This window comes from Xyrauchen texanus, chromosome 10 (assembly GCF_025860055.1).
Source record: "Xyrauchen texanus isolate HMW12.3.18 chromosome 10, RBS_HiC_50CHRs, whole genome shotgun sequence".
In the NCBI taxonomy this organism is placed as follows: Eukaryota; Metazoa; Chordata; class Actinopteri; order Cypriniformes; family Catostomidae; genus Xyrauchen; species Xyrauchen texanus.
The window spans coordinates 36,898,792-36,970,880 of record NC_068285.1 but is presented as its reverse complement, the minus strand read 5'-3'; the positions used below and the strand labels follow the sequence as shown (position 1 = coordinate 36,970,880).

Sequence of the window (72,089 nt, the reverse complement as noted above, 5' to 3'; positions counted from 1 at the left end):
ACATTGCCCAGAGCATCACACAACCTTAACCAACTTGTCGTCTTCCCACAGTGCATCCTGGTGCCAGCACTTCACAAGACTGTGCACACATCCACAGCCATCCACGTGAGGTAAAAGAAAACGTGACTCATCGGAATATACAACATTCTTCCACTGTTCCAAGGTCCAGTTGTGATGCTCGCCCATTGTAGGCACATTCGACGGTGGACAGGGGTCATCGTAGGTACTCTGACCGATCTATGGTCTACGCAGCAGGGTGCGATGCACTGTGTGTTGTGACCAGTGTTGGGGAGTAGTTAACTACAAGTAGTGACGCTACTAACTTAACTACATTTTTCAGTAGCTTGGCAGTAGCTCAGTTGCTTTTTAAACAGTGTAGCTTTTCCAGTAGCTAACTACTTTGTGCAGCAAGTAGCGGTGTCGGCGAGCAAAAGCTACATTGCGTTCTGTCGAGCCTGCGCGAATCAGCGCGATGCAAGGATATTCTTCTTTTTAGATTACAAACTAATTTTTTGCCATTACCGCCACCTGTTGTTTAATCATGAATCTTGCGGCTAACGATTCACTGATGTACAGAAGTGGTTTGACACACACACACCCATATGATCCATGATGGAGCAAGACGTGGCGGCAGATTTGGAGGATGGAGAAACAACTAACATTAATTACCCATGGCCTTATTTGTCCAAGTTCATGTCTCTCAAAAAACGACAGGTAAAGGTTACACTTTTGTATGCAATCTTTGCAAACCAAAGTTTAAAACGAATCGGTTACTAACGTAACCTCGGTTCTCCCTAGATGAGGGAACGAGTATTGCGTAAGCTAGCTTACGCTACGGGAAAGGTTCATCTTTTCTGAGATATTGAAGCCAAAACATTATCCTTAATTTTGTATCCATTGTCAACGCAGTGCGGCAGCTGCAGACCTTGAGCGGGCTAGCTAGCGAGCTCATAGGTTGCTCTGCGGCAACTGCTGCAGCCTATAGACGAGCTTGGGCGAACTCGCATCCAATGAGAGGCGTCCGCGCGCTCACTGCATCAAAGCCTGCCAAAATGGGCGTGACTAGAGTGCATATAAGCGTAGTTCGTAGGCTGGAACCCTGGTTTTCATTGAATGAAGCGAAAAATCGCTCGTGGCGCGAAGCACGGCCGGTTCACGCAATACTCGTCCCCTCATCTAGAGAGAACCGAGGTTACGTTAGTAATCGATTCGTTCTCTTACGAGAGGTTCTCTCGTATTGCGTAAGCTACCTTACGCTCACGGGAACCCTTTGTCAACGCCGTCGTGCTCAAGCATCCACTGCATGAGCCCCAGGGAATTAAGGGGACCGGGGAGCCCTTGTGAGTGGGGAATTAATATTTGGCCGGCAAGAGTGCGGGCCAGTGTGTGTGTAGTACATAAGCACATAGACAGAGCGGCGGTGCTGGTCTGTGTGGAATGTGTCCCATTAATGCAGCTCACCAGGGGAGCTGTAGCGTGTTAAACCGCTAGCAGTTTAGCCTGCAGCGGGTACTTCCAGATTGTAAAATCTGACAAAGGTGGAGGGAAGCCCAGCCCGCTGCCACACATATGTCGTGAATGGAAATCCCGCTGGACCATGCCCACGAGGAGGCCATGCCTCTAGTGGAGTGAGCCCTAATGCCTAGCGGGCATGGTAGGTCTTTTGACGCGTCGCGGCAGCAATAGCGTCCACTATCCATCTGGACAATGTCTGTTTCGATGGCGAGACCTTTGGTGCGCCCTCAAGCGAAGCGAAAAGCTGCTCAGAGCGTCTGAAAGATCGCGGAGCGCGCAGTATACAATCTCAGTGCTCTGACTGGGCAAAGGAGATTGGCGTTGCGTTCGCTATCAGATGCTGGTAGCGCCGACAAGGAAATGTTCTGTGCTCTGAAAGGAGTACCGATCACCTTGGGGACATAGCCATGTCTAGGCTTTAAAATGACCTTGGAGTCACTTGGTCCAAACTCAAGACACGCAGCGCTAACAGACAGCGCGTGAAGATCTCCCACCCGTTTAACTGATGATAGGGCAGTTAGAAAAACGATTTTAAGTGAGAGGTGTTTCACATCCACGGATTGAAGCGGTTCGAAGGGAGGGGCTTTCATAGCTTCGAGAACTATAGAAAGATCCCAGATAGGAACCGATGGGGGGCGCGGAGGGTTCATCCTTCTAGCTCCCCTGAGGAAGTGGATGACCAGCTCGTTTTTACCCTGTGACTGGCCATGCAGGGGTTCAGCGAACGCCGCGACGGCCGCCACGTACACTTTGAGCGTGGATGGGATCTGCCCTTATCCAGCAGCTCTTGTAAAAACACGAGCAGCGGCGATACCCCACATGTCCGTGAGTCCAGGTCTCTGTCGGTGCACCATTTTGAAAACACAGACCATTTTGACGCATAGAGTCTTCTCGTGGAGGGGGCTCTAGCGTGTATGATGGTGTTTATTACTCCTTCTGGCAAAGCGACGGGTAGTCCTTGATCACCCAGCGTGTAGCCCAGCGCTCTGGGTGGGGATGCCAGATCGTGCCTCGAGCTTGCAGAGGAGATCTGCTCTCACTGGGATGGGCCACGGGGCTGTCAGTGACAGCTGCGTAAGCTCCGGGAACCATGTTTGATTCTCCCAGCGGGGCTATGAGGAGCACCGAGTGGCGTGTTCCCTGATCCTCTGCATTACCTGTGGCAATAGCGAGGCGGGAGGGAAGGCGTAAAGCGGGCGGTTGGGCCAGTCCTGGGCCAGTGCGTCCTCACTTTCGAGAAAGATATTGGGCAGTGAGAGTTCTCTTCTGGCGCTAAAGAGGTCTATCTCTGCTCTGCCGAATATGCGCCATAGCGTCTGGACTGTTTGAGCGTGCAGGGACCATTCCCTGGGGAATATTGTCTCTGGACAGTCTGTCTGGGCCGTCGTTCAGGTGGCCTGGCACGCGCGTCGCCCTCAGCGCGCGCAGGTGGCACTGGGACCAACTCAGTATGCGTTTCGTCAGATGGAAGAGGTTCCTGGATCTGACACCGCCCTGACGGTTTAGATAGGATACCACAGATCTGTTGTCCGAACGGACCAGGACGTGGTGACCCTGAATGACCGGGAGGAAGCGCACGCAGCGTACTCGACCGCTATCATTTCCAGACAATTTATGTGAAGGAGCTTTTCCTGAACTGACCATAGGCCAAAAACCGGAGAGCCCTCGCAGACCGCGCCCCAACCCGTGTTGGACACGTCTGTCGAAATTACTTTTCGGCGAGATACAGCTCCCATCGTCACTCCCCGCTGGTACCATTCGGCCACTGTCCAGGGCTGCAGAGCTGAGATACAGGTCTGAGTCATTCTGATCGGCTGGCGGCCTGTGGCCCAAGCCTGGCGAGACGCGCGGGTGTTTAGCCAATGCTGAAGCGGGCGATGCGCAGTAAACCCAGCTGAAGTACTGCTGCGGCTGAGGCCATGTAACCTAGCACTCTCTGAAATTTTTTCAGAGGCGTGAGGCTGTTCATCTGAAAGGGCGCTGCTAGTCGCTGAACATGGCGCGCGCGCTGTGTAGATAAGCGAGCCATCATTGCCACTGAGTCTAGTTCTATTCCAAGGAAGGAAATTGCCTGACTGGGCTGTAGTGAGCTCTTGGTCCAATTGACTGCAAGGCCCAAACTGTTCAGATGACTGAGGAGAACTGTCCTGTGAGACAGGAGCTCCTTATGTGATTGTGCCAAAATCAGCCAATCGTCCAAATAGTTCAGAATTCGCAAACCCTGACTCCGCGAGGGGTGCGGCGCCGCGTCCATGCACTTCGTGAAAGTACGAGGTGCTAAGGACAGGCCGAACGGAAGGACGGTGTATTGATAAACCTGACCTTCAGGCGAATCTCAAGAATGGCCTGTGATGGGGATTTATCTGAATCTGAAAGTATGCATCTTTCAGATCGAGAGAAATAAACCAGTCCCCTGGCGCACTATGCGCGAGGAGTTTGCTGGTTGTAAGCATTTTGAGCGGTCTTTTTGCAAGCGCTTTGTTCAAAACCCTGAGATCTATTATTGGTCTGAGGCCGCCGTCTTTCTTGGGGACAAGAAAATAACGGCTGTAAAACCCTGACTTCGCTCAGAGGCGGCGCACTCTCTATGGCCCTTTTGCACAGAAGGTTTGCTATTTCTGAACGAAGCATGCATGCTGCTTCCGTGTTCACAGTAGTTTCGAGCCGCGCTCTGAAGCGAGGAGGACGGCGATCGAACTGTAGCAATTTGTTTATTGTGCTTAACACCCATTCGGATATCCCTGGAATATCTTCCCACGCTTTGAAGCGTAATGTTAGAGGGTGAATGGCCAAATCGCCCTGATTGCCGCACACAGCGAGCTGAACAGAATGTGTGAGCGCGCTTAGTGTGTTTATGCATGACTGCTCGCAGACAGCAGAGACAGGCTGTTCTGTGAGTGACTTCCGATTGGGGTAAATGGGGAAAGAGTCACATCTGATAAGTGATGTGCGAGCATAGTCACGGGCACGGGACTTACATGCGGAGAGGTGTTTGCTGGCCGTGTGACAGAGCGGGCAGAGGAGGGCGCGCGACGGGCTCGTGGGCGCTTATTAACTCTAACACTCGAGTGGTTCGTAACCGCTTTATGTGAGTGTGCTCTGATAGGGACACGGGATGTGTAATGCTTGTGTGTAGGGGTGAACACTGGGTTGTGGGCACATTTTCTACACATAGGGCATGTTTGCTCTTTACAAGATTTCTTTGGGTCGCCGTGAAAACGGCGTTTGAGCGCAAGCAAGCGGGTGTTAACACGGGCAAAGGTGTGCTGCTACCGCATCCTCGACTGGAGGGATGGAAGCGTAGCCCTTCTCGGTGGCGCCGTCCACCGATGGGATCGGACCCTGGCCGAGAAAGGCACGTTCCAAGATTTGGAAAGCTCGGCGTGGAGTTCCGTCAGGAAGGGAGCAGCCCGGGTAGCGGGTGCTGCGTGGCGGCGGCTCTGAAGAAAGCAGCCGTCGAGTCTGTTGGGTGCCTGCTCAGGGGGCGGTGACCACTCGAGCCCGAGGCGGTCGACGGCCTGTGTGAGGAGGCGTGTTAGTTCCCCTTCGACTCGGCGTGGGTCCTGCTGGATTCCTGGGCCGAGGAGGAGCGTGTGAGCCTGACCACTGCGTCGTTGTCCGAAGCCATGATGGAACACGCTTCGTCCGGAGATGGCAGCAGAGCAGCCGCCGGGCGGCAACTGCGCGTCCCGGTGGGCGGGAGGGTGAAGGCGATGCTCGTGGGATGGGCTCCGCGAGGCAATCGCTTCTACCACTGGTTCCGGCAGCCTTTGAGAGCAGCGCTTTTTCTGCACGGCTGAATAGAAGGCGGCTGGCGGCTGGTCCTGAGCGCTGAGTCGAGCCCACAGGGTCGACATCGGCAGCTCCTCGCAGAGATCTCATCCGCCTTCAGCGAGGGCGAGCTCTGCATACCCCAGTCCCAGGCAGAGAGCGCAGATGATGTGGCGGTCTCCGGTGCTGAGAGGGGCGCGGCATGAGGCACAAGTGGAGCGAGGCATCTCTAAAAAGATGCTCGTACTCTTTTGTGAAGTTCTTAAGAACTAGCTTGCTTTAAAAAGGATACGTCGCCGGATGGCGTAGCTCGCAGGACGGCTGAAGGTGGCGAAGATGGCCGGCTTCTTCGAGAGCTGTCCACGCTTGCTTGATGCCCCTCGAACGGCGACGCAGCTTCTGGTTCAGAGATGCGAAGAGCTTCGCTGAAGAGATGAAAATCAGGGTTCCAGCCTACGAACTACGCTTATATGCACTCTAGTCACGCCCATTTTGGCGAGGCTTTGATGCAGTGAGCGCGGACGCCTCTCATTGGATGCGAGTTCGCCCAAGCTCGTCTATAGGCTGCAGCAGTTGCCGCAGAGCAACCTATGAGCTCGCTAGCTAGCCCGCTCAAGGTCTGCAGCTGCTGCACTGCGTTGACAATGGATACAAAATTAAGGATAATTTTTTGGCTTCAATATCTCAGAAAAGATTAATCTTTCCCGTAGCGTAAGCTAGCTTACGCAATACGAGAGAACCTCTCGTAAGAGAACGCTGTCTACGTCGAAGACCTCAAGCACAAATTTAAGGACGCACATACAGGTGAGTAATGGCCATTTTAAATGTATTAATTATCCTGCTTTATTGCTCTCTATGTTACATCAAATTTCTATTTCTGATTTAATTACAATGACCCACAATGATCTGTATGCCAGTTTGGTAATGAACCTAAAAGACCACTAACGTTTGCGCCATCTTGTCAGTTGAACAAAAAATTTAATCTTAGTTTGTTTATCGCACGACAAAGGCTTTGATCTAATTAAATTGCTGTATAGATTTGTGACTGGTTTCAGAGCAAACCGAACTGTGCTCACAAGCAGCTTGTGATTCACGTTCTTCTTTCACAGTAAATTCTGCGAGCTCCATCACTGCATGTGAGTGAGTTTAACGTGCTTTTTCAAATACCAGTTACGCTGTTTAACGTTCACATAACTTCCAACATTTGTGTGGGCAGGCAGATAATTACAGCATTTCACTCGATTTGTAATATAAAAGCATTTTTAATGTAATAGAAACGTAAAGGTCTCGTCACACAGTTTTCCGCCAAAATAAAATCTCAAGTGTTTAATCCTTTCAAGTGGAGAAATTGTTATCATTTAGCTACCTTAGTGTAAAATGAAAATTAATATAAAAAGGAAACATGCCATTTTATTGCATGCATGTTGTTGTATATGTTATGTACGCAGTTGTATTATTAGTAGGCTTATATATTTCTGTCTTGTATAATAATAATTTAAAAGTATGGCATTTAAAATGTGTTTTTCTTTCTATTTTTTTCTCCTTTATACTATAAAACTAAATATTTTACTTAAAACATTCCTCAGACACTTATTCAGTTATTTATAATAGACGTTGTTCAAAACAAGCAAAAGTAGTTTCAATGTAGCTAGCTACTTTTTGATAGTAACTTGTAGTGTAGCTAACTACTTTTCCAAAAGGGTAGCTTGTCTGTATTTTAACTACTTTAACTAACGAGTAGCTTGTAGCTTGTCAAACTACAGTTTCAGAGTAGCTTCCCCAACACTGGTTGTGACACATTCCATCCATCATTAAAATCTTCTGTGACTTGTGCTAAGATACTAACCCTTGCTTACAGGGAGCACCCCACAAGCCTTGCCGTTTCAGAGATGCTCTGACCCAGTTGTCTGGCCATAACAATTTAGCCCTTGTCAAAGTCGCTCAGGTCTTTACTCCTGCTATTTCTCCTGCATTCTGGTTGACTACAGAACTGATTTTTTGCTTAACATCTAATCTACCAAGACCTTGACATGTGGCCTTGTTAGGAGATAATCAACATTATTCACTTCACCTGTGAGTGGTCAAAATGTTTTGGCTCATCAGTGTATATACAGTATATTCGGTGTGTGTAAATGTACACAGTCTATATATATATATATGTATATAAACAAATAAGCAACTTTATATTTTCCATCGTTTTTAATTCAATGCTTCATGGGTTTTCATTCTCTCCTGAAATACGGCAAGTACACAGTCTTGTACCTTTTGTCTTTTTGTCTGATTTTTTTTCTTTGTTGCATCAAATCAAAGTTTTAATGTTGTGATTCACCTCAGCGCTGGTTGATATGGTTCAGAACTATTTTATGAAGGATTTTATGAAAACCCTATGAGAAAAATGAATGTGAAAAATACTTCTGGAACTAAGACAGCTGAAAAAGTGGATGGGTGCTGTTGCAGCTTTATTGCATCATAAAGTTCTACAACACCTCAACAAGCCGCATAATTTGAGCTATCATTTTTGTCAATAGCTCAACAGTGTGAGATGAGTTACACAGCTGAAGTGTAATACTACTGTAGGGGTGTGTTAAAATCCTTAACTCGTATGAATAATAGCAATAGTGATGCTTGACTTAGGAAGCTCCAATTAAAAACTCACAGTTTGGTATTAGGAGGCTAATTTAATTTACTAATTAAAAAGACAATATATGCTCACATACTGTAGATCAACTGGTTAGGTCTGTAACAGAGCCATTTTTCACCATATTTCCAGGTAATTGTGAGGTTTTAGCAAGGGTTATTTCTGATCCCTCTTCACATGTATTGTGCTTTGGCATTTCCTGTCTACCTGCATGTAGCTGCTTATGTCAAGTACGATCAGAGCTCTCTCTTCTTGCTGCAGTGACCATAGTAACAATCTCCACCGTCTATAGACCAGCCGCCTGTCTCTAGAACAAACCGACACTGCCAAAGAAGAACCAAGAGAGAGGGGTGAGTCTGTGTCAGTCAAAGCTGGAGACAATTGAAAGGAGTCGAGATAGCTTCTGTCAGTCTGAAGAAAAGAAAACTGACCTATCGATGGTAAGCGAGATGGATGGCTGCAGGGAAACCTAATCACCATGAGCTAATGAAGGGAGATAAACCAAACAAGCAGTAAACCGAAGACAAACAGAGAGATGACTATAAAAGGCTTAAAACGGTTAAGTAGAGAGATTGTGATCATATGTAACTCAACCTGACAGGTTTGAGTTGGGAAGGACAGTGGAATAATTCAAAACTGAACCTCTTTAGAAAAGGGGAAGCAAAACAGACAATACCATGAACTGTGCACTGGGACTCTCAGTGAGAAAGATTTGAGAAGGTAGAAGGATACGTTTAGAAAAAGTTATATCAACAGTAATGAAAAGGGGTGGACCATGTGTCTTGGGTAAGACATCTTGGAACAGTCAAAGTTGAAATACCAGTTCAAAGTTGAACTGGTAGTCCAACCGATCAGCCATCTAGAACAGCTGACCAACTGACCAGTTTTCACAATGAAGAACCATGTTAAACCAGCCAGCATCTGAAGCTGGGCTCTAGCCCCTTTTCATTTTTCTTTTACCCCTTATAGGGAACTCTTTTTCTTCTGTTGTTTTCTCCAGTTCCAACCAACATTTTTGCCACCAGTAAAATATTGATGAGTTGTCAATTGATTTTACAGTCTAATTAAAGGAAAAAATGTACAGTATAATATGGAAATATCCTGAAATGGCCACTCCTGATGAACTTTATCATGTCATCATGTAGCCTAGTTACTACGGTGATTAACAATACATTATGAAGTGAAAAGGTGAAAGATAATGGTAGTGAACCGTAAAATATACAAGCATCAAAATGACATCCCTTCAAGCCTTTAATACATAAATCAATCATAATAAATCTATAGGCAAATGCCAATCCTCTTAGTGAAACCCAGTTTAAACAGTAACCAATAGAAGCCAGACCTGCTTTGCATGTTAATGTTGAACTGTAAAGGAGCATGTACTGTATGTACATGTAAAACTCTAATTTTATAATACTCCACAAGACTGTCACTGAAAGGGACTGTACGTTCTCATAAATCATACAGATCTGATATGTTACAGTATCTGTGTCGATAGTGTGGTATTGTGATAGTATAAGATGGTAATATCACGGTACTTTGATATATACCACGGTACTGAATGATTATCATATCCATGGTTCTACCATGGTGTGACAAGTCACAAACTCTGTTTGAAGGATGAAGAGACTTATTTTCACACACTTTTCATCTTAACACAAATGGTTTTGCTATTCGGCAACAAATGCACTGTCTCACACACAGCCTCATGTCTCTCTCACTCTCTCCTGGCGGATTGGATTGCCCTTTTATCCCTCTCCAGCTCTCACTGCAAAACAAAACAGATGTTAGAGGTTATTTCCCACAGGTGTCAATCCTTAATGCTCCTCCTCTCCCGGCCTCGCTCTCCACAGACGTCACTCGGCCATGCCCACATCATCACACATGGTAAATGTCTAAAAGCAGTGTATTGCCATGGTACCATGTTGATAATACTATGGTAGCATCATGGTAGTACTTTTTTGTCAATGATGTTCCTTTGCTTGTCCTTGTTTAAAAAAAAAATAAAAATACTAGTGAATGTTTTTCTGTTTCAGTTCTTATGGCCTTTTATCGGAAGTGAAAATGACAATGGCATTTCTTGAAATGTTACTTGGAAGCCCTTTCATTTCTTGAACAGGTTACAGAGTAATTAACTACACATGCTATCTAGCCTTGGGAACTACAGCTTCTTGTGCTTGGCTGTTAATTTGTAATATCAAGCCAGAGTCTGTGAGATGGACATTAGTACTTGTAAGAAAGCAGGATCTGTGCTTGTGTGACTCTTAGAAACCTTTACATCGCTGCCAGCCAGCTTGCCTGGTGCTAATCTTTATTTAGCACATGCCACCAGGTGTTGCCTAGTAACAGAGGAGTAACAGGTTGGGGGTGGAGGGGGATCAACATCTTTCTACAAGATTCACAACCCCACAAAACCTTCAGTCTACCCCAAACCGATCACCATTGTGAGAAACTCCAGGAGCAGCACAAAAGGCCAAGTGAAATGAGGAGTGTATTTATTTTCACAGATATTAGAGTTATTTGACAATGAAAGGCCCTCGGTGAAGGCAAAGACAAAGAAAGAAAAAGTGTAAATTGTATGATATACATTTATTTTATTATTATGTTTTATTTTATCTTCTCACTTGTTTGGTTTTACTTTATTTTGTACATTGCATTTCCTTTTTTTAACTTTATCTAATTCATCTTTTTTATTGTGTTTTGATGTGTGTAAATGCAAACGTGTGGTATAGATAGTTGTATATTAAACAGAGCTGAGAAACGACAGAGGGTTGCCATGGTTTTTCTTCCTCTGCCTTTGTCTGGAGTTCAGTTTGCCCATTCCAACATGTTCTGATGACGTATTGCACGTTGAAGTCATTCATGTATCACACCTGAACTAACAGAGGCAAATCTGAAACCGAATTTCACTTTGCATGAACATTTATTTTGAGTGCATGGTAAAAAGGCTCTGCTTCACTGGTTGCAAAATCAACATGATTTATAGTACAAGTTTCTTCCCCAGAGGTTCTTCATGTTGTTTGTTAAAACTACACTAGTCAAATCTACTCATTTATTATTACTGGGTCATTCTTGGGATTCGGTAATATTTCAGTCCCCCAGACCTTATGAAGCGGTGGTTCACTAAAATTAAATTTTGAAAGCTTTTTACAAGATTTTAATGAATTAAAAGAATTATTGCATTAAAATAATCTTCATCATGAAAAATGTGTTCTGTCTAACTTAAACCAAGCAATGTCTCTGAGGCACTTCACTGAATTTTCACCTAGGAAAATGTAATTGAAAGTGCACACTGTCTATGATGTTTGTCTTCAATGTATTTACATTGAATGTATTAACATTTATTTGTGTTCATTTGCTAAGAAATATATTTTACAAAAAAATAGAAACATGATTTTTAAAAACCTTGCTATAAAGGTTTGTCCCTCAGTCTGAACTCAACCCGTCACACAAACCATTTTTAACCCATAGAAATTTGAGGTCCGCCCATATGTGACATCATTCAGCTGTCTTCATCAGTGTGGCACAGAAACAGGAAATAAATGTCATAATCTGTATTCATATTTTGAAGTGTATTATATTAAGATGGGTATGGTCAAGCTCAACAACTCAACCCTGTCACATGAAATTAAGATTACATTTTTTTTTTTTACCATTTATGAATATTGTAACAAAAATATGTAATAGTCAATGTATTATACATAAAACATTCTATGAATTTTCTTGAATGAATCATGTATGTAAACATATGCAGGTGCAGGTCGTCTAGTGGTTGATAATTATATTTGATAATTAACATGGGAACATAAGTCACTATTTTGATCGCTGTGCACAGTCTGACATGTTAAGGGCTAGCTCCAAGACGTTGGGGTTTTAGTTAAATATTTGAATTTAATACATTTTTTCACAAGAAACACAATGAGGCCACAGACACACAATTTGACTTTTTAAAGCTTTATCACATAAAAATAAGAAAACTCATACATTTTATATTTATACTATATGAGGGACACATAAGCAGCAGGTAGATGCTTATTTAATAAATATTGTGTAGAATCATTCTCAACCACTTCCATTATGTGATAGGGTTGAGAAAAAAGTTGTCCAAACAGAAAAAAAAACCTGGAAATAATAAAAGGGATTGGATGCCTAATGTGGGAAATATGATTGGTTGGAGGTTTAATATGAGTATTCAGTCATTTAATTAAATGTAGTCCATTTTTTTTCTCCCAAGCTGAAATATTGCAGAATCCAAGGAATGACGCTACTATTATCCATAGTACAAATAAATAGTAAGTCATCCAAACTATGAAATAGCACACTTGGAAATATGGGAATTAAGTAGTGACATGTAGTGACTTTTCATTGAAAAATTAAAGTAAGGGATTACTCTTAATTTGTTACTTCTGATGTAATTGTGTTAAATAATGTATATACTATAGAACAATTCGATATAAAACAAAAGTGAATTTAAACTCTAATTTTAATGTCTAATGTTAAAATGTTTGTTTTCCAATTTAATGCAGCCCCCTTAAATTCTTTGGCCAGTTCATGAATAATTTATTTGATTTTATATGATTTATTTGAAAGAATTAAAGGAACAATTTCATGTCTATCCTTGTATTTTTCATCTGGTCGAGGTTGATAAGGGTTTTTAAAAGTAATTAGTAATACGTAATGCAATTACTTTTCAGACAGTGTAATTAGTACAGTAATGTAGAAGTTGTAATTAGTAATTAATAACTTTTTTTGAGTAACTTACCCAAAACTAGTAGTGACCAACAATGTTAAATAATTTTATATTGTTTCAGCTTCTTCAATATATCCACCATTATAGCTCTTTACACTCAAAACTGCTAAACTAATTTTAAACATTTGCACATAAGCCTTTAGATAAAAAGGATTTTGAGATCATGAGAAACAAATTCAGTCAAGCGTGTCCAAACATTTGACTGGTAGTGTGTCACCTTCATTGTTTGAGTGTTTTATACAGCAGCTAGAGTTCTCACTTTTGGTTAGCTGGATTAAAAATGCAAGAGCTTGTAATTCAAGAAAGGTACCAGACAGATTTCCTTTTGAGCTGCACAGAGGTCTGTTTAATCAAATGCTGCTTTTAAGGTATGTTTCTGCCATGCTGTTCATGATGAATGTAATTCTGGAGCTCTGACAGTTTCATTTTACAGTTTAAACTGCTGCAGTGTTCACTTTTCTTTACAAAGCGCATGATTATTATTATGACATCTTAATGACTGATGGTCGTCAATCTTAGCAACCTGTTGCGTGTGCTAATGAGCTTTGCTGACTGAGTTTATTGCATCATAAATAATAAAGGACTCAATTGTTAAGAAGTTCCTTATAATCATCCACTGAAAATAAATGACAAAATTCATTTGAAATATGTAAATTTGCAAAGCAGATTGTTCTAACACTGAATTCTGACTGGACGTCCAAAGCCAATGTATGCACAAATGTATTGTACATAATATACATCAATTGATTCTCTATTCATATCTTGACATCATGGCTGCAGGTTTTGTATGGACAAGCATTTATGTACCGCCATTATATAAAGTAACTTAATCCATCCAATAAAAGTTTTCCCGAACCTGTATATTTCCAAAATTTTAAAGATATATGACTGTGCATAGTCTAACAGTAGCAAGTCTTCATACTTGCTCTGCAGTGGTAGCATAAGCAAATCTAGTTCGCCAAGACCAAACCTACTAGCCCAACTTGTCATATTCACCTTAAATTTATTCAGAGAGTTGTCATGACTAAAATATGGTTTTATCGAAATTGCGAGGACTTGCAAAAGTCTTGGATGCATCGGTTAAAACAGGGTGAACATTTTTATCAAATCAGTATGTTTTGCACTGTATGCACTACATTTATGCAATCAATAAAAAGTGTTTACGAATTTATAACTGTCATGGAGTTACACTATAAGATGTTTGTAAAGAAAACATTTAATTAAGAATATATTAAATATACTGAAATATATTTATGCACCCAGAATATGTGACAAGCTCCAATAGAATACATCGAAAGTCACAATGGGACGTATTTGGAAAAACTTTTTTGGGTTTAGGATCAAACAAAGTCTCATCTTTCAAATTGTGTCAGTGTCATCATGAATTTCAAAAATTTTTTGTTCTTTAATGTGGTCTGTCAAATCGCTGTAGCTGCTGTCAATCTTTTCAATGTTTTTTCCATGATTTTCATGCTACAAAATTTTAAGTAACATTTTAGTAAAAAAAAAAAAAAAACATGGAAATGTACAGCCGTGGCCAAAAGTATTGGCAGCGACATAAATGTTGAATTTGGCAAAGGTTGCTGCTTCAGTATTTGTAGATTCTTTTTTCACATGTTTCTATGGTATACTGGAAAACAATGATACGTATTTCATAAGTTTTAAAGGCTTTTATTGGCAAAAACATTCAATATATGACAAGAGTCAATATTTACAGTGTTGACCCTTGTTCTTCATAACCTCTGCAATTCGCTCTGGCATGCTGGATATCAGCTTCTGGGCCAAATCCTGAATGATGGCGTTCCATTCTTGCCTTATTAGTGCTCTGAGTTGATCACAATTTGTGGGCTTCTGCTTGTCCACTCACCTTTTGAGGATTGACCACAGGTTCTCTATGGGATTAAGATCCGGGGAGTTTCCTGGCCACGGATCCAAAATTTCAATGTAATGACCTCCGAGCCACTTCATTATTACTCTTGCCTTGTGACATGGTGCTCCATCATGCTGGAAAATGCACGGATCATCACCAAATTGCTCCTGGATTGTTGGGAGAAGTTGCTCTTGCAGGAAGTTTTGATACTATTCTTTATTCATGGCAGTGTTTTTGGGCAGAACTGTGAGAAAGCCCACTCCCTTGGATGAAAAGAAACCCCACACATAGATGGTCTCAAGATGCTTCACTGTTGGCACGACACAGGACTCATGGTAGCATTCACCTTTTCTTCTCCAGACTATCGATTTTCCAGATGTCCCAAACAGTCAGAAGGGGGCTTCATCAGAGAAAATAACTTTGCACCAGTCTTCTGCTGTCCAATCCTTGTACTTCCTGCAGAATTTCAGTCTGTTCTTGATGTTTTTCTTGGAGAGAAGTGGCTTCTTTGCTGCCCTTCTTGACACCAGGCCATTGTCCAGAAGTCTTCTTCTCACTGTGCATGCAGATGCACTCACACCAACCTGCTGCCAATATTGAGCAAACTCTGCACTGGTGGTGACACGATTCCATAGCTGACTGCTCAGGAGGAGATGTCCTAGTGCTTGCTGGACACTCTGGGATGTCCTGAAGCCTTCTTCACTGCAGTTGAACCTCTCTCCATGAAGTTCTTGATGATCCTGTAAATGGTTCTTTCAGGTGCAATATTCTTTGCAGCAATTTCCTTGCATGTGAGGCCATTTTGATGCAAAGCAATGATGGCTGCACGTCTTTCTTTAGAGGTAAACATTGCTAACAAGAACAGAATGATTGGAAGCACTTCTTCCCTCATTTTATAGCAAACAGTCTGCTCTTATAATCCAATCAGGATGATAGAGGGATTTCACCTGACTAGTACTCGTTCACACCTTCCCATGTGCTGCTGATATGAATAGTGAAATTATGTTGGCTGGTAATTTTGTGCCAGGGCCAAAAAACAGCTATATTTGGCCAATGAAGCTTTTTGCAATTATTTAAAATGCATCTGATCACTCTATATACTATGAATATACACTCACAATAATCTTGAAACAATGTGAATCAATGTTGCTGAAATATGTTGCTATTTATTATATTTGTGCTGTGGCCAGAGAAAATGATAGCAGGGCAAGTAAATGATACTAGCCTACTTGGTATTGGATTGAAAAGAAAACACGTGACATCCCCCATTCCTACATTGTAGTGTTCTAGCCCTCCCATTCTGTGATGCGACTGTAATCCCCCTCCTTTCTGTCCTCCCCATCCCTTTCCTTCAAATCATAGCATTTCACAGCAATCCTAGAAGCTGAATCTTGGAATCACCTTGAGCAAAGATTTCCAGTATGATGCCGTGGGACAGGGACTCATTTATTACTGTCCACATCACGGTACATCTGAGAGGGAGAGATCGATACAAAGGTACAGTACGTCCACAATTTCCTACTGAGCGTTCAAAAAGGGTCTAAAAATAAATTTTCCCACATGCACTGTGCCATAAAACATTTATAGTCCATCACTATCTGCAACACTGGCACTGATGCAACAGTCTTGAAATATTCACGAGGCTGCTTCACTGGTTGGCTCAGAGAGGATGCTGGAAAAAAAGGGTAGAGAAGAGAAGAGAGGGTGAGAATGAGAGAGAAAGTGAGGGAGGGAGACAGAGCACTTACATAATACACCAGCCACAGTCTGAGATGAGAGCACAGGTTTAGACATGCGTCTCCAGCCAACATTAACAGCCCGTCTCTCCTCTTGTTGCAGTGCAAGACATTAGCACACTTCAATCTCTGCCCCGCCGTCTGTCTCTCTTACTCTCTGCAGTCTTACACAACCACTGAAATCACTGTATCTTTGCAAGCTCTGTGTACCTGTCACATGTGTTTGTATAAATGCATACGTAGTCTCATGATAAGGGTATTGTGCTAAATAAACTGTTTGACCTGATAAACACAACTGTATGCAGTATCAACAATACACTATTTTTAATAGGGGATGAATTAAATGCTACTCCTCAGAAAAGAGATTTTGAAACTAACATATTCTCATTTCTGACCAAGAATGTTTGTTCACAATTTAGTATCTTTCACCTGATATACCACCAACCTCCTACTAGCAATAGCAAGTAGCATATCGTGGGCCGTTGGTGTGTCTTCCACTAATACTTTATTTCCTTTCCAATTTGGCTGCCGAGGAAATGGCTGGAATGTTTTCATTTTGAAAGTGTCTCCACATTCATCCATGCAGTATTGCAAGCCCATTCAACAATTACTGTAAGCATGTGTAGGATATGAATTACAGATATCAGCAATTCAGCTTTCACTAGTAAAAACGTTAATTCTTGATATCAGTAAATACTGTACATTTGCACTTGTAAAAATATTTATTCTTGATATAAAAATTACATAATTACACATTCTTGAAAAATGGTACATACTATCAAAAATGGAATTTCAACTAGTAAAATTTTTTTTATTATTATTTTTGTAACTGAATTTTTACTAGTAGTATTTCACAATGATCTATCATTGACTCCTGTGTAATTCATTTCTTACTAGTTGAAATTCCATTTTCAATTTTATGTGAAATAATTATTGATATCAGATTTTTGTTACTAGTACAAATATCCATTCCTGATATTAACAACTGAATTACAAGTAGCCTACAAATACTATTTATTAAACATTTTTATCCATGACTGTATTTCAACATTTTAGATGAGGTATTTCTGATGTCTGGAAATGGATTTTAGATATGAATAAATTGAAAAGTATTTAAAGTTATCTTACAAGGCTTTCTTACTAGTTAAAATAACTAAAGATGAACATTGCCACTAATGAAAACCAAATTACTGATGTCAAAATTGAGCAACTAGTGAGAAAGTAATTACAGATATCTGTAATTGCGTTTTGAACAGGAGTGAATAATAGATAATTGTGAAATGCTTCTATTGAAAATGCAATTACAGAAATCAAGAATAATGTTTTTTACTAGTTGAAATTAAAAATAAATATACTGTATATTTCAAGAATGTGTATTTCCACAAGTAATGGTATCATTTTTGAAATGAAGAATTCATGTTTTAACTAGTCAAAACCGAATTACTGATATCATAAATGATCATTATCACTAGTAGCAATTCCATCGCTGATATCAAGAATTTGCATTTTAACTAGTGAAAAGTGAATTGTTGATATTTATAATTCAGATCCTGCACATGATTAAATGTCAAAATGTTTTACAATAGCCTGTAGCCGACTGACCAGAGAAACATTTTCCCAGAGAATATTTTCAGCAAGATGCCGTACTGTATTCTAAATCTATTAGCGTTTGAGAATCAGAACTAGCAATGCCCGATTAATTTCATTCTTCAAGTTGTTTCTTTAGAGTGAATCGATCAAACAATTTAGCAAAATTATCTGAATTGGTTCACGATTCAATCCGATTCATTCGGATAGTTCAGTCAAGCACTGAATCAGTTGGAGCGTTTTTTTTTATCTAAAATTAGAGAGCTACTTTAGAACATAGAGAACAAACAGAGCAATGGATGAAGTGGATATTTACCTTCAATACATTGAAATTTAAAGGTAACTGAGAAACTTCAACTAGTTCTGCATGTAAATAAGTATTTTAGCAATGCTTGGTATCCAATAGTTCAATGAATGTTACACATACTTAAAGGAATAGTCCAGGTTCAATACAAGTTAAAGGAATAGTTCACCCAAAAATGAAAATGCGTTCATTAGTTACTTCCCCTGATCCCATTCCAGATTCAATCGTATTGATTTGTTTCTTACACCAACCTATTGATTTGCTTCAGAAGACATTCATTGATCGACTGGAGTGTTGTGGATTTCTTTTATGCTGCCTAAATATGCCTTTTGGACAGCCAAATAGCCAGCAGACTGATGGCACCTGTTTACTTACATTATAAGGACCTACAGTGCTTCTACGTTTTTCAAAAAATCTTAATACGTGTTCTGCTGAAGACAAATGTCATACACATCTGGAATGGCATCAGGGTAAGTGAATAATGAGATCATTTTCATTTTTGAGTGAAATATTGTTTTGAACCCAGAAAATATGTAAAAAATAGGAATAATGTCAAAATTGGTAAAAAGAAATAATGTCACAGTTTGTTAAAAGTGGTCTCAATATGACTGGAGATTGGAGGGGTTGAAAAAAAGTGGCCAAGTCGAACTAGTCAAAAAATAAAATAAAGTAAATTAAGTTCTTTGAGTCATGAACATTTCAATTAACTGGAGAGTTTAAAGTCCAAGGCTGGAATAAAACAAGAAAAAAAAATCAAATATGTAACATCTTCATTACTGCATAAAACATTAATTTATAATTCATGTTCCAAATTACACTGCATAAAAAGAGCAGTGTAATTTGGAACATGCCTTGTTGCTCAGAGCACCACATTGACCGTGGCACAGTCGTCATGGCCCACAAGCTAGGTGGAAATCGGATTGGGCAGCAACATTGCAAATACAAACCAAATTAGCTCCACCAGGCAGCATTCAAATGGAAATACACCCACTCCTTAATCTCAGCTATCTGGGGTTTGTTGTTATTTTGGCTGGTCTTTGAAGAACCATGTGCAGGCTTCGATTGGTGTCTATGGGAATAAAGGTTGTAAATTTACATACAAGCCAAGTCATACCATATTTTAATATTTCTTACGAATTGTCATAAGACTATGTTGGAAATTCTGTCCATCCATCACATTAAATTTAAGCATGCAAATATATTTCCTTGGCATAGCACAGTGAATTAGGATGCAACCAGACTGTGTCTTTTTCTCTCCCTCTCTGTATGCTGCAAAAGGTAAGGTTGACAAAAACAATATTGTGCTCTGGGATCAATTAGAGGTGGTTTCACAGCAGACATACCATCTTGTGCATACAGCTGTGACTGTGTCTGACTCATTCGAGAAGGTTGTTTTGTTTGGGTGAGAAATGTGTTTGGCCACCATGACCTGCTCACATGCACTTATCAGTGTCCTTGTGGGGCCCAGTGCAGTAGACAGGGGACAAGACTTGTCCTTGCTTCCTGTTCACACTGTTCCTGGATCAGCCAAAAGAACACACTGTTGCCTATTGGTCTGGTCTGAAACTGGTTTGTTCTGTTTTCTAATTAGATTTGTAAAATTTCTGATGAAAATACAAGTGGTGCTTGCCTGAGCATCAGAGTATGAGCAATAATAATAGTGTTGCTTGCCTTAGCACCAGTAATGAGTTTGTCTTATAATGCTTTCCCAACATCAGCCATAGCAGTAAATAAGAAAAGGCATGTTTACATCTTCTTAGAAAATGTACTATTGTCATCCTCTTTTCTCTTTGTGCCTTTTCACTATGCTTTTAAAACATTATAACCATTATCTAGTTGTCATAAAAAAAAAAACTCTTGAAATGGACAAGTTTATAAAAAAAAAATTATGCAAGTCAAACAGCAGAGCCTGAAAGACTCCTGGAGGTCCAGGAGAACACTGTGTACTGTAGTTCTTATGATGTTTATGCTCTAATGCAGTGGCAAAAGGGCATGAGTAGCTACTTTATAACACAATGCTACAACACATAAGGACAATGTAAAAAATAATAACTCAATATATATATATATTTATATATATATACCAGTTACCACTTTAATAGGTACACCTGTACACCTACATATTCAAGTGATAATCTAATTAGCCAGTTGTGTGGCAGCAATGAAATGCATATCGTCATGCAGATATGGGTCAGGAGCTTCAGTTAATGTTCACATGAACCATCAGAATGGGGAAAAATATGATCTCAGTGATTTAGACAGTGGCATGATTGTTGGTGCCAGACGGGCTAGTTTGAGTATTTCTGTAACTGCTTATCTCCTGGGATTTTCACGCCCAACAGTCTCTAGAGTGAACAAAGAATGGTGTGAAAAACAAAAAACCTCCAGCGAGTGGCAGTTCTGTGGACGGAAATGCTTTGTTGATGAGAGAGGTTAACGGAGAATGGCCAGACTGGTTCAAGCTGGCAGAAAATCTACGGTAACTCTGGTAACCACTCTGTACATTTGTAAGGTGCAGAATAGCATCTCAGAAAGTGCAACACGTCAGACCTTGAGGCGGATGGGCTACAACAGCTGAAGACCACATCGGGTTCAGCCAAGAACAGAAAACTGAGGCTGGCCATTCTCTGTTGATTTCTTTAATCAACAAAGCATTTACGTCTGCAGAATCAGTTTTTTGCACCATTCTTTTTACACCCTAGAGACTGTTGCATGTGAAAATCCCAGGAAATCAGCAGTTACAGAAATACGCAAACCAGCCTGTCTGGTACTGACAATCGTGCCACGGTCGAATTGTCACTGAGATCACATTTGTTCCCCATTCTGATGTTGTTGATGTGAACATTAACTGAAGCTCCAGAACCCTATACGCATGATTCTATGCACTGCACTGCTGCCACATGATTGGCTGATTATATAATTGCATGAATAAGTTGGTGTACAGGTGTTCCTAATAAAGTAGTCACTGAGTGTATATACTGTATGTGTGTGTGTGTACTAACATCTAATTTACTTCTATAACAAAATGGCATAATTAAATGTTTTTGAAATACATAAGAAATCAGGCAAAAGAGCTGTTCATGTAAGCCCAAAAATATCAATAACATCAAGCTGTTTTATGAGGGTAAATTTTGAAGCCTGTCAAAGACATGTCTGAGTAATATTTCAATAATATTTGTAATATAAAAACAAAAAATAAATAAAAATAATTATGCTATTGTAGTTATGTATAATTGAGGATAACATTTTTTTTTGTTTCTGGATTGTGATATACTTTTCATGACAATTTAGCACACCCCTCACCCTAATTCTCAAAATTCTATTATTTTGATATGTTGCAAAGTATTTTAGCATCATGCCAGTAACAGTGGTACTGCCTATATTTCTATATAATTATGAAATACGACCTTGAAATTGTTTTCACCATAAAAAAAGATTCATCAGATAATAGCTCTTCAGAGCCCCAATCACTTTTGCTTTATTCCGAAAAGGCCAATGAAAATTGGCAAGTGGAATTTGGATGCCGCTCTCCACCCCGGACATACTGGTATAAAAGGAGATGGCGTGCACCACTCATTCAGACTTGTTCTTCGGAGCCGAGAGCATGTGTGTGTTCGTCCCGTCACCTTGCAGTCTGCTGGAATTATGGTGCATATCAGCAGTCACCCTCACACAGTCGAGTGTTGTGCTTCACCGACTGAGTCAACAGGTGTAAAAGAGTATATTCTAAAAGAGTATATTTTTCTAAAAGAACTTGCGCAAACAATTGGTGTCTTTTTAAAGATGTCCTTACACCTTTGCACTATTGGTTGTGGCCGTTATCTCTCCCAGCCGGATGGCCACGAAATCTCGAGTGCTTGGGTCGCCAGCATGCCGTAGCAGCTTTTGTGGAGGGGTCATGTTCTCACTGCAAGAACATGCCCATGAGAACGTTGCGGTCATGGCTCTCCTCCTTCTTTGTGAAGCAGAGAGCCACCTGCTTCCCGACCCAGTCCATCTTGGGTTGTAGCGCAGACGGCGGGGTTGGTGACTCACGGCCGCACCTACCCCTGTGCCCTTCTTCGCGGAAGTGCACGAGGAGCTTGTGAAGTCGTGGAAGGCACCTTTCTGTACATGCTTCGCCGGCTCGTCCACCCTAACCATCCTCGACGGTGGTGTGGCCAAGGGATATGACGAGCTTCCCCAGGTAGAGTGTGCTGTAGTGGTGCATATATGCCCACAGGGTGCAGCCATCTGGAGTAACCGACCAAGGCTCCCTTCTAAGGCATGTAGGCTTTCTTCATCATTAATGGCAAAGGCTTACAATGCTATGGGTCAGGCCACCTCCGCCCTGCACGCCATGGCTATCCTGCAGGTCCACCAGGCCAAGGCACTTAAAGAGCTTCTCAAGGGTAGGACCGACTTTAAAGGGCTTATGCAAGAACTGCGCACTGCAACCAACCTCACTCTATGGGTGACAAAAGCCACTGCTCTTGCCTGGACGATATCCACCTTGGTGGTCCAAGAGCAACACCTGTGGCTCAACCTTGCGGAGATGCATGACTCAGAGAAAGTTCGCTTTCTCGATGCGCCCATATTCTAAGGGGAGGTCATTGGCGACACTGTTGAGGACTTTGCCCATTCATTCTCGATGGTGAAGAAGCAGACGGAGGCCACAGGAAGGCAGTGTAACGAGGCTGTTCTAGGTGGGGATTGAACCCAGGTCTCTCATGTTCCAAGTCACTGTGTAAACAGGTTGAGCTAACTCCTGGTGGAGGTGGTCAAAAGGCAAGGAGATGTAGGTCTGCAGCAAAAGACAATCTTTACTGATAAAAGATCAACAAAACAAAGGAAGCCGGGCTTCCAAGAAACAGTGAAAAGAAAGATAGACACAAGGGTCCAATGAAATAAACATAGACTTTACACAGACTAGCTTGCAACAGGTAACATAGGCTCAAGACTGAACAATAAAGCATGGCACAAACACACTTAAATAGGGCAATACACAGGTGTGATACATCAGGCATAATGAGTGGCGTGTTCAGCAGGAGTCAGGTGAGAGGTGCCACCTGCTGACCAGTAGAACAATAGCGGTCCAGTTAAGGGTTCCTTACAGGCAGCCACCAAGAACCCCAGACGGGCTTCGAAGCGTCCCTGAGACAGGCAACCCCGGGATGAGACAACTGACTAGCCCGAGGTGAGCACCCTCGTAACATCGCCGGGTGCCTTCTGGGCACGTGAACCACCCACCCCAGGCCAGCTAAAACCAATCGTCCCCTAGGTGCCATTAGCGCAGAGGCTGAAAGCATGGTTAGTGATTTCCAGTTCATTGCGATGGCTCATCAGGACGATCTGTCTCGGCTACGCGATCCAGTTCGCCAGACGACCGCCCAGGTTCAGTGGCATTCTCTCCACCATGGTGCGAGGATGCCTCAGTCCTTCGGGCGGAGGTTGCCACCCTTCTGGCGAAGGCTACGATAGGGTCTGTCCCCTTAACCAAGTAACACAAGGGCTTTTACAGCCCCAATTTTATCGTGCCCAATAAAGGGTGGGGGGTTTGCGCCCAATCCTGGATCTGCGTGCCTTGAACAAGGCCTTACACAAGCTTCCGTTCAAGATCTTGATTAAGAAGCACATCCTGGCATCAGTATGACATCAGGATTGGTTCACGGTCATCGACCTCAAGGACGCGTACTTTCACGTATCAATCCTTCCTTGACACAGACCCTTTCTTTGGTTTGCCTTTGAGGGATGAGCATACCAGTACAAGGAACTCCCTTTCGGTCTGTCCCTGTCTCCTTGCATCTTTACCAAAGTTGCAGAGGCTGCTCTGGCCCCGCTAAGGGAGAAGGGCATTCGCATTCTCAATTATCTCGATGACTGGCTAATCCTAGCTCACTCGCGAGATCTATTGTGTGCGCACAGGGACCTTGTCTTCAGCACCTTGACTGACTGGGGCTTCAGGTCAACTGGGAAAAGAGCAGGCTCTCCCCTGCACAGAGCATCTCTTTTCTCTGTATGGAGTTGGACCATGATAGCACACCTTACAAACGAGCATGCACAGTTGTGCTGGCCTGCCTGAAAACCTTCAGGCGGAGGGTAGCGGTGCCAGTGAAACAATTTCAGAGGCTTCTGGGTCATATGGCATCCTCGGCAGCGGTACTCCAACTCGGGTTGATGCATAAGAGACCACTCTAGCACTGGCTACAGACTCGAGTCCCGAGATGGGCACGGCGCCATGGCACCCAGCGTGTGCTTTCAGCCCTTGGTCAGATCTGTCATTTTTTCAGGCAGGGCTTCCCTTAGAGCAGGTCTCAAGGTGTGTTGTGGTCACGACAGATGCCTCGAATTTGGGCTGGGGCACCGTGTGCAATGGGCAGACAGTATCTGGGCCCTGGACAGGGCCCCAACTGCACTGGCACATCAACTGCCTAGAGCTGCTGGCAGTATCTCTGGCCCTGCGGAGGCTTCGGCCGTTGATTCAGGGCAAGCACGTGTTGGTCTGAACTTGGCGTACATAAAACACCAGAGTTGCATGTCACAACACGCCAGCCGCCTACTCCTTTGGAGTCAGCAGATGTTGAAGTCCCGTCGAGTCACGTCCTCAACCGTGGGGCAGATGCGCTCTCATGACAGGTAACACTCTGCAGAGAATGGAGACTCAGCCCCAACCAGTCCAGCTGATTTGGGAGAGATTCGGAGAGGTGCAGGTTGACCTGTTCGCCTCCCGAGAGTCCTCTCATTTCCCCCTTTGGTACTCCCTGTCCGAGACTCCCCTCGGTGTGGATGTCTTTGCGCACAGCTGGCCTCGGTGGCTGTGCAAGTACGTTTTTCCCCCAGTGGGCCTCGTTGCGCAAACATTGTGCAAAGTCGGGGAGGATGGGCAGCATGTCCTGATGGTTGCACCATACTGGTGCGACCTAGCAGGCCTTATACCAGCGGTGATAGACACAATCACTCAGGACAGAGCCATCTCTACGAGGCAGCTGTACACTCTGAAGTGGCATCTCTTCTCAAATGTGTGTTCTTCCCATGGGGAAGATCCACAGAGATGCACAGTCAGGTCTATGTTGTCCTTCCTACAAGAGGGGCTGGGGATACGGCTGTCTCCCTCCACCCTGAAGGTGCACGTGGATGGGAGACCCCCACGGCAGCATGACCTGATCACCAGGTTCCTCATGGGGACGAGGAGATTGAATCCCCCTAGGCCACGCCTGATTCCCTCTTGGGATCTCTCTGTGGGCCTATCTGCCTTACAGCCCCTGGAGCAGGCCGATCTCAGCACTTTGTCTCTGAAGATGGCCCTCCTCGTGGCGCTCACTTCTTTCAAGAGGGTTGGTGACCTGCAGGAACTCGCTGTCACCAGCTAATGTCTGGAGTTCAGGCCAGCACACTTTCATGTGAACTTGAGACACCTGTCCAGTTACATACCCAATGTTCCCACCACTCCCTTTCCAGATCAGGTGCTAAACCTGCAAGCACTCCCTTCAGTGGAGGAAGACCCAGACTTGTTGTTTCTGTGCCCAGTTCGCGCCGTGCTTTTTTGGAGGTCAGTAGAACGGGAAAGCTGTCTCCAAACAGAGGCTGGCCCATTGGATTGTGGATGCCATTTCCTTGGCTTACCAATCACAAAACCTGCCATGACCCTTGGGAGTCCGGGCACACTCCACTAGAGGTGTTGCGTCTTCCTGGGCACTGACAAGGGGTGCCTCTTTAACAGACATATGCAGAGCAGCGGGTTGGGCTACACCCAATAATTTTGCGAGGTTCTACAACCTCCGTATAGAACCGAGTGTTATGGGGTAACAACAGGTAGGCCAGTCAGCCGGACAGGTGTATCGCTTGCATTAGCACCTTTCCCCTTTCGAGGTGATAATATGCGCTATCATGTCCACAGCAGTTCCCCATAACTGATGAACATTGGATGCCTCTTTAATTTCTTAAGCACTATTCGGTGGCGTACTCGGTGGAGGAGTGACGCCACCAGGCCCAGTACTTGTGGTATGCCCCTTTTCAGGTGAGCCCGCGTACTCAAGCTCAGTGCTCCAAACATGTTAATTCCCCCTCGGTATTCCTGTAGGATGTGTTTCCACTGTTCGGTTTCCCCACAGGTGAACCCTGTGTTTTGCTCTGCCTTGGCCACTGTTGCGGTGTGCCCTCTCTGTTAATAGGGTCCTCCCAGTGGCTTCATTCTATATGATAACTTCCCCGTCGGTAAGTCCATGTGAGGTATTCTCCATATGTTAACCTCCCTCCAGTAGAATGTGGTCTGTGTAGTGCTCTCCCTCCTGGAGAGGGAAGAGCGCTTCCCCAGCGCTATTCTAGCAGGTGCTCGGTGGGAAATTGCTTAACACAAAAATCAGGAAAGTGCCTCCTCCCACCCTTAACGGGAACAGGGAGCACCTTACCTAACTCGCTGGAAGGTCACGATGTGGTCGAGAACTCACAGCGAGGCATGCAACAGCTTGCCCGTGTCCGCTCCTCTGTTCATTGTGACATGGCTCAGCGCCAGCAGTGTTTCATATAGGAACCCCTAGTGTCACTACATCGACACAACGCCGAGTAAGTGACAGACAGGGAACATCTTGGTTACAGACGTAACCTCTGTTCCCTGATGGAGGGAATAAGATGTTGTGTCCCTCCTGCCACGGCGCTGAACTGACTGCTGACATGGCCGGTACTCTCTCGGCTCCTCAGCACAAATCTGAATGAGTGGTGCTCGCCATCTCCTTTTATACCTGTATGTCCAGGGTGGAGAGCAGCATGCAAATTCCACACCAATTTTCATTGGTCCTTTTCTGAATAAAGCAAAGGTGATTGGGGCTCTCAAGAGCGAACTCCTAGTGTCACTACATCGAAACAACGTCTCGTTCCCACCATCAGGGAACAGTGGTAACATCTTCAACCAAAACGTTTGTACAAAACACTCATTTAAGGATTATAGGTTTAAACCTTAGTTTTAGACTTTAGATTTCCAATGTTAAACAATTTATCAAGGTGTTCTTCATGAGAAGCTAGTATCATTATTCACTGTCATGAGTGATTTGATATCTTTGAACCCAATATGCTGAACAAAACCTTGTGTCCCAAACCTCAGCGACTGCAGAGAGACTTCATAGCAAGGAAGACAAACACAAAATTGTTCTGCTGGGTGGAATCAGCCTACAGCCTTTATTGCACATTCCTGTTTGGTTTTGCTCTGGACCACATCCTGGCATTATGTTTAGGCAGAAAACACATTGTCTCGTAGTTTTACCTTTCACCCTGTGAATGCCTGAGTTCACTACATATACCAGACTCCTTTCAATTCAGGTACATATTTTATATATATTTTTTCTCCATTTATTTTGCTTTCTCTTTTTTTTCATCAGTGACAATGCCTGCAACATGCTTCAAAATCGTCATTTTGGCAAACTACGAATAAATTAAAACACATTCAAAGAACACAATTTAAGGACACATTTAAGGACATTAATGAAGAAAACCAGGACAAACAGAAAGAAAAAATACAAAGAAGCGTCTGCTGTTCTTTTTCATATATTTCTTGCTTTTTTGTGGAAAACAAGTTAGCTAGGTAACAATCACAGACCACATGCAGATATAATACAACAGAATCATCTCACTCGTTTGGACGATTAACTCTGTTAGTTTCTGCAAACTACAGATCTAAACTCTATCACAAAAGTATGCTCTTTAAACCGCAAAACATCCAATTTTGAGACATTTTTGACTGGTTATAATAAGTCCTTGGTATAGTATCTCCTTGTGCTAAGTAGGAAAACACAGAACCACTTCTCAATGTCCAAACAGAGTGTGGAGAAGACCAAATGCACTTCAGTATTGATGAGAGACACCATCTGCAACCAGACACAGAAATCCGCAATAAACCACCCATAAGGGTTTATGCATGTTTTTGTTTTTTTTTACAATCGCTGCATTGAATCGAACATTATTTATGTTCGAAGTATAAGTTCTCTGGTGATTAATGTGTATTTTTAATTTTTTTTACTTAACAACCATTCATTTTGTTGGATAACCTTAATATTATAAACACAAATAGCTACTAGATATAAATAAATAATACATTGATAACGGATTAACCTCAGTGTTGTTTCCCTCCATCCTCCTTCAGGGCATCAGCAGTTGTTGTGTTTTATCATTTATACATCTGTATCTTCCTTAAGTTTGTTCAAATGCCATATTAATCAGCAGCTTCTCATGAGACATTTGAAATCTTCAGTGATAACAGAGGGTTTCTACAGAGACTGCAGCAGTTACACAAAGGAAAACACAAAAGGAAATTGTGACAACGTACATTAAACTTTTGGCACATGCTGTTTCCATGTCTGGAGAAGACTATTTTCAGTATATCACATGTATCAGCATATTATAACAAGCAAATGTGTGTTTTTCCCAACTTCAAAGTCTAACTTTAAAGGAATAGTTCACCCAGAAATGAAAATGGTTTCATTATTTAATCACCCTGATGTTGTTCAAACCCAAATGGCTTTCTTTCTTTAGTAGAACACAAAAAAATAAATGTTGCTGATCGCTCTTTTCCGTATAATGAAATTAAATAGTGAATCTAGGCTGTCAAGCTCCAAAATGATAAAAAGCACCATCAAAGTTTCTTATAAAGTTGTCCTTACGACTCATGCGCATTACTCCAATTCTTCTGAAGCCATACGATAGCTAAGACAACAATTCTGCATATTCATATTCAAGCTGTGTTATAATTGGTCACATGACTTGCATTATTCACAATGCCTTTGACATTAAACCTTACTTGCTGCATCTAAGAAGCCATATTTTAATGGCCTCTGACATCAGAGATCATGATTTTCAATGAATAATGACCTAAATTAAATAACTATTCTGGGCTCAATACAAGAATTGTTTTTACTTTTCTGCATATCGTGGTGCCATTTTGTGGTCCGTTCTGCATAACACGGTGGCTCAGTTTAGCTTATCGCAGCCCATTCGGCACATTTCGCGGCCAACCCACCTGAACCCTCGTTTCTCCCGATGGCCAGTCCTCCCCTGATCGGCCCCAAAGTGCGTCGGCCCACCGGTAAAATACCCGGTATGTCAGATTACCAGTCCAGCCCTGATTCTGAGGTTTAACAGAAGAATTAATGCTGCTTTTAATAAAGTTATTCACATGCCTGCCTTTACACCCTCCAAAAATTGGAACATTGTACTGAAAGTGCCTCAATGTAACCCAGATTTTTGTTTTTAAGGAGGGATGAGTCAAAAAATTCTTTTTTGTGACAAATGCTGTCAATTGAGCTTAACTTGAATTGAACCCAGAAATTTCCTTTAAGGTTTTTTCCTCAAACAAAACAATGGTATGGAGTCAGAACACTTGGAATACAGTGCACAAGTCATATGGACTACATTTGTGATACTTCTAAGGAGTTTTTTTGTAAGACTGAAGCTTGACAACCCCAGCCACCATTCACCTTCATTATCGAAAAAAAAAAAAATGGCCAATACATTCATCAACATTTATTCTTTTGTGATCTACTGAAAAAAAAAAGACATTTGTCAAATGGGCTGGGAACGACATAAGGGTGAGTAATATATACACGCAATATGCACACATTTTGTTTACAACACAGAAACGATCTTCCCTTTTAAACCAACACGTCATTAGTATTTCAGACACTGTATTTCAGACACTGTGCGGAGAGTGCCGTTGGTAGGGTGGGGCCTTAAATAAACAGAGCATTTCGATGCTCGCTTCAGATGGAGTCTTGTGACATTCTGGCTTCCCACTGACATTTGAAGAAGTCAATAAACATCAAGGCATCGAGCTGTGGCTCTTTCAGAGCATCAATCAGTCAACTAAACAAGCCCCCCTCATCCACAAGGCTACTGAACAAAGGAGTCGCCCACTCAGCATCTCCCTCTCTCCCTTCTTCTGTCCTTCTTCACTGGCTCTTATTGACAGCAGTGATACCAAGTACACAGTGTACCACTGTGAGTCAAAATAGCACAAGAAAATCAGCACAATTAATGTTGATCGTTTTTGGGGCATCTGCATGTAACAGTGCCAAGTTACAAGTTACTATACTTATGTTGCGTTAACATGGGGTCAGTCTACTCATTTCTCGGCTTTGTTCTGATATATAGGACTCCATGGGGACAGATGCCATGATGGATACCCAAGATCTCACATAAACCACATGTGCAAACATCACCATGTCTGTCACATGCTACACATGCCTCTCGTTCACCAATATGCAACAATCCCATTGGGACATTGACATTTGTTAATGCCATCTGGTTATCTAAATCATCACAATTAAAGGGATAGTTCACCAAAAAAATTAACTTCTGTCATTTATACACCCTCACGTCTTTACAAACTTTAATTCTTCTGTGGAACACCTAAAGAGAAGTTTAAGAGAATGTCCAAGCTGCTCTTTTCCATTCAATGAAAATGAATGGTGACTAGGGGTTGCCGAGCTCCAAAAAGAAAGCACCATAAAAGCATCATAAAAATAGTCCATATAAGTCATGCAATATATTACAAGTCATCTGAAAACATACAATAGATTTGTGTGAGGAACAGACTGAAATTCAAGTTATTATTCACTGAAAATCTAGCTTGACAGCCATTGTCACCATTCACTTTCATTGTATGGAAAACAGCGTCTTGGGCATTCAGCTATAAATAACACATTCTGTGTTGCACAGAAAAAAGAAAGCCATCTGGGTTTCAAAATACATGATGGTTAGTAAGTTATAATGAAATTTTCATTTTTGGGTTAACAATTTCTTTAAGGGATTTTGGTATTCTCCAAAAAAAAAAAAAAATGATATAATGACCTACAGAGGTAAGACATTTTTTTTAAATACTTTTTTTAATTATTATTACTAGGCCTCTGTGTAAGCAACAAGAGTATATTTTCTCCATTTGAAATCAATGACCATTTACGCAACACAGTGATGTCTAAATTTTGCCACGCACAAAGTGGAATAGAGAGAAAGAGAGAGAGAATGAATAGAGCAGCTCTACATAAATTACAATCATCATTTTGCATCCAACCGTGAAAAACAGCACAGCCAATGAGGAGGAAACAAGAAAAAATTTACCTCAAATGTAGTGTAATGATCTGCCTATCTATTAAGTATTAACAAAGTCATTTGCATGTAAATGGGGCAAGTCTGATGCTGTTCAGTGCAATGCATTGTCAGCCAATAAAAAGAAAGAGAGTGATGGAGGGGCACACAGACAGATAGAAAGGGAAATACAGTAAGGTTGTGGTTTGTTGGTTCACATTTAACTAAGTTTAGAGCCTCATTCATATCCAAAGTCCTTTGCTGTATGTAGCTGTAATGATGCCCACTCATGAGTAATTGTAATGTCACAGTCAGTGTCCAGTCCATGGCACCTCGATGAAGAGTGAAACAGGATTGAGTGGATGGGATAGTGAAAGTGCCACATTGATGAAGATTTGTCAAATTTGATGCAGAAGCCTTTTTTCATAGTTAAGTTTGATGATGAAGAACAAAGAAAAACCCAACTGAAAAAGCTATGTCAGGATCACTAGGTCGAAGACACTGACGTCAGCCATCAGACACGGGAGGGGAAACCCAGCCGTACTTCTCATGGGTCTTCACAAGACTCTTGAAGGTAGCCTCGGCTTCCTTGCGACTAAAGGCCTTCTTTGACTTGCCTGCTTTCCTGCAGATGCGACCCTAAAAAGAAATCACAACGTTTGGATATCAATCTTTCAATCATCTGTCAAACTGTAAATGTTAATAATTCAAATTCTACACTGAATTCAATGAGCTCAATTTCAAAGGCATGGTGGAGAGGGCAGTATTGACATTGATGATGTATTTTCTTTTTTTTCCTTGAAAATCTTGATTTTATGTGCATTTTTCTTTGGGGTAAATTTTGACATTCAATATGCAATTGTTTATTAGACAGATCAGAGTATCAGCTATTGACTGTCATGTGTAGTTTATTTTTACCTGGTCCTAAATGTCATGTAAAAAAGCAAACTGTGATTTATTGTTTTACATGCAGATTTATATAAAGTATGCAACTGTCATACTTATGTAAAAGTAAAGATACCTTTGTGGAAAGAAACAGATCAATATGTAAGTCCTTTTATCCACCTTATTCCTACACCCCGCTAAGAAGTGAACACAGTTCGTACGTTCATTCATTTTTTTCTGAAATTTCATCTACTGTACGTCAGTGCACACAAAGACACTGAAACATCCGTAAAGATCTCATACATGTATTTGTATGCTATTTTTCAGAGCGGACAGTTATTTCCTTTTAAAGCCATGTTACACCAGAGTCATGAACAGTTTGTTCATGACAGTCTTGATTTAGCCATTTACACGTGTATATAGTGCTGATCACTTGTCATCGATTTCATCCGAATCACATCCTAATACCAGCTGAAAACGGGGTCTAAATGACAGCTGCCTACATTAGCAAATGCTACAGAACGACGTCCAGTGGACGTTCATACCATTTCCCTAGTAAGACAGTCAGGAATAAGGTGGAAACTATAAACAATCACACGCCGAAGCAAATGGGCCCAGTATGGAAAAAGGACCAGACTTCATGCTAATGGTCAAAGGTCTGGCTTAGCAAGACTAAATATTAACAGATTAGAAATATTAAAAGATTAATTCAGTTGCGGACACTTGCAAATGATTCCTAAGTCTGATCAAGTCTGAGCACATTTAAATATTTTGTTCAGCCTGAATGACTCAAAGCTAGCATGCAGAGATAACTTCTACAAACTGACAATAAAAAAATCACAATCAATACACGTCCTTTACATTTCAAGAGACTGAAAGTGAAGATGCAAAGCATAATTTTTCCAATGTACTCTTGGCTCCAGATTCACAATGTAGCGTGTGGTGTCTTCCAAGTTCCAAGAAGGAAATTACATTTGGATTAAAGGGACTGGGGCATCCACTTTTGGAAATTACATTTACATTTCAAATATAATATAGGGCAAACAATTTAAAGGTGAAGTTTGTAATTTTTCAATATTACACATGCACACAGTAACTTTTTGCATGTGTCATCCTACTGGTGTGGATGCTGCATCATTCAAAATCAATAGTTTTCAGTTACAGATGCCACTGTAGAAATGTAATATTCACAATCAGCCATGATTAATTTAATCCAAGAGTGAAAGTGTCCAATAAAAGACAGTTACTTAGATTAAGTGAGTAGTATTCAGATGGTCATGTGATGCTAAAATTGCAGCCCCCACAAGCGGACCCTCTCCATGTAGAATAAGACATCTTTTATAAGGTTACAGTCCTCTTCTCATGTGAGTAGTCATGATTTTATACATGTTTCAAAATGACAATTAAACTCTTAAGGAGTCAATCTTTTAATGAGGAAAATGACTGAGTGCACATTTAAAGGTATAGTTCAACCAAAAATTTCAATTCTCTTATTATTTACTCAAACTAATGATATCCCATGTGTGTACGATGTTCTTTCTTCATCAGAACATATTTGAAGAAAATTAGAAAAATATCTTAGCTCAGTAGGTCCTTAAAATGCAAGTGCATGATGAGCCGATTTTTGAAGCACCAAAAATCACATAGTCAGCAAAAACACAATCTTTGGTGTGAAAAAGATAAATATTTAAGTACTTTTTTTAAACTCTAAATCATGCTTCCATTCTGCAGTGGTACACACATGTGACGTAATCGCATTGGCATTTGAAACAGATGAGAACTGACTCACACGCATCACCTGGAAGAGCAGCGCTGTTTACAAGTGAGAAGGAGGAACACTGTACAGTAGCTTGGTTGATTTTGGTTTAGATCTGTATTTATCTGTTTCTTTATTAACAGAGGTGCGTTTGTGTGCTTATCCTGGATGTCTCAACCGAGTGCATGAGATTACGTCTGTATCATGGCAACGCGAATAAGTCCACGAGAGACCGCTTGAACTATGCCCTCTGGTGAAGCTGAAAAGAAGTGATGATTTAGAGTTAAAAGTACTTAAATATCTATCTTTTTAGCACCAAAAGAGATCGTATCACTTTAGAAGACATTAATTTAACAGCTGGAGTCTTATCGATGACATATACGCCGACTGTCTACAAGTAAGCCATTCATAGGTTGACATTCTGGCAGTGTGTAAACACTCAGTACATTTCCATGCACTTTAAAAATTTGATTTCTTGTAGATTAAAAAACGTAATTCTTCTTGTTAAAGTCACGTAAACGCTTCAGTCTGACTGAAATCATACCTGTCAAATTTTTAAATAGATGATCTAGGCAAACTGATTGTAGCACGCTTATTCTTTCAAATATTTGATAACGCACTGAGCAGCTTAACTTTGCAAAAACCTGCTGTTGCTCCAATATAACTGCAAATGTATAACGTTCTGAATGTGGTTCTGTGAAGCTACTATCATAATATTGCTCTGTTTTTTTAGCTGTTGGACATGTTCATTTTGTCCTAAACCAGTGGTTTGAGTTTGGGTTGGGACTTTCTGTTTGTCAAAACAATGGAAGAGGGGGTTGGGGCTTTGGTATGAAATGGGTGGTAGGCATAGTTTGAGGAACATGTTTACAAATTATGTTTGCAATTACATTTGTAGCCGCTAGCAGCAAATAAATTACACACTTCGCCTTTAACACTAACTTTATAAACTGTAAGTCTCTCAAATATTGAGCTTACAAGCTGCTTTGAAACTATGTGTGTTGTGAAAAGCACTACACAAACAAAATTGACTTGACTTACAGTACATTTGTGCCTAGGTACAGGTTTGCTATAAAGACTCAAAGAAAAGAGTCTCTTTCAAAATTAACTGATATGTATGAGGATCAAGCAGGGAGAAAAATAAGAGTGTAGGTGTTACGTAAACGTAGGTTTACGCACCTGGTTTTTCGGGTTATTCCAGGTCTTTTCTTATATTATGTATCTGACATGCAGACATGTGAATGACTGATTTGGGTGTGATGAAATGTTCACAGGGTGTGAACCACTTTCAAAGACTTTTCTATTTACAATTTCAAAGACTGCCCTGAGCTTTGAAGACAAATCAAGAGGCTGTACTTGATAAAACCTCCAGCTGAATTGTTTAAACAAGCTTCACAAGCATCTTAACACCAGGTTAAGCCATTTTGATCACCGCTAAAGCATAATGAGAACAGAAGGGATGTTGTGGTTTCCCGGACTGCTGCTGCCCACAGTAAAAACATGCAGTTCTTCCATATTAAGATATTTTTCCTCTAAAGGGATAATTTAAAAGTATAATAAGAGATGTCAATGTTCTTTGCTAATGTGAGGATATGTCTGTTCTCCTTCAGAGGACCTATGTTCATGAAAGAATTTGTTAAAGATTGCAGACAAAGGATCAATTTAACTTCTGTGACCTTTGAATTTTGGAGTTAAAAAGTGTACAATGAGGATAGGGTATCAATCAGGAATTTATTGGATCATGAAAAGTGGGCATTACATATCAGAATAAGGCCAAGTGGTTGTTGGGGAGGCGTTGACATATAAAGCCCAAAGAATACTTCAGTCAGTCGTGAACGCTATGCGCCTGCGTACAGGGCGAGTGATGCAAATTTCGTCATCAGCAGAGTGCTCGAGCATTGAACGCGTGTGACCCGATGTTTCTAACCATGCATACTCTGAACATGCAGTATTCGCATGGGCCTGGAATTATTTGCACTTATTAGCAGGTCCTCAAGGTGGCATCACTCATAGTTGAGCAGTAGGGCTGGGCGAAAGGACGATGTATTTGGATATCGACGATATCTGACAAATATTCCAATATCGATATTGACGCTCATTGACAGACAATGTTCAACGATATCAGGAAATGACAAAACCATGGAGTTTGGAAGTTGCCAAAAATTTTAGTAGCCCAGGGTTTAAAATTAGCACCTGCGAGTCGTGAGTTCATGTGCAGTGGTGGGTGACCTGAAAGATATCTTGACACATTACAAGAGATGACAAAGACACGTGCTTGAAGAAACACACTTTATTATATATTTAAGAACAGACGACAGAAAAGCCATTGATGCGTGTGTATGATTCGCAGTTTGTTTAGAGGAATGAACACACACATGTAAAGATTTCTCTATTTCAGTCATCTGAACAGTCAGAACAGTTTGCTACAATAGAGTCATCTATGACAATGCTACAAATTACCTAAGACATTCTCAGGAGGTGCTCAGGGTTACGTTTTATTTCCGCAGAACAGTTCCAGCTTAACATGCATTGTGAACCCAACTCTGCAGGTTCACAAAAAATAAAATAATACAAAAACACCTTGAACCCAAAATGTATTATATTTCAATTATCCTTATTATTATGTTTACATTTACAATTTTCTTTATATCTTAATTTGTATCAGTCATTTTCCACCTGTTTTTGTAGCTGTATACTTGCTTGACAACAAATGTGAGGTGGTTAAATATGAAGTTTTTGACCACTATTTTAATTGCTTTTTTGTTTCGTTTTTATATCGTGAACATATATTTGGCATACTGCCTAGCCCTAATACGAACGTAGAAACAACAAAAGTTGATGTGCATGTCAAGAGCACATGTGTGAGGAAATACCTGCAATTGTATAACTGAAGTCTAATGGAATATAAAAACATTTTCATGGGTCTAAACTTCTGAAGACAAACAGTCCTGTATCTCATATCACACCTGTGTATTCACAAAGTGTCAAATTAAGTATATAGGGATGTTAATGATTAACCGATAATCTATTAATTGTTCTTAATAATTTGATCGATTAAGCTTATTGATTGTCGATGAATTAAACAGTCTAAATGCTTTAAAATACATAAAACTAAGAATATTTTAAGAGGAAAATGCCAATACATGTAATTCCTTAGTGTTTTAATTTTAATTATATTCAAACAATAGGCTATATGCACATATTATTTGGAGTCCTCATGTGCATTTTGCAGTGTTAACGATTACTGGATTAATTCATGCACTGTTTTGAAGGATCTGATTCTGCATGAAATGCATTACTATACCACATGGATAAACAAATGTGATAGACTGCAGCATCCACTAAGTGAGCAAAAAGAATGTGGTTCTAGATGCCCCAGGACAGGGGTCGATCTAATGCCAGTGCTGATGTAAGACAGCAGGGACAGGGAGACGGAAATAGCCCTCTCTTCCCACAGGCTCTATCAGTCAGACTGAGGTCTAATGGCCCAGAAGTAACAGTGTGAGCTCAATCGAGAAGAGCCTGCCCTATCCCCTTAGAAAGCCTGTGATTTTTGGATTAAAAGGAACCAATTGAGCCTTATTTAATCTTTATTGTGTTTGCAGTCTCTCTTGGAAATCGCTTCTCTCACGCATGAGATGCTTCGGTGGATGCGGGAATGCACGGGGAGTTGTGTCAATGTTAATCCATGTTATTCGCATCAGGATTTTGCCTGCAGCACGCTAAAGGCATCAGCGAAGCTCGACTACGCTATTTTGGTTTAGTGAGTATCGAATGCAACACAGTACCCGTGTGAAGTGCCTGATGGGTAATCCTGTGAATAGAGATCAGTCAATGGCCGCGCTTGGCCTCTGTGCACACTGGGATAGCACAGGAGGCTGGGATTATGTAACCAACATGTGCCAGATAAGGGTAAACAGTGCATCATAGCATCACATGAAGCGTACAGCCACTTGTGATTCATGATGACATGCCTATGGTCTCATGACAAAGAGGAAGTTGTCTATTGATGCAATGCAAGGCAAATCAAGAATATTTTGATCACTTAAGCCAAGTAGGACTGAATAAAGAAGACTTATAATCAACATCCTATCGTAGGAGCCCCAAACAAATGAATAAAAAACTATTTAACTGAGATGGATGGATGGACAGATGGAGGGACAGACAGATAGATGAGGTGTCTATCTGTGAGATGAAAGTTATTATAAAATATTACTTTGAAAATCTAGTTTTAATATTATTATATTATTATTATTGGTGGTTCCTGGGTTGGCTTAGAGTCTGGGTGGAGGGTCCCTGGTTCTGTAAAGGTTGAAAACCCCTGCTCTAGCCTAATGAAATCAATAGTCCTTAGTTTTGATGTAGGATTATATCAAGTAAAGCTTTCCAGCTTTGTTATTGATGTTATATTGCATTTAGGAATAACAAAGTACATTTCCATTGCAGTGCTACTTAATGAACACATAGGAAAGCCTGTGAGAACCAGCTCTGCAGATACAATTTCCACAACCCAAGCATTTCAAGAATAAAGAACATTCGATAGAATTCAAATAAATGTCAAAGCACGTCTCTGACAAGAAGCTTTTTGAAGACAATTAACTAGCACATGGTTTGTTGAATTTAAAACGTATTAAATCCAAAGACTATAAACCCTGAATGCTCTGCAGTAAAGGATGAAATGTGGCCTGTCATGTCCTTTTATCATACAATAGCTGCATATTAATTGGGGGACTGTTGTGTCAGCAGCAGCTAAAATGGTAATTACCCTTGAGTGCTCTGGGGCATTTGAGGAAAAATGGTTATCTAGACACTGCTGGCTCAGACTCATCATGAATTAGGCTTTTAAGAGCTCTTGACATGTTGAAGTAAGGTAAGATGAACAGACCATTTCTCTTAAATTTAAAACAGCAGGATTCTCATCCATTTCCATGATCCCCACACTGATCTTTGCAATCATCCTTAGAACCACACTAATGACCAATGTGATCTATCTTTGGAGCTCATCTAATCACATTACTAGTCTAGATCCAGGCTGCAGTACACCCATAAGACAAAATGGTTATAAATAGCACCAGATAAAGTTTCTTTGGCTAGTAATAATAGCAGCATCATTTCTGGTGCTAAATAGCCTCTTAAATGTTCCACAAAGAACCCAATTTGGGTATTGCAGGTGCAAATAACTTTAAATGGATAGTTCACCCAAAAAGACAATTCTCTCATCATTTACTCACACTTACACACGTATGACTTTCTTTCATCTGCAAAATACAAATTAAGACTTTTTGATGGAGGTACTGTGTAATGTGTTTATATCCATACAGTGCAAGTCAATGGGGTCCAACCCTCCCAAGCTTCAAAAAGGGTATAAAGGGAGCATAACGGTAATGCATTCAACTAAAAAAAGTTTAATCCACGTCTTAAGCGATACGATCGGTTTTGGGTGAGAAACAGACTGAAATGCTGCAACTCCTTTCATTACACTTCCACGCGCAATCAAGCTTCAAATCATGATTAGACTGCAGATGTCAAGATTTATAGTGAAAAAGGAGTTGCATTTGGTCTGTTTCTCACCCATACCACTTCAGACATCATTAAATTAAACCACTGGAGTTTTAAGGATTACAGTAATGGAGCTTGAAAGAGTTGGTCTCCATTGACTTGCATAGTAAAAACACCTTATATCCCATTTAATACATCTCCATTTGTGTTATGCAGAAGAAAGTCAAACGAGTTTGAAAGGTGTCATAAAGGCGATAGAATTAGCTTTTTTGGGGGTGAACTATTCCTTTAAAGACTAACTCAAAGATCCATTTTAGCAAAAAGCATGCATTTGGTTCTAAATTGAACTATTGCAATAGATAAAGGAACTAAAGAACCCTACTTTAGAATGTTCCATTTGAAAGCAGCATTGAAACAGTAACACGACAAACATTCTAATGCACTGTATCGTAATTTTGCATGTGTTCACGTATCTAGCTTGTAATTACATAGTTATTGCTATGCAATTACACACACATGCAATACATGTAACATGAGCGCCATTATATGGACTCTGTATTGATGTTGATGGATATTGGGTGAGCATCACATGATTTTCGATGTAAAAATCACCTGTGCGAGGGTAAAAAATGGAGGATGGCGTCAAGAAACACTATGTAAAAAAAAAAACAATGCTGGTATGGCGCAACCCATCCTCACCTGTCCTTTCACCAGACTGGCAGCGAACTGCCTCATCACGGCCTCGACGGTATACGCGCTCGACCAGCCGCGGGGCGTTAATAACTCCATGCAGATCGCGCCGCCGTCCAGCACGTATCCGTTCTCCAGCCGCGGCGTGAGCACGCGCATGAACGGCGGAGAGAAGGGGAAATTGTCGGGGAAGGTGACGTTCAGCAGTATGAACTCGGTGTTGGTCTCCTTCATGTCCTGCCACAGCGCGGAGTCCTTGTCCACCTGGTGCAGCTTGACGTTCCAGTCAAACAGGTTATCGTCCGCCAGCTCCACCGTAATAAAGTTATCGCCGAGCCGCCGGATGTCCTGCAGCTCCTTCATCAGTCTCCGCGTCCGCACCTGGGTGCAGTGCAGTCGGGTCGCCGCCAGCGGAGGCACCACTGACGCGCTCGTCGATTTGCTACCCCCCGTTTGCTGTTTCTCCTTCGTGTCCTTGCTCGGTTTGTCCTGTTTGACGACTGGCTTGTCCTTCCCGGACACGTCGAAGCGCTTGGCTTTGATTTCTGGCGTACTAAGGATGTTGTTGGTCTCGTTGCTGGTGTTGCAGTGCTTCGTGATGTTATTTTTCTGGTTCCCTTTAGTCCCTTTCAATGAGCCCTGGTGGTGATGCTTCGGGTCCTCCGTGTCTCGGTCGTGCAGACGAATTAGCCCGATTTTTCGCAAAAGAGTAGCCATTATTGTTTTGCTGCTCAAATATGTACAACTCTCCTGATCGAGATGGATGCGATGGAGCTCGAAAGATAAGACCTTAAAGCAGCCCGTCCTTAATGCATCATTTCCCCTCACGAGCGCACTGGAACACAAGAGCAATCATTTATTACCATGCATTCAGTATCACAGACTGCCGATTTCGTGCAAGACACCCTCAGATGACTGCAGACAGACAGCGATTGGCTACAGTTCACACATACAGTGTTAAAACCCTATGATATGTAATCATATAATTCATGCATACTATTCCTCCACCGACTTACCCCGACGAACCGTTTGCTTGCAGCCGATCGTCAAAAACATCTGACGATAAGATGGTGCACGTCAGTCTATTCCTGTAATTCCCAATGAGGCAAAGCCTTTGATGCAACCGCAGCTGCTGCAAGAGGCACGATAATGTTGCTTGCAATAAACCGATCTGATGATCTGGCACGAAGGGTGCGCACGCACACACTGAAGAATAGCAGGAGCGGAGCACCTCAGTAGGTTGGCTTCCGCTGTACCTGTACAGAATGAGTAATCGACTGTCTTGCACGCTTTGATTTTTCTTCCCACTCGTATTCCGTCAAGTCCCGCCCTTCAACTCATCACTGTTTGCCTGGTGCTTAATTGACATCTCAATTGTCCAACCGCAGTACAGCTCATTGGCTCTTACTAGCCAATCCTGTCGCAGGAAGCGGCCTGTCGGAATGCCGGTGGGGAAAATGAATAGGGGAATTCAGATGCATCAAAACAGCCATAGTGAAGAAACCCGAAAACCGTTTGTGTATGAAACTGCAGAACGAGTCATAAATGTGTCAGCATGTTGTTTTGGACTATATATTTAATGGTCACAGTCATATAAAATGGTTATTTACGTCCTAATAATTGTAGTGAAAAGTCAACAGACTTTACAGCAATTTGAAATGCTTTACGGCACAACGAAGGAATCCGTCACCAAGATAACAGGTCATCCTCGCACACTATTGGTTGTGACGCTACCGGAAAGCGGATCGCTGTCATGGGAGCTGCGTAATGTGATGACAAGTCCGTTTTTGTCATTAATTTTGTTATTTTATTACAACTACTTTATCATTGACTTAACTTTATGTAAAATTCAGATCGACATGGCCGAGAAGTTTGATAATCTCGAAGAGCACCTCGAGAAATTCGTCGAGAATATACGGCAACTTGGAATTATTGTCAGCGACTTTCAACCCAGTAGTCAAACAGGACTCAACCAAAAGCTGTGAGTTGTGATCTGTTAACTCTATCACACAAAATCACTACATTGATTTGTACGAATACCTACTCATAATATCTAAAGAAAAATTATGGCGTTGAATGATGATGATGATGATGATGATGATGATGATGATGATGATGATGATTGTTGTCCAGCTCTCGCGCATCTGTGTTGCCACGTTCATTCATTAAACCACGAGTCATTAAAAAAAAAAAATAATAATAATATGGCAAAAATCTATTTATGCAGGAACTTCATGATCACAGGACTGCAAGACATTGAGAAGTGCCGCCAGCAGATTCATGATATCAACGTACCGTTGGAAGTATTCGAGTGAGTAACTGAGTGTGTTTTGCAAATCTCAAGCAACAAATTGCTTGCAAATGTAATGTTGATGGTAATTCTTCTCCACTCACATTAGAGGCAAACAGGGTAAAGATAAATTACACTATGAAAGGAATTTCTCTTAAACTCCATTCAGTTATGTAATTGGATTTGGGTTACATTTTGAAGCTTTTTAGGGAAATATTAGTCATCAAATTGATAGATCTTTCCAGACCATAAACAGTTTGTGTCATACATTATACTGGAAAGATCTGTGTCATACTGTGATCTCACACTTAACCCGCAGATATATTGATCAGGGGCGTAACCCTCAACTCTACACCAAGGAGTGCTTAGAGAGAGCCTTGGCTAAAAACGAGCAGGTGAAAGGAAAGATTGACACTTTGACTGTGAGTATTACTTTTAACATTTGAATGTATATTAAGTGTGCGCAACTTTCTTATTTTTAAGTTAAACATGCCAGCAGTGGCATATTTGTGAAGAGAGAATGTCAATAAACATGGAACTATGCGAGTGAGTATTGAATTGCTGTGTGGTTTTTGAATAGTATTAAAATCTGTTCATTTTAAAGGTACTATAAAGCTTTAAATCACAATGATCTAAGCTACAGAAAATAGCTGAGCATTGATTTATTAATCTCTTGGAGTTTGAGCTTAAATTCTTTTGAATTAAAACTAATACATTTCTTTGGAAGAATGCTGACGGAGGTCTTTGATGTACAAATTTGAATACAAATTTAAATGTTACATACACCTAACCAATTACATTAAAACTCAGATTTTCACAATTCCTGCCATTTAATCGTAGAAATCATTCCCTATCTTAGGTCAGTTTGGATCACTAATTTATTTTAAGAATTTGAAATGTCAGAATAATATTAGAGAATGATTGATTTATTTCAGCTTTTATTTCTTTCATCACATTCCCAGTGGGTCAGAAATTTACATACACTTTGTTAGTATTTTGTAGCATTGCCTTTATATTGTTTAATTTTGGTCAAACAGTTTGGGTATTCTTCCACAAGCTTCTCACAATAAGTTGTTGGAATATTAGCCCATTCCTCCAGACAGAACTGGTGTAAATGAGTCAGGTTTGTAGGCCTCTTTGCTCGCACACGCTTTTTCAGATCTGCCCACATATTTTCTATCGGATTGAGGTCAGGGCTTTGTGATGGCCACTCTAATATCTTGACTTTGTTGTCCTTAAGACATTGTGCCACAATTTTTGAGGTATTCTTGGGGTCATTGTACATTTAGAAGACCCATTTGTGACCAAGCTTTAACTTCCTGGCTCATATCTTGAGTATCTCTTCAATATATCCACATCATTTTACTTCCTCATGATGCCATCATCTATTTTGTGAAGTGCACCAGTCCCTCCTGCAGCAAAACACCCTCACAACATGATGCTGCCACCCCCATGCTTCACGGTAGGGATGATGTTCTTCAGCTTGCAAGCCTCATCTTTGTTCCTCCAAACATAATGATGGTCATTATGGCCAAACAGTTACGTTTTTGTATCATTAGACCAGAGGACATTTCTTCAAAATTAAACTTTGTCCCCATGTGCACTTGCAAACTGTAGTCTGGCTTTTATGGTGGTTTTGGAGCAGGGGCTTCTGCCTTCCTTAGCAGCCTTTCATGTTGTATCGATATAGGACCCATTTTACTGTGGATATAGATACTTGTCTACCAGTTTCCTCCATTATCTTTACAAGGTCCTTTGGCGTTACTCTGGGATTGATTTGCACATTTTGCACCAAACTACATTCATCTCTAGGAGACAGAATGTGTCTCCTTCCAGAGCGGTATGATGGCTGCGTGGTCCCATGGTGTTTATACTTGCGTACTGTTGTTTGCACAGATGAATGTGGTACCTTCAGGCATTTGGAAATTGCTCCCAAGGATGAACCAGACTTGTGGAGGTCCATATTTTTTTTTCTGAGGTCTTTGCTGATTTCTTTTGATTTTCCCATGATGTCAAGCAATGAGGCACTGAGTTTGAAGGTAGGCCTTAAAATACATCCACAGGTACTCCTCCAATTCAGTACACCTCCTATCAGAAGCCAATTGTCTAAAGGCTTGACATCATTTTCTGGAATTTTCTTAAGCTGCTTTAAGTCACAGTTAACTTGTATGTAATGTATGTAAACTTCTGACCCACTGGATTTGTGATATAGTCAATTAAAAGTTAAACATTTGTTGGAAAAAATACTCCTGTCATGCACAAATTAGCTGTCTATTATGGACACATTTTAGAACTAAATATTGTCTTGTTTTTCCTGGCTGATGATCATCTTCTAACAGCCTAGATACTTTCAGAAGACATTTAACCTGGAATGTGTAACTTGTAAAAGCACTAGACCGATCTTATTTTAACACAAAACTTTCTACTGTAGATAGCTAGTGTTCCTAGTATATTTAGACTAATACAAACATAGGCACACTCTCTTACAATGTTGTGCACTGTTTTTATCCACAGAAATTTAAAAGCCTCCTAATTTCCGAGCTGGGCAAGGTTTTCCCTGAAGAGATGGCTAAATATAAGGCAATTCACGGAGATGACCCTCCTTCATGATTAACATTGCCAGTGCCACAACACATCAAGATGTACATATGTTTATATTAATATGATATTCTTTTTTTTACAATTCAGAGTCATCGACCAAATATGCAACTTTTTTCAGAGTCATCGGCCAATTTTCATCTTTGTATTTACCTTTGTATGTCACACTTCTGGTTTGAGAATTGAGGGATATATTGGGACATCCTGAAAACAGTGGAAAGATTTTTTTTTGTCATGCATTGTATGTTTCGCAGCATAGTTTTTATTTTCCTGTTGAATAAATTATTATTCTATTTCTTTTACTTCTATGAATAACTGCATTTCTGGGGTAATACAAATGTGTCAGTATGGTTGGGCAAAATTCTGAATTTAAGAATTAGCTTCTCTTTAAAAAATTGGTTGGAATTTGAATTCAGTTGGTCACTCCCTACATGATGATGAAATAAAACGATGGGAGGAGGAATTTTATGAATTGTAATTGAAAGAAATTCAACAATCACACAGTAGAGGACTTTCATTAGTACAAAACAAAATAATAAAAAAATAAAAACAGCACAAATAACTTTTGTGTTCATAGAGTTAATTTGTTTGATGACATATAAATGTACATTTCTACTGGTGGCTTTTTAAACATTATTACCATCTAATATTTATGGAAATACCCCATGTCTGTGAATGATAACATAATAATGGATAATGTAAACTTAAAAATTAAGTAAATTATTAAAAACTACACTTGCAGCAATTATGAATATCTTGGAAGTTAATTTTAGCTTTAATTACTTTAAATTCCGTATCCTGTTTTCTACCTAAATTCAAATTGAAGAAGTGGAATTTAAAGGCATTCTCAATTTAAATCTGAATGGTACACAACCCTTTTTAATAGAGCATTTATAAAACCTCTTTCAGGTGTTTTTGATCAAATTTGTGCCAGTGGCATCAAGTTACCACCTGGCGTGCCCTATTTTACCCTGCTCTGTAATCTTACACTACATGTCTGGTGGTGGAATTGATTTCTAAGCATTCTCCTTTAACCGCATGACACCACTTACTAGTCCTAGAGGTTAAATGAGAATTGACAGTGAAACTATCCTTGATGACAATCTTAAGGCAGTTTTACCTTTGACCTGTGTATTTGCATATGACTCATCGTAAATTGGAGGAGTTACTTTATTCATTCGCATGATATTGTTGTCACGGCTCCCGTGAGTTTGTCGGGTTGTTCTGTGTTTTATTATTTTCTCTCCACACCCTCAGTGGCACGCCCCTGTCCGTCATCACCCAGTCCACCAAGCCAGTCACCTTCTCTGGAAATCGGTCTCTGAAAATCATACAGAGCAGTTGTCCTTTTACCTGATCCAATTTCCATCGGCACCGGTAGTGTTGGGGCATCCTTGGTTGGTAATGCAAAACCCACACATATACTGGCCAACCAACACTGTTCTTGCATGAAGTTACTGTTTGTTGCAATGTCTTAACTCTGCTGTCTCGCCTGTCTAGTCTTGTTTCGTTGTAAGGATGAACCGGCAGATTTATCCGGATTATTGTTGATAGACCATGACTTGAGTGTAGTGTTCAGCCAGTCCCGCGCTGTCACCGTTCCTCCTCATCGCCCGTACGGCTGTGCGATTGAATTGCTTCCTAGCTCCTCGCCTCGGGGATGGCTGTATTTGCTCTCGGCTCCCGAGAGGGAGGCCATGAACAGGTATATCAGTGATTCTCTGTCAGCCAGTCTCATCTTCTCTTTCTCGTCGCCAGCAGGGGCTGGGTTCTTCTTCGTGGAGAAGAATGGCTCATTTAGACCCTATATAGATTATTGGGAGTTGAATGACATCACTGTGAAGAATCGCTATCCTTTACCATTGATGTCCTCAGCTTTCGAACTCTTGCAGGGAGCGTCTGTCTTGAAATTGGAATTATGTCTTGTCCGGTTTAGGACGGGGGAGTTTGGTGTTGGAGCGATCCTGTCACAGCGTTCTTCCTCGGACAGAAATATACATCATGTGCTTTTTTTCACACAGCTTAACACCAGCAGAACGGAACTATTATGTTGGTAACTGAGAATTGCTGACTGTTCTGTTGGCTTTGGGTGAGTGGCATAATTGTTTAGAGAGTTCGTGGGTACCTTTCGTGGTCTGGACTGTCATGGCCCTGGTGAGTTTATGGGTTTGTTCTGTGTTTTTTGTTGTTTTCTCTCCCTCATGTCTTGCATGCATGATCAATGTTTCCAAGGGAACATTGATTGTTCCCAGGGTAACGCTAATCATGCCACTAGCATGCTAGCAGCACCTGGTTCTCCACTGATTCACTCCCTAATTAATCTCTTCGTGTTCTCAATATCTTTGCTTGATTGATGTTTGATGTGAAGAACTTACCTCACGCTCTCTGCCTAGTTGGTCCTGTCTCTTGTATCTGTTTGGTTGCATGTCTCTGCCCGCATGTCGGGAGTGTGGTTGCCTTCCAGTCTGCTAGGTACTGTTCTCTGCACCTCACTATGCTTCAACGGAGGATTCCTACAAATCTGCTCCCACAATTTACACACTCGCCTTCCAACACAATATTCAATGATTTGCCCATTGCGCGACCACAGTGTGCCACACACTACTCCCCGATACTGCAGCCGATGCTGGGATCCTCAGTCTTTGCCAGCACAGTTTAAGTGAATATTTATTGTTAATAAATCCTTTGAACTGTTCCTCTGCTCTTGGGTCTCTTTGTCTCGCTCTCTGAAAATTGTAGTCAGAACATGAAGAGGTCTCTCTGAACAGTGAAAGGCAGGTCATTAGTGCTTTGTACTCGAATAAAAAAGACTATAAGTTTAAATATTTGTCTCTCTGAAAAACCTTTTGTCCAGTCAGTGGAGGTTTTGTAACTCTTTTGTAAGACTTAAATGCTTTTAAATCTCCTATCTCTGAACATCTGCTGTATGATTAGTCAGTCTTTCACAAAAGGAAATCTTTTTAAAACGTAAATGGCGAGCTGTTAGAGTGTTGGCTATCATTTACAGCTAGTCATTATCACAAAATAAACAGGGTTGTCTTGTATCACACTAAAGGGGCTTATTTTGTGAAAATAACAGGCTGGTGGTTCCAAATCAAATAATTGGACATAAAATATTGATTGAGTTGAAATAATTGTATTCACTTACATTTAGATTGCAGAGTGATATGTGAGACAGAACACGAGCACAGCTGTATAGCATAGATTGCCTGGATAAGAGGCCATTTAAACAGTGTTGCTGTGAAGAATGGTCGTTATTCAGATGTATTTCACCGCAGCCACTACTGACCAGTTTTAAAATGGTTATTTTGCTTTTTTAATCTAAATTTGTGTAAAAACATTGTAACTTTTGGCAGTCCGATGATAGACAGACAGACAGATAGATGGGTGTCTAAGCGATTCATGCAACAAGAGGTCATCAGGATTATCTGATGCTCATTTATTAAACTGCCCTCTTTCATAGAAATATTCTATAAACAACTAAGCACAAAAACGGCAGTGGGAGGAAAGTAGCAGTATAAACACGACAAAGAGAAAGATCATACTGTGCAAAAGTATTCCTTTCTAGTTTCTTACAGGTAGGTGCAGTTTTGAGCGGTGGTGTGCATGTTCTTGCATGCGGTGGGCAGCCATTGGGGTCTGTTCACTGCCGTGACATTTTTGTGGGTGAATAGTGAACATCTTGTGACTCATGAGGTGAATAATCATATCTTCTATAGTATGACTTCGTTTCAACAAACACCTCTTCCACCTCCTCACACTCTCTTTTCAAAATCTCCAAACCAAGACCAAAATTATCAATTGTAACTCCTCCAAGAGCTTTCAAGCTACGGCCACCAAACCTGGCACAGATCTTGGGTGTTTCTCAGTGCTAAGAATGTAGAGGACGGACTTGTGTTTTTATGAGGAGCAGTCTTTCCAGGCAACCTTGGAAGAATGAACTCTGAAGAACAGGAGTATGTACAACGCATCTATTGCGAGCTTTGAGATGTGCTGTGATCTTCCTGTTGCGCAATTGTTCGTCCCAGTAGCAAAGATGCTATGAGACACTGGGCTATTTCTCTTCAGGAGTTAAGACACATAAAGATGTCTTCTATTCCTTCAGAGTCGTGTTATACGAACAGGTATCTCTAGATCTTCTCACACACGTGCTCTTGACTTGCACATCCACTGTTGTTGTCTTTGCTTTCATCTTCTGATGTTTAGTGGTGATTACATGCTCTTCTGGCACTTCTTCATCACTTTCTTCTCAAATATGAATGTTTCCACCTCAAGAACCCACTTATTAGTGCAGATAATTTCAGGCGCATGTGCATTCTGCATGTTCAAAGACGCAAAGTAAGAAATACAGAGCTGCGCGCGTTCAGTGCTCGAGCACTCTCTTGATAGTGAGAATTGCGAGCCCTGTATGGAGAGGCTCAGCATTAACTTCTGACCAATGGACTTTGGGCTTAAAAATAAAAATTCAACCCTAAAAATTGCATTTTAGTACCGGTCCTGCTTGGGTCCCAACTATAATGTGGGTCTATTAGATTTTTTTGCCCCATTTTAAGGTCTGTGTGGCTAAAATTTGAAGTCTCATCACTAAGGTAGGAAACATACTTAATGCAAGTACATGTACACACATGTGAGCGCCTAGCCAATGCATTGTCAACGTGCGTTCTTGCTAATGTTATGAATTGTGCTCTGTCACATTTTGATGTGCAACAACACAAAAAAATTAAGATTGGGTGGCTTGAAGCGTGTGCGTTCATGTACTTGCATAGAGTATTTTTCAGTCTTTAGAAAGTACTAGCACACCCCTCATCACACGATTTAAGGGATTATTCTTGTTTGCAGTACAAAAGGTGTGGGATAAGTTATACAGCAAATTGAAATACTTGGAATTTGGGGTTTGTTTGAATGTTTATGACCATGAGTATGAGTAATAGCAATATATTGCTATTACACAAAGAAGCATAATTAATTTTTTTACATAGTGATGAAATGGATAAACAAACCATTTTCTCAGCAAATACTTGGGCTGTGCTTGTACTAAAGCAGTGCTGTACTAAAATATTTCCTTTGATCCTGATTGTACATAAAAGGCCAATGCAAGCAAGCCCATGCATGCAACTCTCTTGGTTAGTGGGCAGCATAATGCTGCCTTTGATAACATTGTCGTAATGGGCTTAGTAATGCCAATGAAAGGCCCTTCAAACTGATTGTGATTGCAGTTGTGCGTGCAATCCTGAAGAGTTTCGGACAGTCTGATCATTTTTTTCGTTCTCTCTCTTGATTTAACACTTTCCAAATGATGGAGAGATTTGGCTCTGTTTCTGAGACAATCACCCCCTACTGCGAAGGTCATGAGGAAGTCAAACCCTTCAGCCTTCTGGTGCAATAGTCACCTTGGCAACACACCCCGCCTTCCGGACGGAGATAAAAGCCACCATATAGGGGGAGGAGAAAGAGGGGCATGTGTCGGAAAGGAACTGATGCATATTCAGCACACACACGCACATATGTTCTGAGCAAACTGCTCGTCCCACACCATGTGTTTGAGTTTGGCATTTATATATTTTTGCCCTTTAGGGCCAAAGGTTGCAATGGCTCAGAATTTTCTGAAATTGATCAGGTTCGGCATGTAGGCGTGCATGCTAATATCAAAGAAGCTGTTGGTCTGTATTAGTTCAGAAACGTGAGGTTTGCAAACAAACAAATCCCCTTTAACTAATCAACTGATGTGAGTATATGTAAATAAAAACAAAATTATATTGAGCAATGCCTATATTGATATCTATTGAACAGGGTGACTGGTGAGGTGACGTGTATATATATATATATATATATATATATTAGATAGATAGATAGATAGATAGATATATAATTTAATGACAGAAAATGAGATTTGTATAACTTAATTATTTTCCGCAATAAATATTCAAAATCAGTGTTTGGTAGTAATGGCTAAATGCAATCTGGATTATGTAATAATCCAATTATAAAACAAATTACTTAATTAAGTTTTAAATAATCAAAGTACAGTTACTTTAGAGCCTATGGATTATTTTATTACATATGGATTACATTTTCTATAAATCTTGACTTTAAATGACTCTCAGGGACTGGCAAAAAGCAAATAGTTGTTTGATTTCAAGTTTACTGATGTTTAACCAAAGGAGTGCAAATTGGTAATTAATGCACAAGATTTTTATAAAAACATACAATGAATAATCCAAAAGTAATCAGGTTAGATTACCTAAAAAGTGTAATCTAAAAGATTGTGTTGCTGATTACAATTTTAGTCGGGTATTTTGTAATCAGTACCAGAATAGAATTCAGAAGTAATCTACCCAACATTACTCAAATAAATAAATAAAAATAAAACGGATAGTATATTAGCCATTGACAGGGCTGATGTTTTAAAATTAATTCTTCTATTTATTGGTCAGTGTCAGTCATCTCAAATTGTAAAAAAAGAAAAATCCCCAAATATTGTTTGATTAATGAGTTTAGAGAATATCTATCACCTAAAACTATATAACAGGTACAATATATCATTTGTTCATAAGTAAGTTGTTCTTAATTGATCAAAACAAGTTTCCATTGGGAGTGTCCTCTGTTCATGCGTTAAATTGATTGATGAGTGTGGAAGATCGTGTCCGGAGTGGGCTGTGCTTCAATGCTGAGTTTTTTTGTGTGTCAAGACAGTGGATTCATTTGGAGGTAGAAAGTGTTGCCTTGAGGGTTGCTCAGATAAAGGGCAATGCTGTAGATCTCTGTGGTCTCCATGGAGATGGACGTCTCGCTCTCTCAATCCTTTCCTCATTGAAACGTGGCAAGGCACAAATCCATGGCTGGTCATGTGATTCCCAATCTTGCCCTTTCTTTAGCAGAAACAAACACATGATAAATGGATTATCCAGGTAAATGTTTACTTTAATAGAAAACAGATTACCCGAAAAACAAAAATTCAGTCATAACTGAACGCAAATTCTCTATCATGTGTTGATATATGGCGTGAACAGCGATTTGTTTTGCCGATTGAGGAAATTGATTGGTAAAAGGTTTGCTAGAATATACCCTCACCCTCATGTTCAAGGATGGATTAAGAACTGAGAGGCCCATGGGCTGGTACACAGTGGAGGCCCCCCATGATATGTACAGGATGCTTGCCAGATTTGGTTGGATTTTTCAAAATGTCAGAAGTAAAGTTTAGGGCAATGTCTTACACGCCAGTTATAAGTACTTTTTAATTATGAAACAAACCAAAATCATGCGTTATTAATTGGGATGTGCATTGTATTTAAATACCAAAATCACTATTTGGTTATTCTGCTTGTGTTTAGAGGTCTTTAACTTGATCTGAGTCTAACGGTACCAGACAAACAGGATGACAAACCTACATGTTTTGGGCCAGGTTGCATCTATGGGCGAGTTACGTGCTGTTGACACGTGCTTTGAGACCACGTAAACATGCATTTGACGGATGTCTTTATCTTTGTGCCAGAACTCAGTGTTAAGTTTAAAATAACTTTAATATTTATAAATGCACCTCAAGACACCTGCGTTCTGATTTACAATTCGTTGTGCAGGAGAGTCAAATTGTTTTGAATTTCAATATTTATTAACACTCTCTCGGGACACCCTTAATCCGTTTCACCATTTGTTACGCTGCATCAAACCTTTTCAGTGCTTGTGTCACAAATCGACATTCTGATGAAGTTCAGGTTGCAAAGAGGACTTAATGTGACTGTTATACATGATTACAGATTGTTTTTCACCTGGCAAAGTTTCAGCACTTGATAAACAGTGATCCCACTATTGCTCTGGTGTGCAGACAATAAATACACAAGTTAAATGCTGAAACATTTAAAAATCAAAACATCCCAAAGAAGTCCTATAAACTGTAGTGTTCGCGGCCTTATGGAAAGTGAACATGCCTGGGCAGAATTATGCATTTTCCAATGATAAACAATAGGCCTGCTATGTTGCAGAAAGTGACCGTGATTATTTTTGTTAAAATCTAATGTGATTTTATCATTTGAAGTTCTGTGCATTGTGCTATTTACACTCATAGATCACTATGAACTTTATTCCCTGATATCGGAGATTGTGTTTGACACATCCATGGCAATAAATATTCTTTATTCCAGAGTCTCGACAAATAACACAATAACCGTTTGTGAACTCTTGTGTTTAACCAAATATTAGAAAAGGGCATTAAGACATCTTTATCATTAAACATTAAATGCATGCAGGACTTGACATTTTAAAGTCTTCCATTCTGTTGCACGAATTCTGTCGCTTGTCTGAAATTTTGCACCTTATCTTTGTGTTTGGAAGAGTTTTGTAAATCAGACGCTGTTCTCTAAAGTCCTTCAAATAAATGCGCTGCAACTATGATATGCAGATTCCTTGATCGCGCACTTGAGTGCCTGTGCTCGCACTGCTGTCGTCCAGCATGCATTTCACTGAACGAATTGTATTTAACATAAGGCTGATACTTATGTAAATTGATAATTGGTATCTCAAAATAAATAAATAACTGATTTAGAGCTCGAGGCCCTTTGAGTGTAGAGGCCCAATTAGCCTGGTGGTTAATCCATCCCTGCTCATGTTGTACCAAACCCATATTTTTGTTCCCATGGAATGAAAAAGGAGAAATGTTTTTAAATCTTCATATACCTCTTTTCCATTCAATGGCAGTTCATTGTGACCACATCAGGCAAGTTCTAAAAAGGACCAAGAAAAAAATAAACACTACTATATTAATATATTCTGAAGCCATTTGATGGCTGTTTGAGGAACAGACCAAAATTGAAATGAACAGTTCACCCAAAAATGAAAATTCTCTCCTCATTTACTCACCCTCATGCCTTCCCAGTTGTGTCTGACTTTCTCTCTTCTGCTGATCACAAATTAAGATTTTTAGAAGAATATTTCAGCTCTGTTGGTCCACACAAGGCAAGTCAATGGGTGCCAAATTTCGGATGCTCCAAAAATCACATTAGTCAGCATAAAAGTAATCCATACAACTCCAGTGGTTAAATCAAGGTCTTAAGAAGCAATATGATAGGTGTGGGTGAGAAACAGATCAATATTTATGTAAATTGTTTTGCAGTAAATTCTCTTCCCTGCTCAGACAATCTCCACTTTAACTTTTACTTTCCCATTCGTCTGTTTTTGGGCAGGGACAGGGAGAACAATTTATAGCAAAAAAGAACTTAAATATTGATCTGTTACTCACCCACCCCTATCATATCACTTCTGAAAATGTGGATTAAAACACTGTAATCATATGGATTACTTTTATGATACCTTTGAGCTTTTGGAGCGTCAAAGTGTTGGCACCCATTCCCTTGCATTGTATGGACCTACAGAGCTGAAATATTCTTAAAAATCATAACGTGTGTTCTGCAGAAGAAAGAAAGACACACACATCTGGGATGGCAAGAGGGCGAGGTAAATGTTGAGAGAATTTTCATTTTTTGGTTAACTACCCCTTGAAATCACAAATATACATTCATTATCTTTTCCACCGAAGCTCAGCCATTGTATTCGCGTCCATGTTCAGATACAAAATAATGTGCACAGTTGATGCACTGTGCCAGGGAACTGAAGTCAAATAAATTGTTTCTCGCGATTGTCATAAAGGAACATGTGGTGTGTGTGTGCATGGAGAATACATCAAAAAAATGATTTTGCCTTTAGATATCATATCTTATTTATTTGAGTTAGAATAACTGCCCTGGATTGATATTGTTTAGATAAATCAATTATCCAAGTTTTTGTTGGCTGAACGTTCAAGTTCTTAAAAAAAAGTTTTCAAAACTATACAGCTGGAAAAAAGACCTACGCATATCGCACTGATGTACTCGGGATCCCAGCATGCACTGCAACATGAGTACATTATGCCAATTGCAGTGTAACAGTCTTACTCTTATTTTACTGTTTGAATGCACTGCTTACATATATGCTGTTAGTTGTGTTTGTTGTCTCTTTCAGTTATTTGTCCTGTTGCAATTCAGAGCTCATCTGTTTGCTCAATGATGTTTTTTGATTGTCACCACCATTTTAATTTGCATTTACATTGATATTAAATGCCATTATGAGTAATTGAGCTTCCATGTTCAGTTTTAATTTAATTAGAATGAATTTATTGAACCAAGAATGTCAAGTTCACTTAAGAGCTTAAGCTCATTTAACAAGTCATGTTGATTTGTCAACTTATGTTCATTTAAAAAAATGTCTCTCTGAAGTTGACACAACTTAAAATTTAAAGGCAGCAGATAGGTTAAATCAATAATACTTTTTTTACACTGTATAGCACATGAGTCATATGGAGTTATTGTACAGTGTTTTATGGTATATTTTGTCCTTTTTGTAGCTTGATAAATGTAGTTGCCATGAACTGTTTTTTTTTCCAAGATAGAGAGAGGCTTTCAATCGCTCATCATGCAGCATTCATCTGAATATCGCAGGGCATTTGGGATTCAAACCTAATTTCTTCTCTTACTCTCTGTCTATCTTCCCCACAGCCCCGGGGCTTCTTATTTAATATACAATCAGCATGATTTTCTGACAAGCATCTAGCGTGCTACACAGGGCTGGAGCACAGAGGCATGCGTTGCTCTTCTAGTTCCCACAGGCTTAATTAACACTGTTTGTTGACAGCCTTCAGCTTTAAACCATCATCCTCATGTAGGATTAATGATGGTGTCGTGTTGGTTGTTGCACCAATGTAAAATCTATCAGTGCCCATCCCTGTTTCTCACAGGTACTTAGTGTTGAGTGACGTTGGCAGCTGCAAAATGAAGGTGAGGTGTGCAGTCTGTGCTCTCCTTGTACTGTAGTTTTTGCAGCTCTGTTGGCGTTGTGCTGTATCTTCACACCTCCTAATGCGATCAACAAATGCAAATGTGATATCATTTACACAAAGAGGGGCATCTTTGAGCATGTTGTCCTGGCTCGTTCCTTTTTCGATGGATTATTACATTTTCAATAAATGTGGAAGATTATGAAGACTTAGTGAGTGCAAATTGTTCTTAAATCAATGGGCCACTTTCATGAAACATAAACATAACAAATGTGTGTAAATTGTTAGTAAAACTGTTCTAACAAAAATTGCCCCATTAGGTTAAATGGAACACTTTACATAAGTCTGGATTTATTAGCACATTGCACACACATGTTTTCTGCTTGTGTTTCATAAATAATGCCCAGTATGTGCAAATACTCAGGGCAGCTCACAGCAAGAAGGACCCGTATAAGTCCCGGGTCAACTGGGCATTTCTCTATGGAGTTTGCATGTTCTCCCTGTGTTCACGTGAGTTTCCGCCAGGTGCTCCGATGTCCCCCACAAGTTCAAAAACATGCAGGTTAAGTGAATTGGAGACTCTAAATTGACCCGTAGGTGTGAGTGAGAGTCCCCCAGCCACTGGGGGTTGCATCAGGAAGGGCATCTGGCATAAAACCTGTGCCAAGTCAAATATGCGGATCACGGATGATCCGCTGGGGCGAACCCTGACGGGAGCAGCTGAAAGAATAAGATGTGCAAATACTCAAGAATTTAAAGGGATAGTTCACCCAAAATTTTAAATTCTGTCATCATTTACTCACCCTCATGTTGTTCTATCTGTTTGATTTGCTTTCTTCCATGGAACAAAAAAAGTTAACTCTGCTCTTTTCCATACAATGAAAGTAATAAGACAGATGCTGCCAACTACCAACACTGACAAGAATCATTATATTACATTTCCCCGATGACAGAATGTTCATTTTCTTTACCTATATCTTTAATTAAGCTTGTGAAGCATGTTGAGGACTTTCTTTCTTTCTTTGACCATTTCCACATTAAAAGCATAACATAATTTAAATGTATACTTCTAGCAATATATTAGCCTCTGATTTGATTTAGAAGTCTCCAGCAGATCAACAGAAGGGGACATAATTAGCATGCCATAAATCCCATCTGAATGTTAATTTATGCTGCTTATAACTCCAGTTATCAGACAGATGCTTATTTCAGCACAATGCCCCCTTGGATTCTGAAGGCCAATGCCCCATAAAAATCTACAGCTTTGCCCAGCCTTTGTGTTGCCATTTGTCCCACACGTTTGCCCCCTTTGTGGATGTGTGCGGGTATATGTGTTTATGTACACAACTTAATTAGGACATAAAACATATTTACCACCCCAATCTACAGAGACACCAAGAACCCGATGACAGTGAAGGAGGTGGACACGACAATCATATTCCTCTATCATGTCTAATACTGATGTTGTGTGTATCTTTTACTGTTGCATGTAGCATCACACAGTGTTTTGTATTAAAGCTTTACTGATCTCAAAATTTTTAGTGATCGTATTTAGTGATGCTTGAATATTACTTTGCCGTATTACCTTTGCTTAATTTCTGAAATGGACATGAATCATACCTCCAATTGTGTGGATGATAAATTGGGTGAAATAATCCCATAGACATACACTGAAGCAGGGATCCGAGCCATATGGGATCAGAATATCAGAGACTTAATGGTGGACTCTTATATAATGATCCACCTTGCAACCACCCAGGACACCCTAGCAACTACACAGCAATATCATGGCAAAGTAGTGGCGAGTTTTACATGGCCAAGGGGAGACATTTCATGTAATTTAACTCTAGTCATAATTTGGACATGGTCCCATTGCATTGTATTGTTTAAACTGTTATGTTTGTCCTTAAAACCTGGTTAGAAATGCATAAAATACTGTGAGTGATTTATGCATGTGTTAAATGCATAAAATGATGTGAATAATATTACCATGTATTAAGGTTATGTATGCTGAAGCATTTGGATAGGCTAATGCCCTGTATGCATTTTCATTGGACATTAGTCTCTATCGTTTTTCATTTGCGTAATTCATCCAAATGTTTTTCTTCTATTCTTTTATATATATATATATATATATATATATATATATATACACCACCCTATCGATCACTATTTTTTGTTCTTTTTTTGTTATGTTTTTTGCACAGCTGTCAGATTAAACCCACCAGATTTGTATCCCGTATGTTTATATATTAGCCACCGACTACATTTTGTAAAAGTAAAAATATTTTTTTTATTGTAATGAGTTAGATGAGACCTTTAATCAGTAGTAGTTATATGGGAGTTGGTGGCTGGCGGGGAGTCACCCAGCATGATTCGGGGACCCCTAAATGAAGAGTTGAGGGGAGGACATGGTCACCCACATGTCCAGTAGTCTGAAGCAGGCATATTGTTTCCAGCTCGTGCCCCGGGATCCATTGGTGCAGCAGATGTGAGTTATGCATGGCCATTTGAACATAATTAATCTCTGTCTCCTCTGCTCTCTGCCCCCCGATCATCAGTACAGACCGTGTCTGTGTCACTGCACACTTGCGCACATGTCCCACAGGGAGGATGTCTGGGGGGTTCTCAGTTTAATTCTAAGCAGATCTGAATGTCATCAAGTCTTTGTGGTTTCAGCTGGAGGGGAGGAGGGAGCATGAATCTCCTTGTCATTTCTTTTGCTCCTAAAACTGTTAAATAGCATTTACACCTTGCATTCCAATGAGCCTCTTGTGATTAGATAGAGATCCGATCACACTTACTTGAAAAAATGGGAAACACCTCTTGCATTAATGATTATTTTTCCAAAATTGAATACCTCCAAATTATAAACCATTACATTTGATTCAAAAGTTTCGAGTTTTCCTGCTTTAAAAACATTCCTGCAGTAAAATGTAGGTATAGGTATGATTATAATGGAATGTTTACAACCCAGTCCATTTTTTGTGGCACAACCACTGTATTAAAACATTTGCATTCATTGCTTTGTTGAATGTGGTTCCCTCCAAATTTTGTATTCAGCTTCATCCTTGCTTAAAACAGTTTCTCAACAGGTGGGTCGCATATATAGGCTAATAATAAAATGCAACTTACCATATAATCATGCATAATGCCTTACTCGGGTTGCATATGTTTCTAAAATAATATTTTGTAGAACACATTTAAAACATGAATTGTGTTTATATGTACATCTGTTATTTCTGTGAAAGCTGAAGAGTCACAAACAAGTCGTTGTTAGGGAGAAACATTTGGTGCAGAGTGTTTGACAATAAACAAGGAGGAAGTATAGACATTATTTTAAATTTGTTGAGTGAAAACACTAAATTCATTATGTAAAAAGAGTTTCAGAAAGTAACATAATTAGTACTGAAATTTATTTTTCGATGAAGTAATCAGTTAGTAATCTGATTACAATTTTACAGAAGTAATTAATCATTTGTACTGGTTAGGGCATCAAAATACATACGCATATGAACTTTCTAAAGAAAGCAGAAAATGGTTCCCATATATATTTGTCCCATAATTAAACTACAGTATTTTGACAAAAAGGTATCTGCCATTTGGTAGAAGATAGATAGGCAGATGCCAGCATTGATAAGGGCATAAAAGTCCCTTTCAAGGCAAGTCAGTCTACTAGGTGGCCATCTTTGGGCAGCATTAAAGTGCAGCTCCTATCTACTTGAATGGGGAAAGTCCGAAATCTCTAAAACGATTGGTCAAGACTACAATCAAAGAACATATTTCAAATGTGCAGTAAAATCTGACAGCACTGGGATCATAAATTGTGATTATCTCAGATAATGCTAAAAAACTATATTTTCAGGCTGGTCCAGCTTATGCATGTTCTCGAGTTGACTAACAAGTGATGTCTGTATCTGCAGTAAAAGGTAATTGTCTCTTTTACCTGTAAGGTGGGACTTTTCTACATCCACCATACTGGGCATTCCAATTTCTTCCATTAATTTTAATGCAAGTGCTCCGTCTCTGGCTAAACAGTCCCTTGGCATGACCTCATCCTTGAAAACCATGAACAAAACCATGCAAGGTAAACCAAAATACAACCTAGACTACATTACAGGTTCACATGCAACAAGGATAAACATGGTTTATGACAAAGACTGAATTGTTGGCAGCCTAGAGCACTATACCATCAAAATGAAAGTCCCAGGAAGTCCTTTTAGTATGCCCACATGCATGATTCAAACCCACATCTCTTGTTCTCAAGGACTAGTCACACTACAGTTGCCTACACTTGTAGGTGTTTCCATTTTTGTGGTGAAAAATGTTTGTCATTGAGCATACACAGCTTTTACGATGCATTGATTAAAGAAGTACATAGTTGCATTTTTTGCACACATTTCTATGCATCCTATTGTGAAAGGCTTATTTTATTGAAGGGGTGTGCTAAATGTACTTATGTTCACCCTTTGAATCACTGCTACCCTGCCCATCATTCATTTTTCTTTATCTCTTATTCTGCAAACTAATCCTTGTTGCCAATTTTCTATGAAATTCCCCTGTTCAAGGTTTCTCTTTCCTGGCTGTTAATTGCTTTGTAAGATGACTGTAGCCATGGCTCTGCTGATAAGTATTGATTCACTTTTCAGACAGGATTTCACCATCAATCATTACTTATTCTAGGCAGGATGTTCCCCAGTGGGCTGATACACCAACATCTCCAGGGGTGCACCATTGGCCATGCTTCTTCTGTTTGCCAAATGTATTATGATACTGCAGTATTATGAAAGATTCTGTCCTGAGTCTGCCCAGTCCTGAACATGTGGAGAATACACAATGTTAAACACACTGGACTGCTCCACTAGGAAATGTCAACTTGTAAAATAGAGACATTTACATTAATAAAATAAAAATGTACCAAATGTAACAAAGCCGATATAGAGGGTCAAAGAACGGCACCACAAGACGGAAAGCTCTTTCAACCTAAATGCTAGTGCATGGACATTGACGGGCATTCAGATTGATAGCAATTTGGAGTGGCAAAGCAACTAAATGTCATCCACTTTCAAAGCAAGTTAGAGGTTTAGGGTGACATGAGCAACAATGACCAATGGTGATGTGACAAAGTTGATCAGAGTTCAACTTTATGCAATTGAGCTGCGACGCGAAGTGCCGACAAACAGTGAGATTGCAGATAGTCAGTATGCTTAGATGCACTTTAAAATTTATGTCTGTCAGACTAAAACTGTAATTCATCTTTTTAAAATTTCATGTAAACACATTATATCAACTCTTAAGTCAAGAAGTAAAGTCAAATCGTCTGATTTTTGCACAGTCAACCGATCTGAACAGATATTATATAGTTATATTTATATATTTGGCAGACGCTTTTATCCAAAGCGACTTACAGAGCCCTTATTACAGGGACAATCCCCCTGGAGCAACCTGGAGTTAAGTGTCTTGCTCAAGGACACAATGGTGGTGGCTGTGGGGCTCGAACCAGCATCCTTCTGATTACCAGATTACCAGTTATGTGCTTAGACCACTACACACATTATCCAACAGATCAAGATAATGCGATTGTAGCTAAACTGTACAGGTTAATCCAACATCCTTCACTGAAATATTCGATAAAGCATTGCATCATGTATACTTGGACAGACAGATGAAGACTGTAGCTCAACTATGCAAAAACCCACTGTAGCAAAAAGACTTGACCACGGTCAGCTTTAATGTGTTTTAAGGCTGCATCCCAATTTAAATACTATCTATAATTTGTTTGCTAAATTAGGACTAGTGCGTCCCAGATCAAAGGACATAAAAAATATTATGCAAATGTTGTCTGTATTTTATATCACTTCTAGTGGATTTTCGAAGTGAGCAGTTTTTTTGGTTTAATATTGCCCTTAATTCTTTGCAGTATGGAAGGTGAGTTTGAAATGGTTCTTTTGTGACATTTAAGATTAGTAATAATAGCAACAAATGTGAGACAGTCTTTGAATGTACAAACCCAAAAGTTAAGTGAAGCTAATGAACTTTAAGATGATGCTAAGATGCTAAGGCTTATGCAAGTATGTGACCAAGGAGACGGTGTTGTTGTGGAAGGATATGGCTATACTGGCATACTGTTAGTACATAATATACATTTTCCACTTTTTCCATTACCAGCACAGCAAATGCATATAGTGTGCAGTAAAATTATATTAATTGTGATGTAGACTAATGCAATCCACAGATAGCTAGATCTTGTCACTCTGCAATCAGTCAGTTTTATGATGTTTAAGTCTGTATGAACAAAACCAATTAACTCCAGCACTGATAATGATACATTTATTTGCATGCTCTGGCTAGCAAGAGATCAAAGCGACTGTACACTGTGTTATATAATGTTATATAACTTTTAGCTGCTGAAGTGACTAAAATAGGATTTCCTCATGAAGACGACATAATTTTGAGCTTTCTAATATAACGGCACTAATCCAATTAATCCCAATTAAGCTTCATGCATGTGTGCAAATCCAATTCTATTTGCGTGCAAAGTCATTTATGTGCATGAAAAAGACTCTGCCCAATATTATGCATACATCAAATTCAATTAATGAGCTTTAAAAAAGAGAGAAAAGAAGAATTTGACTGTGGGCTGACAATCAATACAGATAATACACAGACAAACAGCATTACCAGAAGCAGCCAAACCGATTATTAAATGTAGGTGTGAACCTTTATTCATTCTGATGTGATTTTAAATGCAGTCAGAAGAAGCCAGACATAAATAAGCACTGCACTGCGGAGGCCAGGTAAAGCAATGAAAAGGAAAGACAATAAATCAGGATTTTTTGTTTTTTCCACAACAAGAATAGAGAGGCTGTGCTGCTAGACAGCATCCCAGAGGCTTAGGAGAGACAATGAATGGATGTTATTTAGTTAGCCAGACTGAAATAACACCCTCTGAAAGCAATAAAGTCTTTGGGTGAGTGATATGCCCCAATAACAAAGTTCCTGTCTGTATCTTAAAGCATTAACTTATGTTAACTGTTCATTTTTTGCAGATGTGCCAATGGTGTAGTCAAAATGTTTCTAGTTGTTACATGGGGAAGTCACAAGGCTTTAATACCTGTTCAGTAAACAAGTGATTAAATAAACCACACTGAGATGCATTATACAGCAGGGGTCAAATACTGTACTGTATATAATGTAGGTAGATTTGAACTGAAAAGTTGAACTGTGTTCTCAGGAAAAGGGTATTTTGAGGGCAGGGCAGGTTGTCATATGTGTTTGATATTTTTCCATGATACATTTATGTTAATGCTGTCTCATAAATTGTTTATATTAATTGAATAATTGTTTTACTGTTTAAATTTAACTGGAAACCTTATAATAGGCTATTTAATGGCTGTTTCCCAATATGACAACTTACCCCATTGACAAACGGTCAATGGATGTTAAAATAAATGTTGTAATGTTTTTATTAATAGTGATGAAGATATTCAATATCCAAGGTGTTAAGGTATATGTGCCTATACACAAATGTCCTTTTCAAAATAAACCTATCCTGAAAAACCTACCACTAGAGACAAAGAGTGACAACTAGCTACGTTCTAAGGTATTTGTGTTTGGGGTGTGTGTCTATTCAATATGTTTCCGCATTAAAGGCTTTCCCATATGCATAAAATTCCATTTATGTGTTTAAATCAGAAGGAAATAAGGCTCTAATGCCGCAGTCAATCACACCAATCTATGTGTCGCAACATACAAATAATGCACACAAGCCATGTGATGTTCTGCAAATATATTACCTTTCATCCCCCCCCTTCTTAATAATCACTGTCCCTCCCTTGTGTGTCCCTGGAGAGTGTTAGCACTTTTTACATGTGCAGTGAAGCTAACCAAATTTAGATTGGTTGAAAGCGCTGACTACACAGTAAATCCACAGTCAGCAAATTGTCCTTGTATGAACAGAAGGTGCTGGAATACTGTACAATCAGCCAGCCTTTCTCTCTACATTTATTCTAACTGCAACACAGTCTGTCCCTTGATAATATGACCCGTGGCGCTGCAGCAACCTTTTTCAATGTACTGTACTTTTTAGACTGTCAAATTGGTGTATTGCATATTTCTCCACCTCTCAGTCAATAGCAGAGTGCCCCCTGACTTGCTGTGCAAAGGATTGATGGTCTTCTGGTGCATTCTGTGAAATTAAGATATAAGCGTAGTCTTACTGCATGAGTAATCGGATCTGTGTTCTTCTTGCTTGTGGGATTCAGAACAGCGAATCTGGCCAGGATAACTCCAAACCATATACAACTATTACAACATGACTCAGCCACTGTTGGCTGCTACTGGTGCTGCTGTACCCTGCCTAGAATGAGTAGCCAGATGTTTGACTATCTGCACTAAGTCTGGTCCACTTTGCAGATTATTATTGGCCAAGAACAGCCACTTAGACAGGAAGAGACTGCCTGACTGCCTTGTAAAATGACAAACTAAGGTTTATGTGGTTTTTAGAAATCATTTAGAGGTGGGTGAATCTGTAACCTATAATAGCCTACCACAATATTGGACTGGCAAAAAAAGTACTAATGGGGGCAGTGGTGGCTCAGTGGTTGAGGCTCAGGGTTACTGACCAGAAGGTCGGGGGTTCAAGCCCCAGCACCACCAAGATGCCACTGTTGGGCCCTTGAGCAAGGCACTTAACTCCAGGTTGCTCTGGGGGGACTGTCCCTGTAATAAGTGCACTGTAAGTCGCTTTGGATAAAAGCGTCTGCTAAATGCATAAATGTAAATGTAATAGTGTCTCTACAAGCTGTTGTACAGTAGAAAAGAGCACCTCCCCTTTGATTATAAACACAAACATTGCCATAATTATGTTTTTCACACTAAACACATACTTTTAAAAATCGGATTTCATCTGTAAACCCTTCAGTTTGAGTTAAAAAAATGAGATTATATCGTAATTAGAATAGTTATAAATTATATCTGTTTGAAACAAATGCTGAATCGTTGTTTTTATTGATTTTTTTATTTTTATTTCAGAATATAAACGTCTTCCGGCAGACAAAAAATTAGCATAACCAATTAGCAAATAACCAGTCAAAACACTCTGAAATTGCATAATCATAAAGTATCATAAAAATGTAATATCGTTTTTTTTTCATTTATTCATTGTTGTGGCGAATCCAAAGGCATTGTAAGCCAATACAAGATAAAGATACATTTTTCACTGTTTTTAACTCATTTAACACAAGACAGAAATGAGCTGAACAGGGTTAAACATTGTGATCAGAATTTCAGTCCATTGAAGTTTCTAAATTTTAATTATTGCTCAGATTACAAAGGGGAATATGCAGTTCTGCTCATGAAAATCAATCTTACTAAGTGTCGCTGAAAACGACTCTTTGGGGAACGCTCCTTAGCGTGCGCCTCTGAAGTATGAATGAAACTATTCCAATCTTGATTGGTGTTGCGTCATGACGTATAACCGGATGCATAAAAGTGCACCCCTGCCCTCGTTTCATTACGGGTAGGGACACGCACGATTTGTGTGTGAACTGTTTGGGAGTGCAGCACGCACAGGCAGCTCTCGAGGGATCTGCCTGTGAAAGCTGTGAAGCACTACCCCTGAGAGTGCTGCGCTCCCGGTTGGCGTGCTTTGATGAGCACGGTCAGGCTCGCGTTCCCCACGGTTCTGGTCCCGCGTCTGTTGAGGCAGCGGCGATTGAGATCGTGGGGTTCGCAGCGGATCTTGCAGATGAGAATGAGACTGCTCCGGCACTTTCTCATTCTTCGTTTGAGGATCCCGAGCCTACTGTGAGTGGTGCAGAAGCCCGCGTCACGGCTTCTTCTGCCCACGATCAGGTCCCAATGCTCGAGCTCTCTGCTTCCGAGGAAGTGGAAATGCTCAGCATTGATGTGGACGACCGTGAGCCAAGCACGCCGGGTTTCGGCCAGGCTTATGAGGAGCTGGTTCAGGTTGTGACGCGTGCTGTGGCCAGACTTAACATTAGCTGGCCACAAAATGAGCAGGGAACGCACGTCGGAAGCAAATTAGACGAGCATTTCCTGCAGCACACGTCACAACCCCAGCGCCGGGGTTTGCCGTTTTTTCCCGATCTCCACAAAGAGATCTCGTGATCGTGGGATAAACCACATTCGTCCCGTGTCTCCACCCCCAGTGTGGTCGATTACAGCTATGTTTTAGGGGCACGGGATATGGGCTATGGGAAGATGCCTGGTGTGGAGGAGGCTTTAGCCGGTAATACCTCTCTCCTGAGTCGGCATCTTCCCTTAAAACCCCGGCGCTGCCTAGTAAGCCCTGCAGAGATACATCTGCATTAATAAGCAGGGCTTACATGGCGGCAGGTCGGGCTGGTTCATACCTGCACTCAATGGCGATTTTGCAGGCATACCAGGCCGATCTCCTGAAAGATTTAGACGAGGGGGAGGGGCCAACTCCCGAAGATATCGCGGAGTTGCACAGAGCCGCAGATCTGTCTCTCCGGGCCACTAAAGAGACGGCCCGCACTATTGGCCGCTCTATGGCAGCTATGGTGACCACGGAGAGGCATCTGTGGCTAAATTTGTCGGGAATAAAAGAAAAAGACAGAGCTTTTTTGCTTGATGCCCCGCTCTCGCCCTCTGGCCTGTTCGGCGACGCCGTTACATCGGTCGTCGACAGGTTTCAGGAGGCGAGGAAACAATCTGCGGCGTTCAAGCAGTTTCTCCCCCGTAAATCCAAGTCTAAATCAAGTAGGGTGGGGCAAACAGATCAGCCCCAGCCTTCAGTCAGCTCCTCGCACCGCGCAGAGCAAAAGGAGAGCGTTTCCTCTAGAGCCGCTCCTCCAGGAGCTTGGCAACAGAGGAAACGCTCCCAGCGGAAGTCCTCCAGCCAGGGGGCCGACCTGAGGGACGTCCTTAAGGCTAGGAGGGCTTCGGGGAAGAGGTCCTAACCAGGGTGGTAGAACCTCGGAGGGCTGCCCCCCCCCCTCAGGAAATCAGTGTCGGTTTCCCGCCGTCTCTGACGCTTCGGGCCACACCAATTTCCAGCGAACGCACACCATGCCGTTCACGTCAAAAGATAAAAAACACACATCAGTTGTGGTCACAAGAACTGTATCGACCAAATCCTGCCGGTATCCCGCTTCAGGAGGTCGAGAACAGTGCGCAAAAAACACCCGAGACCAGCCTCGAGAGGCTGGTTCCCTTAGTAGATTTTGTAGAGGCATGGAATCATCTTCCCAACATATCTGCATGGGTCCTGCATATAATAAAATCAGGGTACAGACTGCAGTTCGGGCACCGCCCCTCCAAATTCTCTGGGGTGGTGCAGACTACAGTGGTTCCGGGGCAGGCTCAGGTGATGGAACAAGAAGTGCAATCTCTGCTGCTGAAGGAGGCCATAGAGCGTGTTCCTCATTCAGACAGGGAGTCCGGTTTTACAGCCGGTACTTTATAGTTCCAAAAAGGATGGGGGTTGAGGCCGATTTTAGATCTCAGAGTTTTGAACCGGTCTCTGAGGAGGTTCAGGTTCAAAATGCTTACTATTCCTGTCATCATGAGTCAGATCAGATCCGAGGACTGGTTTGTCACGATAGATCTAAAAGACGCCTATTTTCATGTATCCATCCTTCCATGTCACAGGAGGTTCCTGAGGTTCAGCTTTGGTGAAGCTTACCAATATCGGGTTCTTCCGTTCGGCCTAGCACTATCTCCCGCACATTCACCAAATGTATGGATGCAGCTCTTGCTCCACTGAGACTTCAGGGCATCCGTATACTGAATTATATCGACGACTGGCTCATTCTGGCCCAGTCTCGAGAAATGGCGATTCGGCATCGAGATGTCGTTCTTGGCCACATTCGAAGTTTGGGGTTGAGACTCAACACAAAAAAGAGTGTGTTACAACCATCCCAGTGCACAACATTTCTGGGCGTTGTGTGGAACTTCGGTTACGATGCAGGCACGCATGTCTCCTGCACGTGTCGAGTCCCTTATGGCGATGGTGGCCGGGTTAAAGCTAGGCCAGGCCATCACTGTAAAGCAATTTCAAAGACTGCTGGGCCTCATGGCAGCGGCATCCAACATTGTACCTTTGGGCCTTCTACACATGAGGCCCCTCCAGTGGTGGCTGAAAACCAAGGGGTTTTCCCCAAGGGGAATCCATTTCAGTATAATCAGAGTAGCGCGCAGGTGCCTTAGTTCTCTGCTAATATGGAAGAAACCTTGGTTCCTGTCCCAAGGGCCAGTGTTGGGAGCGTCATGTTGCCGGAAAACCGTTTTGACAGACGCCTCCCTCACTGGCTGGGGCGCGGTCATGGACGGCCGCTTTGCCAGGGGTCTGTGGCAGGACCATCATCATTCTTGGCACATAAACTGTCTAGAGATGTTGGCTGTGTTCAGGGCTCTGAGGAGCTTCCTTCCAGACATCAAAGGTTACCATGTCCTAGTACGTTCGGACAATACATCAGTGGTAGCTTATCTGAACCGACAAGGAGGACTCAGATCAGCCCTCTGTGCAGACTGGCAGCATCAGATAATTCTTTGGTCCCAAGGGAAAATACTGTCTATCAGAGCAATATATATTCCGGGGTTCAGAATCAGGGAGCAGACATCCTGTCGAGGCAGGGGCTGAGGCCCAGGGAATGGAGACTTCATCCAGAGGTGGTGAAGTTGATGTGGGACAAATTTGGACCATCGTGAAGTGGATCTATTCGCGTCTCGAGAGCGTCCCACTGTCCACTTTGGTTCTCCCTCTCACATCCAGCCCCACTGGGGTTGGACGCCATGGTACAGGCTTGGCCGAGGCTTTGCCTGTACGCATTTCCCCGATCGCTCTGCTCCGGGAGTCCTGGAAAGGGTCCGCCAAGAGGGCATCAGTCTTCTTCTGGTTGCCTCGATGTGGCCAGCCCAGTATGGTTCTCAGACATAATTTCACTCCTGATAGCTCCGCCATGGCAGATTCCTCTGAGGAGGGATCTGTTGTCTCAGGCAGGGGCACAGTCTTCCACCCTCGTCCAGAGCTGTGGAAACTGTGGGTCTGGCCCCTGAGGGGGTTCAGTACCTAAATGCTGGTCTATCAGCGGGGGTGGTTGAAACCATACTTCGCTCTAGGGCTCCGTCTACTAGGAGATTATATGGCCTCAAGTGGAATGTGTTCTCCACTTGGTGTAGAGAACATGAATTAGATCCAGTTAACTGCCCGGTGGCTTCAGTTCTGGAGTTTCTTCAAGATCGTTTCTCTGCGGGTCTCTCCCCACACTTAAGGTGTACGTGGCTGCCATTTCGGTGTTCCATGCACCACTGAGTGATGGGCCTCTGGGGAGGCACCAGCTGGTCATTCGTTTTCTCCGTGGTACATGGAGGATGAGACCGGCAACCAGGTCCAGGGTTCCTGCCTGGGACCTGGCGGTGGTTCTCGAAGGGTTATCCCTGGCCCCCTTCGAACCCCTTCAGTCGGCTTCGCCCAAGGACCTGACGTTCAAGATGGCTTTTCTCTTAGCTATTACCTCTCTAAAGAGGGTGGGTGATCTTCAAGCCCTGGCAGTGACGCCAGCTTGCTTGGAGTTTGCCCCTGGCGGAGTTAAAGCCATTTTGCACCCGAGACCTGGCTATGTGCCTAAGGTGCCGTCAACATGGCACGGTCTACGGTCCTGCAGGCTTTTCATCCTCCACCTCATGTGTCGGCAGAAGAAGATTGGCTCCATTTGCCCTGTCAGAGCTTTGAGCATTTACCTCGAGAGGTCCTCTTCCTGGAGGAGGTCGGACCAACTGTTAGTGTGTTTTGGGTCACCTAGGAAGGGGCTCCCTGCCTCGAAACAAACCATTAGTAATTGGATTGTTCAGGCTATTATCTCGGCCTACAAGGTGCGCAATTTGCCTTCACCTTTGGCCGTAAGGGCTCATTCAACTAGAGGCATGGCGTCCTCTAGGGCTCTCTTATCGGGAGTACCCCTCCAGGAGATCTGTGAGGCAGCCGGTTGGGCTACCCCGCACACTTTCATCAGGTTTTATAGTCTGCACCTCCCTAGTACGCCTGGCGACGTGTGCTCTCGTCCTAGCTGAGTGCCTGAGTTCAGTTTCACCCTAGGGCAGGCCTTTTTCGGTCGCGTGGCCTAGTGGGCATTCGTTCCCCAAAGAGTCGTTTTCAACGGCGCAGTCGCGAGTTCCCTTGGAAGGGAACGTCTCGGGTTATGACTATAACCCTTGTTCCCTGAGAAGGGAACGAGACACTGCGTCGTCCTGCCACGCCCCTCAAGGCCTGAGAGCGGCTTGCTTCATCGCTAGGCTAATGTGTGTGTGTGCGGCGTCACTTTTATGCATCGGTTATGCCGTCACATGTTACGTCATGACGCAACACCAATCAAGATTGGAATAGTTTCATTCATACTTCAGAGGCGCACGCTAAGGAGCGTTCCCCAAAGAGTCGTTTTCAACGACGCAGTGTCTCGTTCCCTTCTCAGGGAACAAGGGTTATAGTCATAACCCGAGACGTTTTTCTTCCTCAAACATTCATAGTATTGTGGTGGAACAACTGGCACCTCCCTTATGTTATAATTTCCCACCTCTTCTGAGGGCCGTCCTTTAGCCAGGCTCACAACGGGAGTAGGCAGGAAAGAGGAGATGCGCAATTAAAATACACCTTGTTTGAAAGCGGATGGTGAGGCAAACGTGATATGAATAGAGCCTAATCACCGCTGCCATTAAAACATAGAGCATGCCTCCTCCGCCCTCCTCCCCCTAGTGCATGCACGCTTTCCTCCTCACAGGTCCAGGAAGGAAGCGGGTAGGATTCCGGCTGAATTAGATATGACGCTGGACCTACACCTCTGACACCCCGGCACAGGTTAGATGTGTCGGCAGGGATGGCAGCATGCATCGCGGCCGATGGGCTAGGATGCTGGGCGCCTTTCCCCTAACACTCCCCAGCCCAGGGGAAGCATGAGGTGCTGGAGAAGCCTCTGCCCCTTGTATACTGGACCTCGCCCACATCTGGACCATTCCTTTGGACAATTCTTTACCTGAACCACTGCTCCCAATTTCACACAGAAGATGCCAGATTTCCCCTTTTTATTTGGACACTTTTCCCCATGAGAACTTTAAGTCCCCCTTTTGAACATGTTATGCTTTTTACTATTTCAGATAAACGTCTTTTCGAGACCTGCCGCCACACCACATGTGCCTGTCTCTTGCTCACCATGACACAGTATCAGACTGGTACCCTGTAAAAATGACTATGTTTCTCTGTTCACTGATAAGAACTTGTGCAATCTTAATCCCGTAGCATCCAGCCAATCAGATTGGAACTGGAGATTTCAGCCTGCTCATTTTTCTGTGCAATATGCTTCAGATAATCAGGAACAGACTTTGGGCAGTTTCCACATCCCTCTCTGATTTCTCCTGGTTAAACCAAATAGATTGCTTGTGATAAGGGCTAAGCTGACAAGATACATTCATGCACTAGGAGCATATATCTAAATCCCATGAAGATTTAAAGAGTTTGCATTCCATCATTGTCATGTTTTAAATCCCATTGCTCCTGATAGTGGCAGGTCGATTACAGTGAAGATAGATATACAGTATGGTATGTGTGTTAACTTGTTAAAGGCTTGAAAATGCATTGATCTCTGTCTCCCCAATATGAGTGGTCTTCCATACAAATATCCAAATGTTTTCAAGGGCCCCTGTGTACCTTTGCAAAGGCTGATGATCTGAGCACCACCAATAGGAATGACCTTGACACATTTTTAATTAAAGTTTTCACTTGCTTTGGACAGTTTTCTTAGAAAAATATTTGTGAATGTCCTTGGCATATTTTAAGCCATCACTTTCTTCACCATTTATTTGATTGCAAAAGTACTCTCCAGGAAAGTGCTAATAAAATGTAGGCTGTATTCGAGACTTGAGAAATGCTGGCTATTCAGGCGGTATGTGGAGGTAGGAAGACATCTAAGCATGTTTAAATGTAATGCATGTGTAATATTTGTTTACTGGGATACCTCCGGTTGTTTTTGTGTTTTAGATGTATTCTTACCTATGATATCTCACAGTTTTAATTGTGAGTAGTGGTGGTTGGTTGAGACAATGAAAATGACCTGTAGCGATTGAAGTGGAGTGATGCAAACAGCTCAACATAGCAGTGCTGTTATAGCTCTTAATGCTACTATTTCAAATTAGATGACCGGAACCAACACTTTTATGAACAAAGGCAGGGTTTGGAGGTTCCTTTTAAAATATATTCCACTACAGATTACAGAATACATGCTGTAAAATGTTATAATACAAATATCCAGAATGTTCAAATGTACCCTGATATTGACCCTATTCTGCCAAGTTACTGACAAGCTGCTTATCCAATT

The 72,089-nt window shown here is 41.2% G+C and overlaps 2 protein-coding genes across 2 annotated transcripts; one reads left to right on the top strand and one right to left on the bottom strand.

Annotated features, from left to right (window-relative positions):
- Positions 1–27,302: 27,302 nt before the first annotated feature.
- LOC127651045 (ubiquitin-conjugating enzyme E2Q-like protein 1) lies at positions 27,303–41,320 on the bottom strand. Its single transcript, XM_052136749.1, has 3 exons — positions 41,065–41,320; positions 40,058–40,883; positions 27,303–31,857 (listed from the first exon to the last, which is right to left on the bottom strand). Exons 2-3 carry the CDS (start codon positions 40,763–40,765, stop codon positions 31,726–31,728), a joined length of 840 nt encoding a protein of 279 aa, XP_051992709.1. The 5' UTR covers positions 40,766–40,883; positions 41,065–41,320; the 3' UTR covers positions 27,303–31,725.
- A 178-nt stretch (positions 41,321–41,498) lies between these two features.
- Positions 41,499–45,672, top strand: LOC127651047 (mediator of RNA polymerase II transcription subunit 10-like). The gene is made up of 4 exons (XM_052136751.1): positions 41,499–42,029; positions 42,276–42,359; positions 42,658–42,760; positions 44,853–45,672. Exons 1-4 carry the CDS (start codon positions 41,647–41,649, stop codon positions 44,946–44,948), a joined length of 666 nt encoding a protein of 221 aa, XP_051992711.1. The 5' UTR covers positions 41,499–41,646; the 3' UTR covers positions 44,949–45,672.
- The last annotated feature ends 26,417 nt before the right edge of the window (positions 45,673–72,089 follow it).

What these genes read in the sequence shown, in the direction of transcription:
- LOC127651047 (XM_052136751.1), top strand. Translation starts at nt 41,647, where the DNA reads ATGGTTATTTACGTCCTAATAATTGTAGTGAAAAGTCAACAGACTTTA. An exon ending in ACAGGACTCAACCAAAAGCT is followed by an intron (nt 42,030 to 42,275) that starts GTGAGTTGTGAT and finishes CTATTTATGCAG; the next exon opens with GAACTTCATGATCACAGGAC. An exon ending in GTACCGTTGGAAGTATTCGA is followed by an intron (nt 42,360 to 42,657) that starts GTGAGTAACTGA and finishes CTTAACCCGCAG; the next exon opens with ATATATTGATCAGGGGCGTA.
- LOC127651045 (XM_052136749.1), bottom strand. Translation starts at nt 40,765, where the DNA reads ATGGCTACTCTTTTGCGAAAAATCGGGCTAATTCGTCTGCACGACCGA. An exon ending in CCAGTCTGGTGAAAGGACAG is followed by an intron (nt 31,858 to 40,057) that starts GTGAGGATGGGT and finishes ATTTCTTTTTAG; the next exon opens with GGTCGCATCTGCAGGAAAGC.